This window comes from Mytilus galloprovincialis, chromosome 3 (genome assembly GCF_965363235.1).
Source record: "Mytilus galloprovincialis chromosome 3, xbMytGall1.hap1.1, whole genome shotgun sequence".
Taxonomy (NCBI): domain Eukaryota; kingdom Metazoa; phylum Mollusca; class Bivalvia; order Mytilida; family Mytilidae; genus Mytilus; species Mytilus galloprovincialis.
The window spans coordinates 53,254,922-53,327,010 of NC_134840.1; the positions used below are offsets into that span (position 1 = coordinate 53,254,922).

The 72,089-nt window shown below is 32.6% G+C and overlaps 2 protein-coding genes across 4 annotated transcripts; both read right to left on the bottom strand.

Moving 5' to 3' along the window:
• Positions 1–1,572: 1,572 nt before the first annotated feature.
• Positions 1,573–53,894, bottom strand: LOC143068302 (acetylcholine receptor subunit beta-like). Of its 3 annotated transcripts, none has more exons than XM_076242241.1 (6): positions 53,843–53,894; positions 8,592–8,749; positions 5,135–5,179; positions 4,438–4,562; positions 3,592–4,127; positions 1,573–2,031 (listed from the first exon to the last, which is right to left on the bottom strand). In XM_076242241.1, exons 1-6 carry the CDS (start codon positions 53,877–53,879, stop codon positions 1,607–1,609), a joined length of 1,326 nt encoding a protein of 441 aa, XP_076098356.1. In that variant the 5' UTR covers positions 53,880–53,894; the 3' UTR covers positions 1,573–1,606. The 3 variants fall into 3 exon arrangements, with proteins under 3 accessions (XP_076098356.1, XP_076098355.1, XP_076098357.1); XM_076242240.1 differs by lacking the exon at positions 53,843–53,894 and adding an exon at positions 11,953–12,235; XM_076242242.1 differs by lacking the exon at positions 53,843–53,894 and adding an exon at positions 10,412–10,587.
• Positions 53,895–64,666: 10,772 nt separating this feature from the next.
• On the bottom strand, positions 64,667–68,920 carry LOC143066736 (neuronal acetylcholine receptor subunit alpha-3-like). The gene is made up of 5 exons (XM_076239546.1): positions 68,916–68,920; positions 67,959–68,028; positions 67,377–67,501; positions 66,075–66,610; positions 64,667–65,238 (listed from the first exon to the last, which is right to left on the bottom strand). Exons 1-5 carry the CDS (start codon positions 68,918–68,920, stop codon positions 64,817–64,819), a joined length of 1,158 nt encoding a protein of 385 aa, XP_076095661.1. The 3' UTR covers positions 64,667–64,816.
• Between the last annotated feature and the right edge of the window lie 3,169 nt (positions 68,921–72,089).

The window sequence follows — 72,089 nt, forward strand, 5'->3', positions numbered from 1 at the left end:
TGTAGTGGGTAAATTAATACATAAATGTTGTTATTACTGTTTTGAATTTCCCTTCTGCATAGTTTTTTTAATTGACTTTCTTCTGGAAGCATGCTATATATTGGAACTTATATGCAGTGCAAGAAAGCAAAGTGATGAAACATAACTTGTGTCCAAATATACTGAGCCAAAAAAGTTTAGCAACACTTTTATTTCAATTTTTTTTTTGTTGTTTCTGGAAAAAAAATTATTCAAACATCATTGATATAATCCTTAGTTTTACCTGTAATTTAAAACAGACGTACTTTTTTCCTGGTGATTGATTTCGCGCCATTTCAGCTTTGCACGTGTAATTGACGTTTTACCTTCTGTACCTGTACTTTTAAAACGATAGTAAAAATTTCTTTTTCACTGACGTTCAGAAACATGCCATTGATAGGAAAAACACGTACACCTTTGAAAAAATTGCATGGGGCGTCAACCAGGGCTCCCCGAAAATTACCGTCAGACAGGTTTTGGAATGGTTGATGTCGGAATGAGTGTTGTTGACATCGTGGATCGATTAAATGTGCATACGGCAACAGTTTAGAGACTAGCAAACAGATATCAACAAATTGCAACTGCACAGGATAGGTTGATATCCCGTAAACCAAAAAAACTATCGCCAAAGGAGGAGTGCTATCTTCGCTTTTCATCAACACGTGACAAGTTTTTTCCGGCCACAAAAGTAGTGCATTGACTAAGGGCAGCTGCTGGTGTGCCTGCCAATCCTTCATTGGTGCACTAAGGGCATGGCTGAATAATTGATTTTGAATAACAGTATATTTTAGTATATTCATTTCCGCATTTTGACCCTCCCGCGCTTCATACAAAGAAAATCCTAATGAATCTGAGTAATAAACACCCATGTTGCTTCTGACATGTAATAATTCCAGTTTTTTATTATTAAAATTATATGTTGTTATGATTTTGTAATAAAATAAAATTTCATATTTTTGTTGCTAAACTTTTTTGGCTCAGTATATAATTTTCTTTTATATACAAAATTTTAAGATTAAACCACTTTGCAGTAGCAAACAATAAACCTTAAAATATGGACTCATTATCGGAAATGTTATTACAACAACTGTACGATCACGAGGAGTAATAAACAAGCAAAATTTGTCAAGAAATATTTATTATTCCATATTGGTATTATTTTAGTAGGTTTCTCTATACGAATTGAATTTTGAATAAAAAAGCATATTCACCTGGGAAAGTGTTATTCACCGCGCCTAACGTCACGCGCTTTTACATGCAACATTATGGTAAAATGTTTCATGTAAAATTTGTTTTGGTATATATGTTTGTGATTATATACATTTTCTTCTCTCGGAATATGGAATAAAACAATTACTGTCTTTTGCTTCGGTAAATATGGGGTTTAATTGACTTTTGAAAAACTGATATTCACTTCGGCCGTCGGCCTCAGTGAATATCAGTTTTTCAAAAGTCAATAAAACCGCATATTTACCTCATCAAAAGACAGTAATTGTATAATATTCATCAACAATAAACAAAATGAATAATGAATAAAGGATATATATGTTTGGAAATATACTTTTGTCATCCAATCATTGCACTCGTATTATGAAGTGTCCGGATTGTTATACCCAAATATTATTACCACAAATAATACAAATGTAGATATCGCAATGAGGATCATATATATATTGTAAAATACTTTGTCCATAATCTCTGATAATTCCTTCCATGTTAGATCTATGGACCCTTCCTTGTGTTCGGTCTCATTGTAATGACTATTATTGTTCTCTGATAGATGTGTGCCTTTTATATTGTAAATCTGCAAGTCCGACCTTTCATGATGTACTGTATTCTTCCTATGACAGCACTTGTTTTTCCAACACGCAAATTTTATCAAGTAATTTGAAGTGAATTTCTTTAAAGAGTTTGACATTCTTTCATCGTCTGTGCGCATGTGAAGATTTATCACGAATGTAGTTAAAATGACAGCAATAGTAGCAAGTAACAATATAAAAGCCAGGTACAACGCTGAAAAGTGAATAAGAATGAATTACTAGAGGCACAGAGCAGCCCGAACCACTTATAAGATAAACATATGCCATATTAATATTTACATAAATAATTCAGCATACAGAAATACATCCTCTGTCATTATTATATAATTACTTAATCAAAGATACCAGGATTAAAATTTAATACGCCAGACGCGCGTTTCGTCTACAAAAGACTCATCAGTGACGCTCAGACCAAAATAGTTATAAGGCCAAACAAGTACAAAGTTGAAGAGCATTGAGGGCCTAAAATTCAAAAAATCTATTCTTGGGATAAGAAAATCCTTAGTTTTCGAAAAATTTAAAGTTTTGTCAACAGAAAATTTATTAAAATAGCCATATAATTGATATTCATGTCAACACCAAAGTGCTGACTACTCGGCTGGTGATACCCTCGGGGACGAAACGTCCACCAGTAGTGGCATCGACCCAGTGGTGTAAATAGTTATCAAAGGTACCAGGTATATAAACAACAAATTGAATGATTTGTAGACCTGAATTTCACTTTTTATCAACTTTGATGTTTATAAGTACGTTTATCATAAAATTGTTTTCAAGAATAAATCCTAAAACGCTAAAATTCAGGAAAATCACAATTTTAAAAAGGATTCCAGTAATTTATCATCTAGAGTTCAGCAATGGTTTCAGTATTTAATATTTTTCAAAATATAAAAATAGGAAGATATAGCATTATGAATTATGAGAAGGCTATCCACCACAGACCAGATGACGTGGACTAATCAATTTAAGGTTAACGTATGGCTGCAACAATGAGTTAAATCCATACCGCATAGTCCCTTAATGACAACTGTGTTTTTTTTAGCAAGTCAAATGAGAAAACTAACGGTCTGATAGGCTGGAAAAGCTTATTTTGTTTACCATTTTCGTGTTTAATGAATTCTTGGTTTCAAAATCATAGGTACGATTAAGACAAAATGTCAAATAATGATTTATATGTGTTTTAAATATAACAAAAGCGGAATCATACAACGCAATTGGCAACCAGTTTGATTCAATTTTTAAAATAAGTTAAACTGTATCGCCGATATATTTTCTCTTGCAATAGCATTATCGGTACACATTTACTGCACTAGATGCGCATTTCGATAAGAAATCAAAACTATGAGTCGATCTCACTTGGATAAATTTGCATGTATCTTTTAAAGAGACATTTGTTACGATTTAGACGAACAAAAATCACATATTTTCGTTTACCATAGTCACTCCCCCTTATTATCATTAATCCTAGAATTTTTCAATATTTATCACGTATTTGTACCCTATATACCAATATACATTTTTTCACTCTTAATATGCATGTTTCCTATCAAGGTGAAACTCGACTATCGAGAATTTTTGATAATAAGGGTGGGGCTCATAACAAGTTTCCTGTCCTCAATCTACTCTTGAAATACGCAGTAGACATATTGGAAATTTGTTTTCACTGGGAAAAATCCTAGTCAAAGTATTTTGTTTCAGCAAAAATCTGACAACAGTTATAGAAAGATATTGTGACAAAAAATGTTGGTTTACTTACATAAATAGCAGACAGTGTTTGATGTACTGGGTATATTGTCCGAAATCAGCGTAAGATAAACTGCATATGATAACAGAACAGTTAAAGAAAATCCAATCTTTTCACCAGAATCAACTGGCAGTTTGAACACAAACGCTATCAGAATGGCCATCAGAGCTACTGGAAACAAAGTGTTAACAACATGAAACAAAAGACGTCGCTGAAGTCTGATCAAGAAAAACACTGAAGAGAATGAATCACCATCTCGAGTTTGTGCTTCAGCTTTAAAACTTTCTGCTGAGAGTAAATCCCATTCTCCATTTTCAGAATAAAAGCTTGTATCAACAGGCTCTACTTTGAAATACAGTTCAATTTCAGCTTGAGTATATGCCCAAGCACTGACTTTCAAATAGCATCCTTGTGTGTCCATAGGATAATATTTGGTATCAGACTCACAATTAACTTTGTATACTCCAGCTGGGTTCCATATAACTCTACCATCATGTGCTATCCTCATTGGCACTGAGGTGTCGCTGATAACAGATATCCCATCAACCCTATTCAAATGATAAAAAGTCATGCAGTCAAAATACAATGACCCTTAAAAAACATATACATACTACTTTTTTTTAAGTTGAAAATAAGACACTGCCTTTGAAAAAAAACGACCAGTGGCGGATCCCTTCATTAATAGCTAAGTGCCAACTGCATGCCTAAGAGTGGGGCTGTTCAGGTCATGCTTTATGGGTTTCCTATAAAATCAACCATTTTTTCCAGAAAAGGGGGGCGCCTCTGAAGACATTAATTTACAAAATTTAAGAAAATTAAACACATGATGATGGAACGGTAGTTAAATAAATCACTTACCCATTCTCTATAATAATTGCTGGTCTCCAAACATGCTCTTCTGTGGCAAATAGAAAATTGATGCTCGTATAATCCTGTGACGTACTGCTTGTGTTCGACCATTGTAATCTGGAATCCCACCAATCCTAAGTAAACAAATATTTTGTAATGTGTTAAAACATTGTCTGGTTGGAACTAGGACACATTTCGTATTTTCTTGTTATGCGAATCCATTCAAATACTTCCATATAGAAGAAATATAGAAATTATTTAATGTTTATATCAGAAAACCATTGGATATTAATGTGCTAGTGTATATTTCTCTGTTTCATTAAAATATGAGGCAACTCTTAAACAAACTAATTAACATATATACTAAACGAAGATCATATATACTGCTTCTCCACTTGTTTCTATCTCTCTAAGATGTATATTGTTAGATAAAACATGATGGCCTCGACTGAGACGTCTTTGGTCGATTGTATCGTTGGGTTACTGTTAAATTGACGTATACCATCATATACATTTATTCATAGTCAAAATTCCATGGCAGGATTATCTCAACCGCCTCCTTCCCAATAATATCACATTTCATTAATGATTAATTTGTAGCATATCTAGCATCCTCAACACTTGGTATATAATATTAGATATATGTTTTTTTTTAAATATCAGGATTAATTCTAATACATATAATACAATGAAAGTAAAGACTTACGATGGTCAAATATCCAGATAATGATAAAGTCTGATCTTTTATATTCTGAAATTTAGGATAAAAAGTATTAACAAAATACCAAAATTCCGTGGTAAATAAAACCTGGCAAAATAAAATGTCAGACTATATCAACCTACGGAACGAATGGAAAACAAATGTCATATTCCTGACTTGGATTTCCGAAGTTAATTGTGGGTTAATTAAACCTGGTTGTATAGGTCACGTATTCTTGTGGTTAACCAATTCTGCAGTAAATAAATTCTTAAATGTTCCTTCTAAGGTAAAAAAGTTCGAATGCACAATAAGCTGTTCAAATTGTCTACGAGAAATGTCATTCATTTAGACGCTTATTTGCCAAAATGTACTGCTCCCTGCATTTTTCGTTTTATCACTGAACTAACTGAAGTTTAGCACATTTTTCGTCCTATTATTTACTTGTTTTTACACTCATGTTTTGTTTGGACCTTTTATAAACTACTTTTTTAGCTGTCAAATGAAAATGATGTAAATTGTAGTTGGTTAAACCATGTTAAATCTCTTTTTATTAAGACAGGATTATCTTTCATGTGGTTATCTCAAACATATATTTTTCGTTTTTTTATAGATAAGACCGTTGGTTTTCCCGTTTGAATGGTTTTACACTAGAAATTTGGGACCCTTTATAGCTTTTTGTTCGGTGTGAGCCAAGGCTCCGTGTTGAAGGCCGTACATTGACCTATAATGGTTTACTTTTATAAATTGTTATTTGGATGGAGAGTTGTCTCATTGGCACTCACACCACATCTTCTTATATCTAATTAGTGACATTTGGTTAAAGAATACAACCAGAAAGCCACTCAAAAATCGGTTTCAATGAACAATGGTTTTCAAATTTGCAAGCATGTTCGAAGACATTAAATAATCTAATAGTGCCCTATTTATGGGCATTATGTTTTCTGGTCTGTGCGTCTCTCTGTTCGTCCGTCCGTTCTTCCGTTCGTCTTTCTGTCCGCTTCAGGTTAAAGTTTTTGGTCGAGGTAGTTTTTGATGAAGTTGAAGTCCAATCAGCTTGAAACTTAGTAAACATGTTCCCTATGATATGATTTTTTTAATTTTAATGCCAAATTAGAGATTTTATCCCACTTTTACGGTCCACTGAATATATAAAGTGATAATGCGGATGGGGCATCCGTGTACTTGTGACACATTCTTGTTTTTACGGATATTTTTGGTTTTGAGAACTATTTTGATATTTCAGAATTTCATGATATTTACACTTTATTCGAAGTTAGATTCTTTAACCATAAATTATCCATTGAAATAGGGAGATGGACAAATATTCAGAGAGAAAGACGTGTAACTCAAAAGATCTTGGAGATGAGTTTCAGTGTAAATAGATTTCCGTAAAAAGATACACATGTTTTGATAAAAAAAAATGTAAATCGTCCAAATATATTGGTATTTAAGAAAGTTATGAATTTAAAAAAAAAATGACTGATAATACTTAAATTATTTAAAAGATCTAGGGCAATGTCATTGCACTGAGTACACATAGATATATTTAACCGTACAACGATCATCCAGAATTTTGTTTAGCAAAATATTAGAGCATTTCGAAACAGTAGTATCAGCTATATTATTGAGTAAACATGGTGGTTTTATTTTCTTCACTGGATAACAGTTACATATATGGGCGATCTAACGAATGTGTTGCAAGCTACTAATGCAAATGGAACTGCATACGAATATCTAAATAAACTACTAGTAATTCATATCCCTTTCGGGGATATTTAGCAAATTGAATATACAAATAATTAGGGCCCCGCCAAAGGCGGGTCCCCTATAGTGATCAGTCTGTCCGTCCGTCCGTAACACTTTGTGTCCGCTCCATATCTAGAGAACCATTATGATTTCATACTTTATACTTTACATGTTTATTAACCACCACCAGAGGGCGTGTCATGATGTATGTACAACTTCCTAGGTCAAAGGTCAAGGTAAAAAAACTTTGGTTTCAGTTGACAACCCTGTGTCCTGTGGTGAAGATCGTGTCCGCTCTATATCTTGAGAACCGTTATGATTTCAAAGTTTATACTTGACATGTATATGAACCAACACCAGAGGGTGTGTCATAATTTATGAACGACTGCCTAGGGCAAAGTTCAAGGTCAAAAACTTTGGTTTCAGTTGACAACCCCATGTCCTATGGTAAAGATTGTGTCCGCTCTATATCTTGAGAACCGTTATCATTTCAAAGTTTATACTTGACATGTATATAAACCAACACCAAAGGGTGTGTCATAATTTATGTGCAACTTCCTAGGTCAAAGGTCAAGGTCAAAAACTTTGGTTTCAGTTGACAACCCCATGTCTTATGGTAAAGATCGTGTCCGCTCTATATCTTGAGAGCCGTTATCATTTCAAAGTTTATACTTCACATGTATATAAACCAACACCAAAGGGTGTGTCATAATTTATGTGCAACTTCCTAGGTCAAAGGTCAAGGTCAAAAACTTTGTTTCCAGTTGACAACCCCATGTCCTATGGTAAAGATCGTGTCCGCTCTATATCTTGAGAACCGTTATCATTTCAAAGTTTATACTTGACATGTTTATAAACCAACACCAAAGGGTGTGTCATAATTTATTTACAACTTCCTAGGTCAAAGGTCAAGGTAAAAAACTTTGATTTCAGTTGACAAACCCATGTCCTATGGTAAAGATACAATTTTTTAATGCACATTATTCACAGCGGGGCCCACAGAGATGGCTCCCATCTCAATGATATCTAGTTGGGAGATGTATTTGATTAATGTAAATATCGCAAATAAAAAAGAAATAATTAATTTGACTTTAATTTTCTTTTTCTCAAAAGATGGACACAAACCTTTTTAAATAGTAATCTATTGCGACAAATATTTCCGCTTTATTGTTAAAAAATTCATAGAGAGCTAGGGTCATCAAACTTGTGTTTGCTTTATATATAAGTTATACCATGCAAGAGTTTATATATTCAATCTATAATCGTCGAAAAATAAGATGCCGAAACACAATTAAGTCACGCCATCACGGTATATTTTCCTTTTCTGTGTGTTTGTTCATCCGGTGGAGAAGTTTTAACTATATCAACGAGGATAATGAGTTCGATGTTCTCCTTTCAATAAATCTGAAATTTCAGTAGCAGTATCATATTATTTGAAGAAAAAAAATTGTAGGTTAGGATTTCGAAACATTTAAATAAAAAAAAAAATACTTAACTTTAAGGCGATATTTATGTGTATTCTATTTGTACTTCTATTTTCTTAAGAAAAGAGATTTATCACATAAAGTTTAACATTGCATATGTAATTTTTTCGATATTCATATACAGAGTCGATCCGTGTTCCCTAGTTGCATGCAACGTTTCATAAAAGACCTTGAGACCATCGACCTACTTACCTGATACTCAATCACTGTCCATTAAGTAAGAAATGACATACCAAGTCGTTAACTGTTAAAAGATGAAATCTTATGCCAACTCGGACTTTTTTGTCTGGTCTTTGTTGCGCTGTGTAGCTCGTAAATAACTCGGTCCTCAGACTCTCCTCTAGTGCTATACTATAAACCGGTGGCGTAGCAATCGTAGTCTGTACAACGCCTGTAATTGATTTATTTGAACATGGGTTTAATTTTATTTATAGATAATGGGCACAGGCACTTGTCTCAACCCCCCCCCCCTATATACCTTAATATAACACAAGGTACTTAACTAAATTTTTTGAAAAAATGTCACCCAGTCCCGAATTTCCGTTATTTTTCGATTTCTCGGTTTTCAAACCTAATTAAACTTATTATGCCGTAAATCTAAATTGATTTATCTACACAATGGTATATGACACGACTACCATTGTTGTCGGGATCACTGGCAGCAGGCCTCGGAAGTTACAACCCAGATGGAACACAATAGTTATGCGCCCTTAGAAAGCTAGTCGGTGATCATATCGGTGATTGAAAAATTGCAAAAAAAACTATGATTTAAAAGCATTTCATCAATTTATTCTTTCATGAACTAGTACAAGCGTCTCTCCGGATTATTAATATCAGCTGAAATATTTAAAATGTGACTACGAAAAGACTTTTGATGATTGAATATGTTTTCAATACTTAACACTGATCAATGATAGTGAAGGTTAAAATCTACTCACATTATATACTGTAGTATTATATGTACAAAGGTGTAAATAATGAGTACTTCGTCAAATACGACAGATCTAACGGTCAATCATGAAGATATTCAAGCCAATGATGACTTATTTGCAGATGAAATCGAAAATCAAAATAATATAAATAACATTAATTTAACACAACCAATAACCGATAGTCAATTCAATGATGACGACATGTATAATAGAATTATTCAGACAAAGTTTGGTCAATTAGATAGATATAATTTTAAGAGCGAATTATTACAAAACACTGACACAGATGATTTGAAACCTATCAGAAGCTCCCATTTTGAATTAACAAAGAAAAAAGAACATGTACTATTAGAATCTAGACTCATCGAACGCACTCATCGTGAAAACGACGGTCAATCGAAGAAAAGCTTTCTAATGACATTTACACCTTATTTAATTTTCTTGAGGACAATCTCACAAGTAATGAACTAACACCTTTAATTTCTCGAGACAGACGGAATACGAATGCACATTTCGATACTGGCGATAACAGTGTACACGAGGTTCTCAACAAAATGACAAACCGTGAATCAAGCACGCAAGGCAATTCATATATATAATATACTTGCAACACTTCTCGAAATCAAACAAAGTTTCGATGAAAATCTAAAAACTTTAAACGATAAAATTGAAACAATAACTGAGAAATTCGAATGTGAGATCAAGCGTCTTGTTAATGTGGTTCATGACAAAGATAGACAAATTTATTCATTAAAAACAGAATTGTATGATGAAAAAGAAAAAGTAACTCGCCTAAGGTCAGAAATCTAACTGCAATCTCAAGATTTGAAAGACCAAGAAGATAAGATACGCACGAGTGACGAACAAAGACAAAATGTTTTCAATAAAATAGTAAACCGACTAGAATCAATAGATGGGAAATGTAAAACACTTGGAAAAATACAATGTCTTATAGTGAGGCTTTAAATAGAAATGCTGGTGAAAAAATACATTCACAGACGAAAACTGCTAACTCTGAACTTAATAATCATCAGAGTTTACATTACGAAAACAATAGTATAAATAGCGCAAACAGGGATCATGTATATAATCAGGAAAACACAATAACAAAAAACACTTACGTACATGCATACGCACGACCAAATACAGTGGACAGACCGGTTCCTACAGAACAGATTCAACAAATACAAACACGAGTCACAAACGGAGATACAAGTGTATTTCGTGTTGTTGTAAGGAAACGTTCCAGAAGAATCGTACTTTAAAATGTAACTGCTGATAAACCTTTCGAACTAGTTGATACTGCAATTAGAAACTTTGCGTCAAATAAAGGAGTTAATATAACTTTTGTAAAACTTCTAATAAAGCGACAATACAAAGACATTGCAACATATACTCTTCGTGCTAACATCAATGAGAGGGACTTTGCTGCAGTAGAAAACGATGACTTCTTTTGGCCAGAAGGCGTGTACTGGCGAGACTATATCCCACAAAACAAACATCTATAACATTCATGTTCAATCTGTTATATATTGTCTATTTTATTTTACTCATGTTGTTACGAATAACAACATGGAATATGAGAGGCGCTATGTATGGCACCTCATATTTTGAAAACTTGCTCAAAGACTCTGATATATGTATTGTAACTGAGCACTGGTTAAATAGAACTAATATTACATTTTCATATGAATTAGCAAATGATTTTCGAGTATTTTCATGCTTTAGCTCTAGTTCAGTAAATTCAAAATAGGCTCTGGTGGAGTAGCTATTCTTGTAAGGAAAACATTTGGTTTTAAGACTTATAATTTATTTGTTGATAATGACAGAATTTGCGCTGTCAAATTATCCAAGCATGGTTATGAAAGTTTATGTATAATCGGTACTTTACTACCATCAACAAATCATTCAGCTAAAAAAGAGTATTTACAATATTTTCAAACTGTGTGTAGTATTTATGATAAAATTGAGAATGGAAATGAGGAATGTGCCAAAGAGACAACAACCCGACCATAGAAAAAAAAGCAGGTCACCAACAGGTCTTCAATGTAGCGAGAAATTCCCGCACCCGGATGCGTCCTTCAGCTGGCCCCTAAACACATATATACTAGTTCAGTGATAATGAACGCCATTTGTACACAAGAAACTAAAATTAAAATAATACAAGACTAACAAAGGCCAGAGGCTCCTGACTTGGGACAGGCGCAAAAATGCGGTGGGGTTAAACATGCTTGCGAGATCTCAACCCTCCCCCTATACCTCTAGCCAATGTAGAAAAGTAAACGCATAATAATACGCACATTAAAATTCAGTTCAATAGAAGTCCGAGTCTGATGTCAGAAGATGTAACCAAAGAAAATAAACAAAATAACAGTAATACATAAATAACAACAGACTACTAGCAGTTAACTGACATGCCAGCTCCAGACTTCAATGCCCCTGTTTATCTTCGTGGAATCGAATTGAAAACTCAGAATAAAAAATGAAAAAACAATGAAACATAAATGGGTAAAAAGAGATAACGTATGTATAGCAGAACGGTAGATACAAACTCAAATAAAAGAAGGTAGATAGTCATTTTAACTACATGCATTTTTCACTAAATCTAAGAGATATTCCCCCCCCCCCCCAAAATATGAATAAAAATTGCAATTGTACTCACCAAGAAGTATAAATATGATGAAATTATGAATGTCCATTTCTAGCATCAATTTAATTCCGTCTTATGAAGCCAATCCAAAAAAATATTATTGAAAAAGTTTCCGTAGGTATGTTGATAAAAGTAAACGCTTCACTGACTTTAATGCTATTAAAGATAAACTTTCTAGTTCACTTGTTTTCTATTTAATTGAAAACTATTTGATATACTTTTAAAACAACAATTTCTAAACATTTTGATATGACAAGTAAACAAAATCTGTTTTAATCCCACCTGTGATCACCTGTTCGCCAGTTGAACCTACGTAATGTCTTGATGCTGACTATACAGCACGTTGATTTCACACGGAGTCTAATAACTACTTATACTTTTTTTTAACGATAATTATCAAGGTAACCTCAAGGAGGCTCCTTTTTAAAAATCAATAAGTAACAATATTTTTATTTGTACTAGTACCTTTTTTGTATCTAAGTCACGTTTATATTTATTATTTCTATTTAAATAATCAAAATATCAAATCTATAGTTGTGTCATGGTAAAGTGATTGTCTTTGTCATCATGTAATTATTATTCCAAGAAGACTTTAAAAAGGTCTTTGTCTTAATGAAAATACGTTGAAAAGAAGAGATTTTATTTCCCGCTTGTTTACTTATGATTGATTAATCATTTATAGGTTGCTGAACGTCCTGTGGCAATTATTTCAAGCCTGTTCAGGACAAGAACAAATTAACAAGTACATTCAAAAGGTAGGGTCTGCAATATGGGTCCGGGTTGAAAGTCGGACAAAAAAGTATCCTTGCTTGAACAGACCACCTACTGTAGTGACTCTGCAGCTTTCCCTTATCTTACAGAAGATGATTATTTGTGTACACCAATTTGAAGCACACTTATTGCCTGGAAAAAAATGACATTATTTCTTGTTATCGGTACGGCAGATTTTTTTTAAGGACATTATCTCACCCTTTGGTGCATTTTCTTCTCTGGAGGAATCTGCTCTTTTCGGTCCTATGGCAATAAGACTAAATAATTTGCATAATGCCCTTTTAATATTGTCCTTTTAATATACCTAAGTAATTTCTAATACATATAATGAATCACTGTTGAATAATTATTAAATTGTTTCAGGACAGTAAAAAGCATGAACAAGGTTGTTGCAGTAGCCCAACATCATATATCAGCAAAAACTGAAGTTCAGAAAATAACAATATTTCATACCAAGGAAACTTCTGAGTAATGCATATTATTTTAAATGCAACGACTCTTTAACAGAATACTATTGGATAAAAACATACAAGAAATTAAAGAAAAATGACTTACATAATGTCATATCCCTCAGTCATCATTGAAACCAATATAATTACACAGAGCGAAGTCAATATTAATAGTGGGATGAAAGACATAACGAGTCAAGAGTAGTGGATATTTGAACACATATAAAATCAGTTGTCATATTGGCAATTATACCACATCTCCTTCTTTGTATACTGATATCGGAACTAAACACATTTATTCTAAAAACAGATGTTGGCATGACACGGGTTATGTTCTTCTCATATATGTTATGATGGTATGATACTAAACCCCTAACGGGAAGGATTGTGCCTGATGTTCATATGATGAAATCATAATCTTTCAGTCAGTTTAATTGAAGTCTGGAGCTGGCATGTCAGTTAACTGCTAGTAGTCTGTTGTTATTCATGTATTATTGTCATTTTCTTTATTTTCTTTGGTTACATCTTCTGACATCAGACTCGGACTTCTCTTGAACTGAATTTTAATGTGCGTATTGTTATGCGTTTACTTTTCTACATTGGTTAGAGGTATAGGGGGAGGGTTGAGATCTCACAAACATGTTTAACCCCGCCGCATTTTTGCGCCTGTCCCAAGTCAGGAGCCTCTGGCCTTTGTTAGTCTTGTATTATTTTAATTTTAGTTTCTTGTGTACAATTTGGAAATTAGTATGGCGTTCATTATCACTGGACTAGTATATTATATTTGTTTAGGGGCCAGCTGAAGGACGCCTCCGGGTGCGGGAATTTCTCGCTACATTGAAGACCTGTTGGTGACCCTCTGCTGTTGTTTTTTATTTGGTCGGGTTGTTGTCTCTTTGACACATTCCCCATTTCCATTCTCAATTTCATTCATAAACAAGTTCTGAAGCTATAAATCTGAAACCGTGCAAGTTGCACCAAAGCGTCAAGGGGTTGCTAACTTTCAATTTAATTTATATTGAAAAACCACAAATTTCAATTTTGCACGAAGTTTAAGTAGACCTCCAAATAGCTATTGGGATTGTGCTGCTTGCTTGCTTTCTCATTAAAGTTTATCCCAAATGTTCATATTTGAAATACATAATAAAGATAAATTAGATTCATTTCAATTTCAAGTTAAATGTTTATTAAAACGATGACTCTCATTCTTTTTTCATTGTTGTTTCTTCTACTTCTACATCTGAAAAAAACACAAAATACCAAAAATAAAATTGTCGAAATTAGTGTGTGCTGTTCGGTTGTTTCTATATTTAAATATATAAAGCTTACTGGTAGTTTAAAATCAAGACAACAAATATCAAATGGATTAAAAAAAATGTTATGAGTAGCTGTTATCTGTTTTCATAGATTTTATGTTTTTTTCAACTGTGACTCTTCCATAATTGCTATCTTGCAATTTGTCTAGACATAAGTCTGTTTTGTAAAACCTGAAATATTGATCAGTTTTTTTCAGTCAATTGAACTAGTAAATACTTTAAGGATAATTCAACAAATACATGAATACATCTACTTAGTACATTTGTAATTGTTAAGGCCATTTAAAGTTTTTTTATTTAAATATTACAAGATTGATCGTTTATATAAATATCCAGTGTTAATTTCCATTGTTTAACGCGAGCGTACCTTTTAGATGAATAAATCTAATGAAAACTTCGGTTCCTTATTAGTGCATTTTGTTTAAAAATTCGTATGTATAATTACTTTCATTTGTTTCCAAATCGGTCTTGTATTGTTCTGGTCGTACTATTGCAAATATTCAATTTCATGACTGCATCATGTGTTTCTATCAGTTTACCATAGTGCTATCACATGATTAGTTTAGAAATTAATGATACACCCTATTTTTAAGTGTTTTAATGTCTCACTAATATTACCGTTTTAATTTATTGACATAACTTCACAACCCGATTTTCAATAACAGTGAGTGGTAAGACAAGCGATAGCCTTTCAAAAAGTGCTATATTCGACTCTTAGCTGATGAAAATGGAAAGAGCTCTCGCTTTGTAGGTTTTAAATTCATTTACTAGAATAGTCACGTGTATCAATCCACAAATTTTACCACACACGTGAGGTCACACTTTATGGACTTGTAGTATCGTTTAACGTTGTTGTTTACTCCAGACGATTCGTCTATTTATAGATAAAAGTTACCTGTGTAAAATCTAATTGCTAAAATAGAGACGTCAAATCCGATACTCTACGGGATTGAAGGATATTTACTAGGTTTGGATTGTCCTAACCAATCAATAAATTTTGATTATTCACGTCTCGTAATATCTTCCAATCAGGTAGCAAGAAAAATTCACGTCCTAAGTGTCCATCGTTCAATTCTTGATATCGACTCCTAGGAGTCGATAATAATCGTTGCAAAGAATCCTGCTCAAACTTTTGTGAAAGACGGGTTTAACTTTGAAGTGTTGCGAGAGTTTATGTTCTATGTTGAAGGCATTTGAAGTGACCTGCAATACAAGAACTGTTCCATTGAGTTTAGTTATATGTCTTCTGTTTCTGTACCTGACCGGCCATGTTTTCTGTATTTGGCATGTGTAGTGCATCATGACATATGACATTGGTATGTGTACCATTATGAACTTTCGTTCAGGACTGCTTTGTGTATTTTTGACATGGAACTCTTGACCAGCCTATGTCTTTTTTACTCTTGACCTATGCACTTTGGGTGTGTCATCATGATACAGTGTGTTCTCTGGTATAGTACCTTGACCTAAAAGTATAATTTTGATTTGACCTTGCTTCTGAACATGTGGCATGAAGATGTATTGTCATAAGATGGTGAGTCTTGTGGCACGAGAAACTTCATATGAGCTTGACCTTTGCCCTCAATGTACAACGTGTATATATTTTTTGAATTATATGGAGAATTGCCTGATTGCATTCATACCACATCTTCTTATATCTCTATTAGATATATAAATATATTAGTTAGTTTTGTGTACCACGATGATCTTTTCCTCAAAATCTGCTTTGTGTTTTTTTTTTGTCATGGAACTCTTGACCAGTCTATGATTTTTTGAGTTTTGACCTATGCATATTGGGTGTGCCTCTTGGTATGATTACATTGAAAAAGTCAGGAGTCTCTGGTTTTTGATAGTCTTGTATGTTTTAATTGTAAGTTCGGTTTTATGTTTTGCAGTTTAAATTTTGTACTAGTACACATTTTGTTTGGTGGCTATCTGAAGTCCGCCGCCGTGCGAGGGATTTTCTCGCTTTGTTGAAGACCCATTGGTGGCCTTCGACTGCTTTTTGTTCTTTTTTCATGTTACTGTCTCTTTTACACATTCCACATTCCCATTCTTTATTTTTGAATTGAAGAACGTGTTGATCAAATGAAAACTAAATCCTTTAATTGCCGTGAAAAATTAGAGAGAACATTTACTGCTTCAGTCAGTTGTGATAGATAATTCAAAATGTTTCAATAATTATACCTTGAGTTTCATTTCACGGACATGTATATATGGATAGTCTGTTTTAACATCTTAAAAAATCACACAGAAGGTATACGCATATCAATAAACTGAACTAAGTGCAAAGAACCTTTAAAGTACACTTAGACAGAGAGCTCAATCTAGTGAAACACTTTGTTATGCTGGTCACTGTCTGTTACCAAACTGCACCGCAATCCTAAAAAAAATATGCAAGTTAAATCTATTAGAAGTAGAATTCAAAGGAAGTAAATAAACTGTTTACTGAAATAAATGTACAAAATGTCTATGGGCCACAGATGCCCCTGCTTGTGAAAAAAATCCACAAGTAAACTTCCACATATAGATGCAAGATTCACGTAATTTTGACTGTTTTGTGACCATAAGCATTGTGTATAAGTTTCAAAACATTTGGTTGAGGCAAACTAAAGCTAAAGAACAGAAACAACAGATTTAGCATTTTTCCTATCTTTAGGCTCCGTGTTGATATTTGTATCATTGGTACTCGAACCACACCTTCTTACATCTAATAACTCATGAACAGTAACAGTAACACCACCCAATATTGAACTTGATAGATCTGTGTTATGGGGTAATAATCATTACGTATAAGGTTTATAACATATGATTGAGTCAAACTTGTTAAAGAGAACGAAAATGAAAAATTCAGCATTTTTTATGTTTTCAAAGGAAAATGATAACTCATGAACGGTAAAAGTGACGTTACCAAATTTCATTTTGATGTTATACTATTGTTTAAGAAAAAGGGAGAAGGTTTGGTACCATTAAAACGTTTAATCCTGCTGCAAATGTTTGAACCTGTCCTAAGTCAGGAATCTGATGTACAGCAGTTGTCGTTTGTTTATGTAATTTATACGTGTTTCTCGTTTCTCGTATTTTTATCTAGATTGAACCGTTGGTTTTCCCGTTTAAATGGTTTTACACTTATTATTGTCTAGTAATTTTGGGGCCCTTTATAGCTTGTTGTTCGGTGGGAGCCAAGGCTCCGTGTTGAAGGCCGTGCATTGACCTATAACGGTTTACTTTTATAAATTGTTATTTGGGTGGAGAGTTGTCTCATTGGCACATCTTCTATATCTATTTGCTCATTGTTAAAGGCCGTATGGTGACATATAGTTGTTAATTTCTGTGTCATCTGGTCTCTTGTGGAGAGTTCTTCTTTGGCACTCATGCTACATTAGGTGGAGGGTGGGGATCCCGCTAGCAAATGATTTTTTAATATAAGAAATTGATTTTTTAATATTAGAAAATGATTTTTTAATATTAAAAAATCATTTATTAATATTAGAAAATGATTTATTAATATTAGAAAATTATTTTTTAATATTAGAAAATAGCTCATTTTGTCCACTTTGGCTTGCCATAGTCACTGGGGTAAAGCTGATGACCGTAACTGCATTCACGGTCATCCCAAGATGTCGGATGAAAAATTAGGTCAGTATTTTTATTGTCTGTTAAGGTGTTTCTACATCATTTTCCTTACAACACGGCCGACACTCGGCTAACCGAGAGATTGGTCGGTTAATCTATATTGAGTATGCGGCTATATGGGCGATTGGTCTGTTAATCGGGTTGGTTATACGTCTGTTAAGAGTAAAACGCTTAATTTAATGTTAAACTCTATTAAATATACAGATTTTTGACATGTTATAAGAACCAAATCAAAAAAAGAAAAGTGTCTGACAAAATGATATCTATCATAGAACATTTTGCCCTTGTAAAAACATTTCTTAGTCTGCGCAGTTTTCAGTAAAACTAAAAGGCGTCGCGCAAGTATGTGGTATTTATGCTTATACGGATAGCAATTGTTTTAATAAAAGGCGAAAGAAACAAATTTAGATATCATTTAAAGGACAAAAAATAGTACTCTGGTTCTAAAAAATAAATGACATTGGTAAATATTTGATAATTGTAAAATAACGTGAATAATACCCCGTTTTAGTGAAAATTATGGGAATAAAGTCTGTTAATGGGTTGGACAATTGAAATTGTGTCGGTTAAGAGTTATTTAGCCACGACAATAATTTTGCTACCTTTATATTTTCCCCTTGAAAAATTTAAGAATGAGATGTTCCTGAGTAAACAAAGATGACAATACGGTGCCACAGTATCATAGAAAGAGCATTTTTATTTTGACTTTCTTTGCATTTTATTGATGGGTGTGTCACTTCAATATAGCGTGATATGGTTGGCCTCTGGAATATGCATGAATTTTTTATTGACGTTTTCAATCAGCCTTAATTGTTTTGTCTGTTCGTAGTAACATGTTCTCAACCCCAACTGAAAGTGTCTTTCTAATACAACACAGGGTACATATAACGTGTTCTCGTTCACATATGAACATGATATTTGTCACTGGACTTTAAACCCTAATTCGTCAGCATCATCCAATTGGTTTTTTTCTTCTGTTACTTAATCATATGTTGTTTACAAATGAACATGATATTTGTCATTGGACATTAAACCCTAATTCGTCAGCATCATCCATTTTTTTTTTCTTCTGTTACTTAATCATATGTTGTTTACAAATCACTCTAAAGAAGTAAACGGAAAGGAGCGAATGCAGCTACATTTGGTTATTTTAAGTTTCAATTCATTTTATTCCGTTTAGTTCCTTTCTACATAAGTGCAGAGGAAAACTACAGTTGTCTATGGTGGCCGGTGAAGTCCATTACGCGTTTTCGCGATTTCGCCTTTCATATTCTATAGGGCGAAATCGCGAAAAGGCGAAATCGCGAAGTTGAAAACGCGAAAACGCGAAGTCGAAAACGAGAAATCGGTTTCGCGTTTTCGCGTTTTCGACTTCGCAATTTCGCGTTTTCGCCATATAGGCGAAAACGCTAAAGCGCAAAAACGCAAAATGGCATTAACCTGCCACCATAGTTGTCCGCATGTAAACTTCTAGAATTTGTCACCAATATAAGTATATCGCAATCCGTTAATGTTTCAACAGCCATCGGTGTTTCATGTGTGTATTCTTAAACAAGTATTATTTTTCTCTCGTTTTTAGCAATGTATCACTCTCTACTGTCCTTATATATTATTCTATATTCTGCGTTTCCATCCAGATTCTCGTGTATACCATAAGGGTCCCGATTGGGGGTATTGTTTATTTCTGTATTCTTTAAATTGTTATGTCATTTTTTTCAACATTTTATTTATCTTACTCATTATTCTTTCTTTATTTTTCATATTTTGTCATCCCGATATATTTTACTTACTGATGTTTAGTTACATTACGACGTTTATCTCTGATTTATATACTGGTTACCAATGTAGATGACAAATTTGTGTCATTCATGACAATTAAACAGAAACAACATGATGTATGCGATCATTCTTGGATGAAATTATTACTTTAATATTACACTTTTTGAAACCATTTTATCAATTTTCAATTTCATGTGTTGTATCCGTATACGATCGTATATGTTATGTTTCATTGCTCATGTGTTGTTTTCGTATATTTTAGCCGCTCGTCTTGAGCCTACTCATTTGATCCGATAACACCCCATATAGCAATAAAATTATACTTTTATTGCCATTCATAACTCTTAACAGACCAATTAACAGACCGGGTTTTATACATCCGACCCATTAACAGACCAGGTTTTAAATAAAGATTGATTTATGTCATCAAAATACAGATTTTCGTGTAGATTTTTCACACAATGATATCAATATGGTTAACAAACATAATGCCTTTCTTTTTTTCGATGTTCAAATTATTGAATGCAAGTAAATTTAACCAATGTGTCATTTTGTGTACATTTTATGTGTGTAAAATGTGTATAAATATTTTGATGAGTAACCCGCCTTTTCATTTTATAGATCGTACATCGAAGCTAGAAAAATAATAATTACACCACTGAATTCAGTACATTGAATTGTTTTGTTAGACATGAATACTTTTTATGATGAAAATATATTTAGAAAGTTATACAATGAAACATGCTGAACTTTCAATGATTTTCTCGATAACACCTGATTAACAGACTTTAGCCAACCCGATTAACAGACCAACCGCCGATATAGCCGCATACTCAATATAGATTAACCGACCAATCTCTCGATTAGCCGAGTGTCGGCCGTGTACAAAGCATACTTTGATACGATGTAAATTTATAAAAGATTCACACGGAAGTCACAAATCTCTACCGAGGAACGTGTATAAAACGGGAATTTGGATTTGAAAAATTCGCTAGGATGACCGTAAATCGTAATCGAGATGACCGTAACAGGATTAGCGATTCATAACAAGGCTGACCGTAATTGGTTAAAAGATGACCGTAAATTGTTAAGGATGACCGTAACTTTTAAAGGATGACCGTCAATTCTAAGAAATAGTCATATTTGTATTCATAACTATTTTTCGAGTTTGTCTCAATAGGGGTTCGTTTAGCGGTTATGAATATGTTTTATCAATTTCGTTTCAACTATTTGCCGTATTTAGAGTTTATGACAATGATAGTAAATTGCATATTTCTCGTAAATAATTAAATATTTAAGGAATGTCTGTAATATTTTTTCTGTCCATGAAGAAATAACATAAAAAAGTTGGTGCACACTGAATAACGCGCGTAGCTGGTTATTTAACAGTGTGCATCACATTTTTTATGTTATTTCGAATAGACAGAAAAAATGTTACATTCATTTCTTATAATTTAATTCAAAATTCCATTTTAAACCATGAAAAAACGTTGATGACGTCACGGTCACTAGACTAAATTATGTCTATGGGCTCATTAAAAAATAACGTCAGCAAATCAGAAGACGCGTTACATCTAAAATTAAATTATTTATTGATAACAACGTTAAAATTTTGAATACAAATCAAATATTTTATTTTTCCAATCAGGGTCCCAAAGCGGGCATTTATACAATTACCAATAATGAAAGTATATGCAACAAACATTGAAAATTATATAACGTGACAGATATTATAATAGACAAATGACAATAAATTTGTTCATCTGTATAGGAGACACCAATTCAAGGGACGGTGCTGTAGGATATACTGTTGATTGCGATAGGCAATAACAGCAATCCTCCTCGTGTCAGAAGCAGATGAACAAAAATAAATAGAGAAACTCAATACTGTCACTTAACAAATATTTTTTTTAAATAACAACAATACAGAACTAATTTTGCGAATCATGGACTATAAATCTGCTATTTGCAGTGTTTAACCAGGAATATACACAACTCTTTTCATACAGTTGAGTTCTCACAAGACACCAGCTGTAGCAATTTCTCTTGAGAATTTAGGTAAATGAAATTGGAACATGATTCAGCTGTGATTTAAAAGTGTCTGTCTTCGTTATATTTTGTGCAATAAAAGAGAAAATGAACTTCATTTTCAATATTACCAGAATTATATTGATGACATACGGTCTAAGATTTGGAGGAGTACCCTGGTATCGTTCTATTTTAATCTGCAAATGGTGAGATGACACCCTCAATTTTGTTAACGATCTCCCTATACGCTAAAATTTTGTTATGATATTTATATTGATACTTTTCGAAACCATAATTATCCTTAACTGTCACATAAGTGCGGAGCTCTCCTTCTGATTTCTTGGTCAGTTGATCCTTCCAAAATTTGTATGCACGTCTCTTTCAATATTTTCCTGATGGTGTTATTTGAAATATTTTCCCCATCATTTAGATTTGCAAAACCAGGAAGAGTTTTAAAAATGTGTTGGAGAAGGAAGAGTTTTTAAAATGTGTTGGAGAAAGCTATACCATCAGGGGCGTAGCTAGACTTTAATTGAAGTGTAGGCACCAATCGGCAGGGGGTCTGGGGGCCGCTTAAGGCCGCCTGTGGGTCCAGGGCATAGCCCTGGTAGGGGGTTCAGGGGTTTGCCCCCCGACGGAAAACGGTTTTCAGCATTTCTGGATGCAAAATTTTCGATTTCGTTGCACAGAAAACATTCAATTTACTGGTAATTTTTCTCATGAAATATACAAGAAAAATGTTCTAAGTTTAATTATTTATTTAATAATTACAACTGACTGATGAATGACTGTCCAGAAATTGTTTTCAACATTTATATTATATGCACATGAGGACAATGTAAAAGTTCAAACATAAATTAACTAATAAAGTACTCAATTTTCAGGGTAAACCATGACAAAATCACAACGTTTAAACGAAATTTAAGCGTCTGTTTTTTTTCACTGAAAATTTGTCAATAATGTCTGTGATATTTACACTTCTTGCTCGGTGAATATGTAAAATGGACAAGTTCGAAAGCCTTTCATCCCCATAGTCGCCCTTAAGTAGCTTTTAATACGGCGCATAGCGCTGAATGAGCGCTCACTGGAAGCTGAAGACACAGGCATTGTAAGAAGAACTGTAAGGATTGAATAAATGTTAGGATATAAATCCTTATTCGTAGCATTTAGTGTCTCTAATAGTTTCTGTGGACGCTGGCCGTCTACCATGTCCCATCTTATTTTCCATCTAGCAACCTCGTCATTAAATGCTTGTCTGTCCCCAAGATCTACATGGAAGGTTTCGAAGATTGAGTTTGTAGTCTGATCGGTTAAGGCTTGGAGCTTTGAAGGAATAAGGTACTCAGCGGAGAACCTTCCTTCGTTCTTTATTACACGACTCGTTATTTCTGTAACTAGGTGATCAAGAAAAACCAAGTAAAGAGACACTCTCCAATATTCCGAAGGGTCATTTATTGGATGATTCTGTCGGTGCATCTGACGTCCAGCGCGCCTTGGAGTACTTGGAGGAATCTCGAATTCCTCTCCAACTTTAACTGCTTTCTCAAAAAGTGCTGTCCATACATTTGGGTCAGTCCGTTCATTATCTAACCTTTGGACTACTATACGAGCTTCCTGCACAGCGTCTAACAAGTTGATATCAGTTTTTTGTAAATAATTTGTGAGTGCAACTGTAGCACTCAGGAGATGTTCAGCTACCACCAGTGCTATCATAAAATCGAATTTCAAAATTGCGTTTACATATTGTGCTGCTTTATCGTCCCTGTCATCCTTCAAAGCATCCAATGATGACACAACAACAGGAAAGGCATTGAGAAAAGTAAACAGGGAATCTGCTCGACTCGACCATCTGGTTTCGCAAAGTGTGCGTAGCTTTGTGCGTCTGTCTAGTTGTTCTTTAACGTTTTGATTATCTGATAATTCCTCAGAAAAAGCTAGAAGTCGTTTTGCAGAATAATCAAACGAAAAGGCGATTTCTTGTACGGTTGACATCATGTTACGTACACATACATCTTTGCTGCTGTGAATCAAAGCAAGATTCAATGCATGTGCCTTACAGTGAATATAGTTTGCCTCAGGATTGAGTTGAAGGATACGTGCTTGTACACCGCTGTACTTGCCTGCCATGTTTGCAGCCCCATCATAGCACTGTGCACGGATTTTGTTGATATCAAGTTCGAGATCAGCTAGAAATCGAACAATAAGATCAGAGATGGCAGCCCCCTTTACAGACTCGGCATGTCGAAAGCCTACAAATTCCTCTCTGATTATGACAGTGTTGTTTTTTTCGACATCCGGAAAACGCAAGCATAATGACATTTGTTCCTTTGTTGCCTTGTCTGTACACTCATCGGCAATAACGGCAAAGCAGGATGCACTCTTGCACGCACCAATAACTTGTTTTAAAACCTCTGTACCACATAACTCTACTAACTCATTTTGAATGTCTGGCGAAGTATATTTTGCCCTTAAAGCAGAACTAAATGCTAGATGATCGGACAATATATTGTCTGCTTTTGCTTTCTCGTGCAAAATTGCCATGAAGTTGCTTCTTTCTTCGACGTGGCAAAGGTATATTCTGCCGTCCACATAACAAAATAACTTCAATTATTTTTTCTAATACATGTCTATTTGTTGCGACGTTCGTTTTATAACTTGTGGATATCATACTGGCAATTGAGGAACTTTTATTTTCCATGATACGGAGATATTCACTGCTACTTACTACACATCCTTGGTGTTGGGTTGAGCTCTCGTGCCTTTTAACAATTAAGGGAAGATTCTTCCAATCCGAAACAGGCGTTTTTGAGAACGACTTTTCTTTACTGTCTTTTGATGAGAAAAGCACACAACAAGCACAGTAAAGTGCGTCAGTTGATACCGAATAGCGCATCCATGGATGATTTTGAAGCCAAGAACTTTGAAGTTTTCTCTGCTTTTGTCCAAACACCCTGAAAATACGAGTTGTTTTAAAGATGATCATGTGGTTTGATAGTTCCCAATGAGACCAATATATCCACCAGAGCCGAAAGCTCGAGGATGATAATATCTACCGTTATTATAGGTAACCGTACGGTCTTCAGCAATACGAAAACACATAATTAGATATAAAAGGTTCTTGCATGACAAAATGTTAGTTTCTGAGCAAAAGTTGTAAATCGAAGCAATCAAAGTAAATGTTAATGAACAATACAAAAATCTACACATATACAACATACAACTCAACAGAAGTCGTAGTGGAAAATTAAATTAAAAAAAAATGTTCTGACAACTGATGGACAATATAGGTACGTAATTTAAGCTAGATGCGTGCATACTTAAATTCAACACAAATTGAGTTTATCAAATATATATTTTCTGATTTATGTACCTACCTGCTTGGGAATATAAATAAGTGAGAGTCATTCCACTTTGTAGACAACAGCTTTTGTTTTATTTAGTCATCTATATCAGATAATTTAGCAATGTCAGGGTATGGAGGTTCATATTTGCTGATTAGACTAAGAGTGAAATCTGAACTGGAGCTACATGTAGAAGGCGTCAAATCGGACGTAGCTGTCACTGCTTCACCTAAGTCAGTCTGGCTCTCATCCATTACAACTGTTTCTTCATTTTCGTCACTTTCCGGGATTTGATTTGATACCTTCGGCGTTTCATTTTGACTTTCTGGAGATTCACTTTCTTTTATTTTCTTAAACATTTCGTCTATAGTTCTATTTTTTAGTTTGGGTTTTTCTTTGGGTTCTGACATTTTTCACAACTGAATTCAATTACCGGTAAATGTCTGACTCGATCTCTATAGTTAAAAATTAAATACGGTGAACTTAGTTACTGTCTGCACATAAATTATTCTTTCAAACTTCTTCAATCAACAATATAATCAGGATATACTAGATATTTATATACAGTGTCGTTTGACACGATGATTAAAGAGTTGTGATGACTTCGCGTGCATCTCGAAAGGGGTGGGGAAGGAATCATAAACTTAGATTATCAAGGCCGTAAAGAGTAAAAAAAGGTTTAAAATGAAAAAAAATTGCGTTGTCAATTTTTTCGACTTTTTTTTTTTTTTTGAAAAAATAATGTGTAGGCACGTGCCTATAGTGCCTAACGGCAGCTACGCCCCTGACCATGAAGATTCATACTGAGAATATAGAGATTTGAATGATGGTATGCATCTTGTAATAAAGGAAATTATTCTTATTTTTTAGTCTAAGCCAATAATTCAAAATAGACCTCACTAATTTTAAAAAGTACAGTCAGCGGAAACCGACCAAGTTAAGATAAAGCTGCACATTTTGTGTTTTTATTTGTGCCGACCAGAATGAATTTACAAAATTTACTGTGTAGTTTTTCACAAGTTAAATTTGAATACATTTTATCCATGCAAATTAGTTGGTTTCCATATCTAAATTTTGCTATCAAGGGATTGAATGAGCTCCAAATTTCACTTCCATATAGAGGAATAAGCTTAATAGCATGCTCAAAAACATGCATACAGTACTAGTTTTTAAGGATTTAGAGATAATTTCCTATTAATATTTACATGGTCTAGAGATTTTTCCAAATAGTTGGGAAGGTCATTGATGAAAATCTTAAACAGGTTAGGACATATGTTATCTCCTTGTATAACTCCAAACTGTGTAGGGAAGAATATAATACAAATTGACAGCGATGCGACGAAAAGTTGAAGAAAAAAACATTGATTAAGCATAAGATTATCCAGCGGAATCAGATTAAAACTTAACATCTGCCTTGAAATATACAAACAGTCCATTGACAACACCGGATCGATCCGATGGAACTGCAAAATTTATTCGGCATTCAGTTGGTTTGACTGAGATTAAACATTCCTTAACAAATGAAAAGCAATATGTTCAGTAAAAATTCCATTAGATAAGGATTTCAATACGGAAATGAAGTCTTTGTATCGCCCTATCTCTTTTAGTTTTGCTTCAATATTTGACAATAGTTCATAAATATAAAAAAAGATGTGGTATAATTGTCAATTAGACAACTCTGCAAAAGACAATTCTCCACTGGAGACCAAAATGACACAGAAATCAACAACTATAGGTCACCGGACGGTCTTCAACAATGAGCAAAGTACATACCGCATAGTCAGTTTAAAAGGCCCCCTAAATAACAATGTAAAATAAATTCAAACGAGAAAACTAACGACCTAATAAAGTTCATTTTTAATTCAGTTGGACCCTTCTTGGACATAATCGCCACTGACTTTAAAATTGGAGGAACATCTTTTGAATGCTATAGTTAGTTCTTCTAAATTTATAATTTGGTTTTCACTTGTATAATTTAGATTTTTTACAGTACTTAATACATTGTACATCGGATAGTTTTAGAAATGTAAAAATTGTTGAACAATCCAACCCCCTTGTATATTTAAAAGGTGCCCTCCAATAATATATATGCAACACTATCGTGCAAAGCAGGTGCAACATATATACACCTGTTTCCTTGGGTTATAAGTTACAGGCAGGTTAAAATGTTAACATAGTAAGCACATTGTCTACAAGATAGCTCATGTTCAAAGCTAGCAAGATTCCTCTTTCATTCGGATACGATTTAATACATATTTGAAGCAAGTCTTATTTGCTTCTACCTATAGGATAATGCAGTCTTATAAATACGTTTTATACCAACACAATTAATTATTTGATACACAAAAAGGTAATACAAATACGGATATCTGTTAGAATCGATGGTCATCCTTTATAAATTACGGTCATTCTTTACAAATTACGGTCATCTTTTTACCAATCACGGTCATCCTTGTTTTATGTTACGGTCATCTTGAAAATATTTTACTTACGATTTACGGTCATCTTAGCGATTTTTTCAAATCCAATTTACTGTTTCATACACATTTCTCGGTAGTAATATATGATTTCCGTGTGATTCTTTTATACATTTACATCGTAATAATGTATGCTTTGTAAAGAAAATGCTTTAGAAACACTTAAACAGACAATACAAATACTGACCTAAATTTTCATCCGACATCTTGGGATGACCGTGAATGCAGTTACGGTCATCAGCTTTACCCCAGTGATAGTGCTATGTATCAGAAAACAGTTCATATAATATAATACTCTCCTGTTGAAATATATGATAAAGCGTATAAAACATGGCAAAATACGTATCACATGCCGTATCACCCTCGACCAATATGATCCCTCGGGCCTAAAGGCCGTTGGGTTGATATTGGAGTCTCGGGATGATACTACATATGATACGGATTTTGCCATGTATTATTCTCTATGTTATAGAGGTTATTAATTAGGACACCATGAATAGAAGGCAGCATAATCGTACACCTGATGTATTTCATGTCTGTTTATTTAAAAAAAAAAAAAAAAAACTAAATGGAAATATTACCGATTGACGACAGTTTTGAATAAAAAAAAGAAGTTTTTCACGAGTTTCTTTACAAAAAAAAAAAAAAAAAAAACACAACAAAAACAAAACAAACACACGAAAACAAAAAAAGAAAAGAACGAAGTATTTGCTTATTTTGTTTACTTCTTTCCCATTACCTTGATGGAAAGATGGAGATGTTAAAAAAAGTTAAAAGTTTATGATATGAAACTCTTATTCACAAAATCAATCTATTTTCAAGAAAGTGTTAAAAAAAAGAAACGTAGCGTTTTATCGTAGAGCAATCATACCCTAGTTCAGAATCATGCCAAAATCCATAATGTTAGGAAAACCCCCTTTTAATTTGCACTTTCCAAATCCTTCTTTCAATAATGACTTTACAAATCCTCATGAATACCTAATGGTATTCTTTCATTCTGAAGATCTATCTTAAATCAATTTATCCAGTTAATAAGCTAATAAGTATTAGGCTAATGTTATATGTTTTACAAATACAATCCTTAGTAACCGTAAAGCAAGATTTTATCAAATATTAGAATAATGATGAAAGAGAAGCTCAAGTTTGATGCTTCTCACCAGGTAAGTTCTACGAATTTAACTTATATTGCCAAGTCAACTAATCTATGAATTCTTTGATATACTTCATACAGTATTTCTAGGTGTAGAAAGTGAAAAAACCAATATAACTGAAATTGTTAATTATAAATTATATGCATGTATAATGGCCATTAGCTGCAACAATGTATAAGCAATATAAATATCAATTAACAAAATATTCCAACGAAGAAATGAAGGAGATCTATTGAATGAGCATTGGGTTGCTATTGCGATAAGTATGTAGTCTGTTTTCATAACATCTTTTCTTTTTGTTTTTTTTTTCATATTTTCTGGGACATCATTTTGTTGCAACCATTTAGTTTTGACATTTTTTTGGTACTTAATTTGTAGCAAAGTTTCTTGTTAACCCATTTAGAAGACAAACTATTTGCAGCACTGAAAGATGGCCTGATTACACAGTTATCATCCTTTGGTATTTTCTGAGACTTCATTTTGGTACAACCATTTAATTTTGACAGTTTTTCATTAGTATAAAGCAAAGCTTCTATCCAGCTGAATTCTCTATTACCCGAAACTCATTCACTTGAATCGATAATTAACTCACCTTGTAACTTTCGAATTAGCCACTATCTCAAAGACATCATTAACCTTTAGAATGCAAAATTTGCATTTATAGAGCCAACGATAGTCAACCGCCTATATCTTAATTCTTGTCTTGCATCCTAACTGAATTACTTTTTATAGACTGATAAAATTGGCGATGACCATGGAAAGTTTGATGGCTTAATATTATTGCCATTGCAAATTTTGCAATATGATATCAATATGGGTTTTTTCCGTTTCCTCCCTCATTTTATGTGTTACATCATCTGCTTTAAATGTGAGATGATGGTACTATTGTTGTTTTTTTTTTTACCTTAGTCTGATATATCTTAGGTAAACTTTTTGTATTTTGTTAAAAGTTGTCTTAACCACTTCAACTCTTGGTTAAATAACATCCTTGTTAGCAGTATCAAATTTGGATTATCGTACTAACTGGGATATATATACTTCATATTAAGGCTCTGTCGGCTAGTTTGATTTTTAATGAAATAGAAATTTCCCAATTCAAATGCAATTGGGAAGCTGAAATTATCTGTATTGGGGTTAAATTTAGTTGTAACTGGCAATTATAGCCAATTCCAACATATAGGTCAATTACATGAGACAGACTACACTATATATGTGGTTCCTTTTGTATCTATATGATAGATTCGTATGACATAGTCACTTGACTAAAGAATATTTAGTGAGAAGATATCATCTTTATATCGAAAGGGGATAGAAAAAGGTTAATGATAGCGTCTTCTTATATGTACTTTGCTTCATATAAATAAAGGAACAAGTCGGCAAAAAGTAAAATAACAAAAATACCGAACTACGAGGAAAATTCTAAACGGAAAGTCCATAATCAAATGGCAAAATCAAAAGCTCAAGCTCACAAAACGAATGGATAACAAATGTTATATTTCTGACTTGGTACATGATTTTTTTATGTAGAAAATAGTGGATTTAACCTGTTTTTTAAGCTAGCTAAACCTCTCACTTGTATGACAGTCGCATCTTATTCTATTATATTGACAACGATGTGTGAACAAACCAGATATAATAGGCGAAAATTGTAAAAAATAGGGGTGCAGCAGTCCACAATGTGTTATAATCTTAGTCACTGTAAAAACAAACAAATCTGTCAACAAAGATAAAGAAAGGCATATAGATCATCGGATTTTGTCTAATGCTTAGTTCGTTGCTGTGTGTGTTACATTTTAATGTTGTGTCGTTGTTCTCCTCTTATATTTAATGCGTTTCCCTCAGTTTTAGTTTGTTACCCGGATTTTTTTTTTTTTTATCGAATTATGAGTTTCGAACAGCGGTATACTACTGTTGCCTTTATATATAGACAAAGCATATTATCAAAAACGAAAGACAAGCATACACAAATTTACCATAGCATAATTCACAATGACGGGATGTGTTAGTACCGAGCAATGTTAAATGGATATTGTCAAACATGGTCTTAACCGTTAATATAATGATTTACAAAGACAAACAAAGAATACTATGAAACGTTATTAAGATGATACACAAAGTCAGTACTAGAATATATGCATCAAGACCAGTATATATTATTTCAAATTGATACGGAAAATTTATCAAGAAGGTCTTGGTATCTTCCGGTGATTTAAGAAAATGAACGAGATGTTTTGTGACATACCCCTGGTTCGTCAACTTTCTGCTCAAACACTGGTGACGTTATACAAAGTCTGAGAAGCAGCTGAAAGCTCTTGAATACCGAATGAGGTCGGAAATTTGAAAGTTGGTATATTGCTACTAAGGTGGGAAATTGATAATTTCAAAATTGAAATCATCTTGTTTTTCATAGATTCTGTACTGAGATGACCGCTAAGTCAAATTCGAAGTATAAACCTAAAACTGAGTTAGAGGAAGCCGTCTCTGTTGTTAATTAAATTTCTAGTTCTTTAAGATATATTAATGGATCCCAAATCAGAAAAGTTAGGGTTGTTAATAGAAAGAACATCATCAATACATATCTGTATGTGAAATTAAAGAATCTTCTTTGATCTTCTTGTTTTTGACAAGCAACATTCTAGCAGCGACTGCATAAGGAGTCTCCTAGTTGATACTATTATCCAAGTCCGTTCTCGATTTCCTTGATAGAGAAAATGCTATTAACAAAGAAGCTATTGAACCAAAAGTTCCGAGTGGAAAGGTTCAAGTCCGTTATTGAATATCTTTTGTCAAAGATCACGAATATGTAGTTATTGTCGTAACCACAATTCCGTTCTCTATTCCGTACGATCTCAGTTATCACCGAATTTGTATTTTGCATGAGAAAACCGACAGGTACAATATGTGTAGCAGATACTGTTTACTAAAAACAATTACCTGAGATCACATCGGGCTTTTGGATGGGTTTCTCATTCTTTAGTTTTTTTGTGTGATGCTTTGGTGACTGGTTTATCTTTTCGTCAGACTCATTTTTCTTTTCTTTTTTTTTTATTTGGCGTTATCAGTCTCTCTTTAGACTTATGAGTTTGAAATCCTTTTGTATTCACCTCGTTTATCTCTCTCGAAGTTGCCATAAAGGAGTATGTAGATCAAATGAGTGGAGAAATACTCACTTCCAGTTCTCACGGGGATTGTGTGTTCAATCTGATGTTAATTTTGTGATTAATTGTGTCCTGCTGTCTATTTTTTTGTCTATTTCTTTTAAAATGGTGTTGTCTACAACTTTCCAGTTATCATTTCGATTGCCCCTTGGTATCTTTTTTCTCTAATTTTATATGACTATGACAGTGTTGTATTACAAGTTACTAATTTGATACTTTACGATGCGTGATGTTCTCATTTCTATTGCCACTATGTATCAGTTCCTTATTTACTCGACTTAAACAATATTGTATTACAGTTTCACTTATTTGATACTGTACGATGCGTGAAGGTTCTAGTTTTTTCATAGCATTCCTCAAATGTACAAGCAGGGATACATAAGATATCGACCTTCTATTATTTCTGTGTATACCTTAGACACACGCGGACAATATAAACGCAAAATTAGAAAATGAAAAACACAAAAACTAAATCTGTTTAAGATATTATTGAAAGTCACACCACATACAGACGAATGAATAAGTGGCAGTGTGAAAGTAGACTTAAGATCTTGAAATTCCACTTTTAATCCTGAGTACTGGACCAACAAATTAAAACAACACTGTACAATTAGTGAAACATATAGTACAAGAGATAACAAAAGCACAAGTACCTAATATATACAGGATATAACAAATCACAAGTACCTTATATTGTACAAGAGATAACAAAACACAAGTACCGTGTATGGAACAAGAGATAAAAAACACAGTAGAACAATAGTTAACAAAATACAAGTACCTCATATGATACAAGAGATAACAAAAACCAAAGTACAGTATATGCTTCACGAGATGACAACATTACACGTACCAAAAAGATATAATGGTATTGAATGCAAAGCTTACAAACTGACACTGTACAGACGCATACAGCAATGGTAAGGTTTATATTGGTACCCAGATAAAACATTGTATAAATCCATGATTTTCTAAGAGAGACACCAGAAATACTGTGTATTAAAGTAAAAAAGGAGGTGCCAATTGACATGACTATCAATTGTCATGTCTTTATTGTCAATAGTTCTTGCATATCTCTAAATACTTGAATTGGATTGGTCAATTCGAATGTTTTCCCTTGGTTTACACTTCGATCAATAATTGGGATCAACACTGAGTAAACACTGAGTAAACATACACAGAGAGCCATATAGTAAACAAACGTATTACAACCACATCAAAGCTTAAGGCTTCTTCTGAACATTTGAAGGTCCCTACTATGTATTGGCTACCTAAACTACACAAAAAACCATTTAAATATCGTTTCATCTTGGCCTCTAGTAAGTGTTCTACAACTAATCTTTCAGTGCTTTTAACAAGTTCATTAACTACTATTAAAGAGCTTATCATAAACTATTGTAATAAAATATATGAACATAGTGGTGTTTTTGGAGTGTAAAAAATTCTTTGGATGTTTTAGATAAATTACGTGCTTTTGATGGTCCTTTTGAATCCGTTGACAGTTTTTATTTTTCTACTCTTAACACTCCACTTCCACACTATCTTATTAAACAAAAATGTTCCTATTTAATTAAATGGTCGTTTGGTAAAGCTGAATGCAATTATATTTGCTGCAACTCATTTAAAGCCTTCTTCTCTAACGAGAAAGGTAAATATGCTAGATATACTTACTGGAGGTGTGATGAGATGATTAAAGCTGTCAATTTTCTCCTTGATAATATTATGTACGTTTCGGCAACAAAGTTTATTGACAGGTTGTAGGTATCCCCATGGGCACTAGTTGTGCCCCTTTAATAGCAGACTTGTTTTTGTACTGTTACGAATCACAGTTTATGACTAAACTCAGTAAAGACCCGTCAAAATTGCATTTAATTGATAAATTCAACAACACTTACCGTTATCTTGATGATATTTTTTCGTTAAATAATCAAGAATTTTCTCAATATACTGCTGAAATTTACCCCAAGGAACTTACTTTAAATAAATCTTATTTAAACGGTAATAACTGTCCTTTCCTGGATTTAGATATTTCGGTTTTAAACGGGAAACTCCACACTAAAATTTACGACAAAAGGGACGATTTTTCGTTCCCTATTGTTAATTTTCCATTTTTAGATGGTGATGTTCCTTTGGCACCATCCTACGGTGTTTATATTTCACAGCTCGTTCGCTATGCCCGTGTCTGTTGTGACGTTTTTGATTTTAACGAACGCAATCTATGTATTACTGGTAAATTATTAAACCAGGGATATCGTTACCATAAATAACTTAAAACCTTTACTAATTTTTTCCATAGATATAAAAGATTTGGTTTTGAACTTTGGTTGTTTCTGTAGGATAGTTATCAAAGGTACCAGGATTATAATTTAGTACGCCAGTCGCGCGTTTCGTCTACATAAGACTCATCAGTGACGTTCATATCAAAATATTTATAAAGCCAAACAAGTACAAAGTTGAAGAGTATTGAGGATCCAAAATTCCAAAAAGTTGTGCCAAATACGGCTAAGGTTATCTATGCCTGGGATAAGAAAATCCTTAGTTTTTCGAAAAATTCAAAGTTTTGTAAACAGGAAATTTATAAAAATGACCACATTATTGATATTCATGTCAACACCGAAGTGTTGACTACTGGGCTGGTGATACTCTCGGGGACGAAACGTCCACCAGCAGTGCAAAACTCGTTTCAAACGGGATAGCACATCCTCATTTTAACGGAAATGTTGTTAACCGTGCCCGGAAATTTAGAAATGATCCTTGTAAACTTATCTTTTCTTTAAAAAAACTTATTCTAAAAGGTTACCAATTCAACACTGTGATAAGATCATTGAATATTGTTTTTATTTATCAGTAAATTAAAAACAAACTAAATAATATTAGTATGTTATATACATATATACATTCATGGATCTACATTCTGTCGATACCTGTAACTTGGCATTGCACAAGGTAATGGTTTTCTCTGACTGTTTATGACGTCTTTACACTAAATCCATTGGATGTTGGATGTGTACGGATTGATAATTTAGTCTTAGATGCATGATTTTTTTTATTAGTTGTAAGTGGCTTTGAACTAGCTGTCAGATAACTGCGAGTACTCTCAGATCTGTTCCTAGTGTCCTTTTGTTGTCGGGATGTACAAGTACCCTGCCACGTCCATTTGTATTTTTGTCCATTTGATGAGTTAAGCCTTTTTCAACTGATTTTTATAGTTTGTTCTTATGTTGTACTGTTATACCACTGTCCCAGGTTAGGGGAGGGTTGGGATCCCACTAACCTGTTTAACCCTGCCACATCATTTATGTATGTGCCTGTCCCAAGTCAGGAGCCTGTAATTCAGTGGTTGTCGTTTGTTTATGTGTTAAATATTTGTTTTTCGTTCATTTTTTTATATAAATAAGGCCGTTAGTTTTCTCGTTTGAATTGTTATACATTGTCGTATCGGGGACTTTTATAGCTGACTATGCGGTATTGGCTTTGCTCAAAGTTGAAGGCCGTACGGTGACCTATAGTTGTTAATGTCTGTGTCATTTTTGTCTCTTGTGGACAGTTGTCTCATTAGCAATCATACCACATCTTCTCTTTTATATAAATCATAGATTTACAACATAACTAATTTAAAAATCCAAACAATCATTGTTTTTTTTAAAGCTAACAAAGACTGACACTATACTGCGAATCACATTTACGAAAACTAATTGCACTGAACATGTTGAATGCTACCGTTCTCATATTATAAATTGTCTGCAGTAGTATACCCAACTATGATAATAAAAAATAAAGTGGACGTAGATATAATGATGATGATAATATAAACGTTGAAAAGTACTTTGTCCATTATTTCTGCTAATTTCTTCCATGTAATATTTCGACATTCTTCACTTCGATCCCTTGTATCATGAGAATTTGTTATCTCTGTACCGGATACATCATTTGATTTTTGTATATATATATCCGATCCGTCCTTTCTACAGCAACTGTTTTTCAAACAAGCAAATTTCATTAAGTATTTCGTTGTAAACTTCTTTAACCAATCTGCCATAATGTCATCGTCTCTACGCATGTGCAGATTTATCACAAATGTTGTCAAACAGACAGCGATGGCAGCGAGAAACAAAATGAAAGCAAGGTATAACGCTGAAAATGGAATAAGAATTGATGAAAGACAAGTAAAATGTCTCAAAATGTTTTGTGTTTTTTAAGTACATTAATGCATAGATTTAAGGAGCACATTTCCAAGCCTACAAGGATGTAACATATACAAATGGAAAGTAGACCAAACGTATGCAATTTTTTAGTATCTACATCTGATTCACGTCTCCTCTATAATAGACAATTTCACAATAACTTTGAACCACGGCTTTGATTGCTGTTGATATTTTAGAAAGAGGTTTCGTGCAGCACTTGGAAGACCCAGCAATATAACATTGTTTGTAAGGACACTTTTTCATATTTGGTTGAGATTCCAAAGGAATATAGAACCGACCCAAGATTATTCAGGAATTCCTCTTTGGTAAGTGTCGTGGGGATATATGTTAAGTTCCAAGTGAATTGTCAATACCTAATTCATTCATCAAGTAGTTTATGTAATGAGATTTACACACAAAAACGATGTTGTTTGGGGCTTTATCTGCGGAGACAATAACATATTTGTCATGGAGGTAGGACAAGTGTTTTGCAACATTTGGGTCTTTAAAGATTGACGTACCATGGGTATTGATAGGCCCATTAAGTTTCTTAATTCTGATTTGTTTCAACGACCTAACAGCCATAATCCATTCAGAAAAAGTATAAACGTCTTCTGTCTTGCGTTTATCCCAATGCCTGGCTTAATTCTCGAATGAATCGATCAGTATTTTGAAGTTGTGTTTCCAATTGATAGATCTAGGCTCACAATATTTCGGACATTAGGATAACTTATTACTCAAGGAAGTGTTATTGACAATGTTGAGGTCACCGATGAGTACCCTGCCACGTCCATTTGTATTTTTGTCCATTTGATGAGTTAAGCCTTTTTCAACTGATTTTTATAGTTTGTTCTTATGTTGTACTGTTATACCACTGTCCCAGGTTAGGGGAGGGTTGGGATCCCACTAACCTGTTTAACCCTGCCACATCATTTATGTATGTGCCTGTCCCAAGTCAGGAGCCTGTAATTCAGTGGTTGTCGTTTGTTTATGTGTTAAATATTTGTTTTTCGTTCATTTTTTTATATAAATAAGGCCGTTAGTTTTCTCGTTTGAATTGTTATACATTGTCGTATCGGGGACTTTTATAGCTGACTATGCGGTATTGGCTTTGCTCAAAGTTGAAGGCCGTACGGTGACCTATAGTTGTTAATGTCTGTGTCATTTTTGTCTCTTGTGGACAGTTGTCTCATTAGCAATCATACCACATCTTCTCTTTTATATAAATCATAGATTTACAACATAACTAATTTAAAAATCCAAACAATCATTGTTTTTTTTAAAGCTAACAAAGACTGACACTATACTGCGAATCACATTTACGAAAACTAATTGCACTGAACATGTTGAATGCTACCGTTCTCATATTATAAATTGTCTGCAGTAGTATACCCAACTATGATAATAAAAAATAAAGTGGACGTAGATATAATGATGATGATAATATAAACGTTGAAAAGTACTTTGTCCATTATTTCTGCTAATTTCTTCCATGTAATATTTCGACATTCTTCACTTCGATCCCTTGTATCATGAGAATTTGTTATCTCTGTACCGGATACATCATTTGATTTTTGTATATATATATCCGATCCGTCCTTTCTACAGCAACTGTTTTTCAAACAAGCAAATTTCATTAAGTATTTCGTTGTAAACTTCTTTAACCAATCTGCCATAATGTCATCGTCTCTACGCATGTGCAGATTTATCACAAATGTTGTCAAACAGACAGCGATGGCAGCGAGAAACAAAATGAAAGCAAGGTATAACGCTGAAAATGGAATAAGAATTGATGAAAGACAAGTAAAATGTCTCAAAATGTTTTGTGTTTTTTAAGTACATTAATGCATAGATTTAAGGAGCACATTTCCAAGCCTACAAGGATGTAACATATACAAATGGAAAGTAGACCAAACGTATGCAATTTTTTAGTATCTACATCTGATTCACGTCTCCTCTATAATAGACAATTTCACAATAACTTTGAACCACGGCTTTGATTGCTGTTGATATTTTAGAAAGAGGTTTCGTGCAGCACTTGGAAGACCCAGCAATATAACATTGTTTGTAAGGACACTTTTTCATATTTGGTTGAGATTCCAAAGGAATATAGAACCGACCCAAGATTATTCAGGAATTCCTCTTTGGTAAGTGTCGTGGGGATATATGTTAAGTTCCAAGTGAATTGTCAATACCTAATTCATTCATCAAGTAGTTTATGTAATGAGATTTACACACAAAAACGATGTTGTTTGGGGCTTTATCTGCGGAGACAATAACATATTTGTCATGGAGGTAGGACAAGTGTTTTGCAACATTTGGGTCTTTAAAGATTGACGTACCATGGGTATTGATAGGCCCATTAAGTTTCTTAATTCTGATTTGTTTCAACGACCTAACAGCCATAATCCATTTAGAAAAAGTATAAACGTCTTCTGTCTTGCGTTTATCCCAATGCCTGGCTTAATTCTCGAATGAATCGATCAGTATTTTGAAGTTGTGTTTCCAATTGATAGATCTAGGCTCACAATATTTCGGACATTAGGATAACTTATTACTCAAGGAAGTGTTATTGACAATGTTGAGGTCACCGATGATAACGTGGCTAGCAGGATTATATGTGAAATGGGAACTACCACAGGTGCAATCAGGAGGTTCGGACTCGAAGTCGTCAATTTTGAGATCTTGAAAAACGTGTTTGTAATTGAAAGTTTCAGTTGCAATTGGTTTGGTATAACATCATAAAATTAAGTGAAATCTTGTTATATACTAATTCCTCAATTTAAAGATACAGTACTAACTTGACTATGTAAATTAAAATCCATAGGATGTAAACTGGTTCATATTTGAAACAGGATAACTTAACGTATTTACGTGTTATAATTAAATATTGACTTGATTTAAATATTTTCGAGTTCTATGTGATTTTGTCTTTTTGTTGTTGTACTTCGTACCGATCATATAAGTAAAGTCTTATTCAACTGATTTTTACTTTTTGTATTTATGAGTTAATGCTACCCTGCCGTCCTAGATTTAAGGGAAGGGGTTAACGCTCATAAATCTGTTTTCAAGGTGTTAATACAGTTACTACATTCTGTCATAGACATACATTAACAATTCCAATTACGCAGGTTCGCAACTTCAAATTGAAACTAATTAAAACATATGGAGCATCAAAGGCGCTTTCGTTCTCCGATGGTATCACCAGCCTAGCAGTAAGCATAAATTATGTGTAATTTCGGTAAATTTACTTTTTATATAATTCCTCAACGAACTAAGATATCTTCAATCCCACATCTCTAAAATAATTTTTCAGAATTTTAAGCGTTTAATTCTCTGCAACTATTTTTTATACGTGCGCCACTAACGAGTCTTGTGTAGACAAAACAGGAGTTTTACCTTTCCCTACAATCATTGAATCCACGAGGAGGTTTATGATTTTGTAATGTATGTATTTGGTGTTTACATGGGATGGTCTAAGGTTCAAACAATGACCTTGGATAGTCCTAAGTCCCAACTATGACCTGTGTTATTATGTATTGCACGTATTATCTTAAGGACAAAACAACCAGTAAGAAACAATTTACTAACGAATATACGACATTAATTAAACTTTACAAGAGTTCTTTTACGTGGGAAGTGTCACGATCACTCATAATAGTAAATAAGAAAATGTTACGGACAAACCATATATTTTTATGAGAGATAACCAAATCGAAAAATGTATTTTACCTTAGAGTTAAACGCAAACGGTGGTGACGTTGCACTAATTCTTCATTAAGACACCGATTAGAATATCAGGATGTTAAGGTAACAAATCAAAATTCCAAAATTCTTAAAATCTTGAAAACATTTTATTTCCGTACTTTAGAAGAGATGTAAAATATAGCCATCAGAATTAATGTAATGCTTCTTGGGTTTTGTTGTTTTATCAAGCAAGGCAAGTTTTTATTAAGGGGTCTCTTTACGTTATATCAAGAAGGTGAGGTGTGTTACCTCATTCCTTGTATTTCGAAAAACTAAATTAAAAAGTACTAATATGCTTGCTACATATAAAACGACTTACGCATTCTCTATAATAATTGCTGGTCTCCAAATGTACTCTTCTGAGGAAAAAAGAAAAATTATGTTTGTATAATCTAGTGATGTCTTGTTTGTGTCATGCCATGATAATCTTGTATCCAGCCAATCCTAAACAAACAAAAAAGAGAGAATCTATATTGTGTAATTTAAAAAATTATCCGATTCGAAATCGGGAATAATTCTACAAAAATAAGATTCCGATAAACAAAATGATAAAATTGTAATTCGTTCCTACATATAACACAGTTGTGCCATTGCTTGAATCGTCAAGTGTTTATTATTTAAGCCCCTCCTAATGTACATGTTTTCCTCGTTAACACAACAAAACCGCTCCAATAGATGTCTGTGTCATAGTTTGATTTATTTTACCATTTGAAAATTTTGACATTGTTAGGAAATCCATATTCAATTTATTCCTTCCTAGCGGGCAATTTAGAGTTGGACAAAAAGGGTTTAACTTTGAAGATCGTATGCTAACCTCTAATATAGCCTTGTAGTTATTGGTGTATAGACTTACCAAAGTCAAGTATCCAGATAATGACAAAGTCTGGTCTTTTATGTTCTGAAATTAAAACAAAAACAACATACATTCCTGTTGCGTAACGTTCAGTTAAATAACTTTCAAAATCGAAATTCTAAGTAATACATGTTTATGCATATAAAAATGAGTAGGCTTTTTGATGTTTGTGAGAGTAAATGTTCATTATTCTGCTTATTATCTACAAAAATTTACTATAGCAAATTTGAAAACAATTGCACATACGATAGAAAATAAACATTTAGGTACAACCTTTTATTTTTATTTCTAATTTTTGCCATCTCTCTGAAAGAAGCTATTTCTTTTTAGTACATGCTATCTTAATCAATCATTCAGAAAAAATATATTATTTTCTTTCGTGCATCCAGTATCTGTTGGGCACTTTTAATTTTCACTTTCTAAATATCCTTTCAGCTTACCTTACAACAGTCAACTATTTATATAAATGATTTTATTCAAAAATGCAATTGCGGTTCATAAATAATGGCTCTGTTTTGAAAGCGGCATACATCTCTTTGATTATGATTTTGAGAATCCATCAGTCATATTCCTTGTTAATGAATAGCACAGAATATTGCTTAAACTGCAGTGTTAACGTTTTTTAGAATCTTGGGAAGTAATTTCTTTTTACCCATCATTCCTTCACAGTCAGGATTCTACTTCGTCAAAATTATCTCCCCATTACGCCAGTTCATTTTCACAATCGTAAAAATGGAAGCCACTGTAGAGATGACGCGCTGCCAATTTTGCTCTTGGAAAATCGATAAATTTATCCACATAGCACCATTACCATCCTTAAATGTCAGTTGTATTTTAAAAGACAAATGTATCTACTAGCTAATGAGCATCAGTTAATGATATTGTCTGCATTGGGTCAACTTAAAACTATTGTCTGATCGGTTGTCAGGTGGAATTTTCGAAAATTACTAAACTAATAGATTGATATGTTCTCCGTCCTTGGTATTTTTTTTTAATTGGAGGTTATGCATTTTCTTCATCCAACATGATAGATACTCATGTCGTCGGTTTGATATCTAATTGTTTTGCTTAACTATGTAATAGATAAATTGAAAACTTATACAAATGGTGTTTTAAAATAAAACAATTCGTAATTGAGAAGAAAATTGTCATTATATTTGTTTCTATTAACTTTTAAAAAATTTGTTACTATAGTAAACATTACAGTAATCTTTTATCGCCTGCTCTAACAAAGAGGTTCGATTCTTTTGTTCTATTTCAACCGGGTTGACGCCCGTTCAGTGAACAGTGATATAAATTCAGCATTCCTATCATGGTTTTTTATTGTTTTTCTAATGCTAGTTTGTTTGAATAAAAGAAACTTAGATATCATATAAACCTAGTAAATATTGTAACTTTATATATTATAGTTATTGTAGCGATTATAATCTCATCTGTGATGGGACTCGGAATTAAGGTTTTGTAATTATTTATGGTTCGATTAAAAACATCTTTGTTGTTTAATGAAATATGAATTTAATGAATTTTTCATGGTCATTTTTTTACTGGGATCTTTGTCATGTTAATAACAAATGACAATTTCTATTAATTCCTAAATTAGTTTGCACTTCTTTTATCTTATCAAATAAAGCAAATAGTTGTAGACAAAAACTCTAAGAAAATTATCATTAAAATTAAAGAAGAAATATTAGAAAAGCCAATCCAGTGGCACTTACTATCATCTCTCGGGACAAATGCTACATGATTCAGAGTAAGAAGTAAGAATGATTAATTTAATATTAATGTCGTTGTTCCCCTCTTATATCTTATGTATTTCCCTTAGTTTTAAATACCTAACACTACAGTGAGATAACTCTGTAAAATCAACTAAACGTTTTAATCACGTTGTATTGTTAAGGGAATATTAAGCTTCTCAATCATCAAAATAAGTGTTTGTCAAACTGCTCTATAACCAGTGTAATTTTTCTGATAAAATGGTTGATTCAAATTTTTGAAATTTTTATATTTTTGTCAAAGGGTCAAAATGAATACTTTGTTAAAATTTTGTGAAAATTAAACGAGCCAAATAAATTTTAATGAAGGTGTCGGGTACCACCTCAAGTTTGTAACCCGGATTTGTCTTGTATTCAATCGATTTATGAATTTCGAATAGCGGTATACTACTGAAGCCTTTATTTATTATATCAGTTATTATTCAGGTGCGAATCAAATCGAAATTAAGTATGTTGAGTTTTTAGAGGAGTACATTAAAGTTTGCAGGAACATTATTGTATGGAGTAGATGTTTTATAATGAAATATAAAAAAGCTATCTATGATTATCTATAAAGTTGTTGGCATGATACCGGTAATATTCTTCGCATACATTTTATTATAATATGATAATAAACCCCTAACGGGAGGGATTTTTCCTAATTTTTATATGATTAAGACATAATCTTTCAATCGTTTTGATTGAGGTCTGGAGATGGCATGTAAGTTACTGCTAGTAGTCCTTTGTTATTTTATGTATCATTGTCATTATGTTTAGTTTATTTCTTTGATTGTTCTGATATCGGGCTCGGGATTCTTTTAAACTATGTTTTACTGTGCGTATTGCTGTTTGTTTCTTTATTCTACATTGGCCAGAGGTATAGGAGGATAGTTAAGATCTCATAAAACATGTTTAACCCTACCCAATATGTTACTCTTGTATGTTTTTTTAATTTTAGTTCATTTATATGTTTTGAAGTTATGTATGACGTCCATTTTCACTGAACTAGTACACATTTCATTTAGGGGTAAGCTTAAGTAGTCTTCGAATGCTGGATTTTCTCGTTGCGTTGAATACCGAGTTTTTGTCTTCGGCCATTTTTTGCTCTGTGGTCGGGTTGTTGTCTCTTTGATATATTCCCATGTTCCATTCTCAGTTTTATAACTATTGTAGTCATAACTAATGTACAACTTCTTTTTTTTGCTTATAAGACTTATATTCAGTTTTCTGCTTATTATCGTTTATGTTCGTATTGGAGTCAACATAAGGTATTTCAACAAATAAGAACTTTTTGTGTGTATTTATTGTGATGAATCAGATTATAACAAAATTTCATATTATAAAAGGACATTATTTGAAATATATTCAACATTTTCAGCAGGTGCTACAAATTTTCTCTCTTAGATTATTTTTTCAAATTAAAACTTTGACATTTTCAAACTTTGTTTTTACAGATTTTCTCAATGTGACCTTTAAGCCAAAGATATATTGTGAAACTGTTAGTACTTTTATTTCTTATTATCAACTTTCAACTCTTTAATGTTGATGGTCCCTGTTATCTGTCTTCTGGTTTGTACATTTCTCCGTTGGTGAGATACGTAATCGTTTCATTAACAGTTTCTCAAATCTATCTCTTTTAGCAATAACCTATCTGAATTTTCTTTATGAAGTCGAATATACTTGTTGATAACTATTATATTTATTCGGTTGTTTTTGCGTCTGGAATTTTATGATTTAGATTAACTCGTCGAAATCAAATGAAATGGGATGGGTTTTTGTTATATTGCCAACGATCGTGTCTGCAAGGATATTTTGTAATGTTGCAGAATGAAATCTACTTCAGAGTACACTCATCAACACTAGTATAAGAGATAACGACGGCCTGATTTGGAAATTCTGAGATTAATTTCTATGAGGTTTTAAAACACAAAAAGGGATGAATGTAAAACAAAAATTACCCAATTCCCAGGCAAATTAAAAAAGTGAAAAAATCAAATGCTATTAATCAACGGATCAAGTGAAAAACTACTGCAAACATTCTATGAAATTGTACAGATTTCATCGGGGTACAAAAGTAGATATTTTGAAAACTATTATAAAAAAAACTTATCAAAGATACCAGGCTTATAATTTAGTGTGCCAGTCCCTGTCTTTACTACAAAATGAAAGATTCACCAGTGGCGCTCAAATCAAAAAGTTTAAAGGCCAAATAAAGTTAGAAGTTGATGACCATTGAGAGCATAAAACTTCGAAAAGTTAGGCAATAAACAATAAACAGCTATGGGGTTGAGGTTGAAAATCCTATTTCGAACAAATCAATGTTTTGTAAACAGTTGAACTATAAAAAAAAGTGTTGTCAAATCGTACAGTTTTGACTAACCGGTTACTCAGATTACTGTACGACCGATTAACCGGTTAAGCAGTAGTTTAAGTTGATGTCCCAATGCCTTATCTATAGTACCTTACAAATGTAAGTTTTTATAATACAATAAATTGAAATTTGTCTTTTGGTATCTTGAGGCCCTGGCGAAGTTTGAATGTTTATAATCCAATACATCGTATCTGCTGAGGCGTTTGTAATAACTTCAGATTAAAAAATAAATAAATTCTTGATCTCGTCGAATTGAAAATGTCGAAAACCGATGATTCTTTCATTTTTCTGTATGTCTCAGAAAATAAAGTGGAGTGTTTAGATGATTAAGCCTGATACTCCTATCATCAAGTATACATGATTAATTACTTTCATGTTGAGTTGGAATTTTTGAGTTGGTATTTCATTTCAACTATGACTAAGCCTTGCACGATGGAAGGTTGCACATTCTGATGTAGGTCTACGCAATATTAGATCAAAAATAAAATAATGAAGTAAATTGTAAAATTTGATCGGACTACTGATTTAAAGTTACTATTTAAAAAACAATGTTTACTAATTATGTTTACTTAATATCTTGCCCCGTGCTAATAGACAAGTTGTTTAAGTTCCAATTAATTTTATGTCGTTTGGATTAACAATAGCAATCAAAATACTGTATAATTGGTCGGTCAAATTAATTACACGACAATATTTTTTTTATATAGAACAAAAGTATTTATTGATTTTAATACACATTTGTAGCAAATCTATTCATTAGAAAAAAGTCCAGTTAACCGAGTACCGTTTTTAATATTTTATATGCAGTTCTTCCAAGTAATGCGTTGACAACACTAATAAATGTATGACCGTTAGTTCATGGCAACACAGAAGTGTTGATGACTGGATTAGTGATACCTTCGGGGACGTACCCTTTACCATTAAATATCATTAAAAAGTAAAATAAAAATTGTAAACGAAAAATCCCTAAGCATATGGCAATTTCAAAAACTGAAACACATCAAACGAATGGATAACAACTATCATATTCCTGACTTGGTACAGGTATTTTTTTCATGTAGACTAAATCTGGTTTTAAAGCTAGCTTAACCTCTATCTTGTATGACAGTATCATGAAAATTACATTATATTAATAATGATGTGTGAACAAAAACAAATGATAATAGGTAAAAATGACAAAAATAGGGGTACCCCAGTCAACATTGTATTATAATCTTAATCAGTACAATATCAAACACATGTTACTATATAATGTAAAATAATTTAAAATCGCATACCAAGTCGTTTACTGTTAAAAGACTAAACCTAACACCAACTTTGACTTGTTGGCTTGGTCTTAGTTGTACTGTATAGTTAGTAAACAACTCGGTCCTCAGAGTCTCTTCTAGTTCTATACTATAATTGTGTGGTGGAGAAATCATAGTATGTACAACACCTGTAATTTATGAAAATAATTAAAATATCAATTTATGTACATAATATAGTATAACATCTGTAATCTGTGATCCATATTTTATACACAAATCTAAATTAAAAAAAAAGTGAGATGCAAAAGAAATACGACAATTTCAGACACAAATCATGCTTTATTTGAAGTAGAAATTGAACTACATCGGCAGAAAAATAATCTAAATTAAACTTTTGTTTTTGCACCAGGTGCCCTATATGTCATAGTCAATGTATTTGCAAATCAAAAACCTAAAACAAAGGTTGACTAGTGTAAAGATTGTTGCCAATCTTTAATTTAAAAACAATATCTTTGGTTTCTGAATATTAAATAATGACTAAACAACTTTTAAAAGTATCAGAGATTATTATTATCAATAATAATAAATACAGGTAAATGAAATACAATATGTTAAAACGTTTGAATGTGTTTTTCGTGTATGCGTTATTACCTCTTGGATTCTTTCAAGATCGGTTCAAATTCGTTTCGTTATAAGAAAAGTCCGGTTTTTATAGTTCTTAGCACGCCTTATCCTTGCGTGTACGAATATAGTTCGTTGTCGGTCAAGGTCTATCATGTAAATAACTGTCAGTGCGTAAATAAATATGAATTATAAAGAATGCAAGCGCAATGTCATAAGTCTCGACACCGATTCATCAATATAAAGCATGTTAAAACAAGTAACTAAAGAAATGTAGGATTCATAACAAGCTAGAAAACAAAGATGTTATTCGAACGCCACATGTTGGCGGAATTTCGTATCGTTAAATCGGCAACTGTCAAATTTGCCGGGAACGACGTTACGTTTATAAAAAGGTACTGCCGCGATATTTAACGTTCACAACACTGCCCTCCGTCAAAATAGAATTTCGTCTCGAAATTTAAATAACTACGACAGATTAAATATATACAATGCAAAATTTTGAACAAGCACCTGCTGTCTCAATAGAATATTCAAATTAAGAAAATTTGTTTTTGCCAGTCAATTTCGACTAGATCACGAATAACCTGTTATCACGATTCATGACACGTGTAATGGTAAAATTGTACCAACGGCATACAAAACAATATACATATAAATAATGTCAACAAATTTCTGTATAATAAAATGTTTTTAAAATTTTCAACGTCTTCTTTTTCCAACAGCTTCACTGTATTATTGGTTGTCTCTTTTGGTCTGTCTGTGTATCTTGTTTTCCTTCTCCTTCTGTATCCTCTACTGCTCTTTTCTTCCCTTTTCTCCAATCTTTATGTGCGTCTTGAGTTACATGTTTTTCATTCTCAAGTTTTTTCTTAGTTTGGTTTAAATCTGTGTTACGGAAACTATCTTTCAGTTGACTATTTTTTTCCTTCTGACAGAACAGGTTTTCGTCTTCTTCTGTAACAGGAACATTTTCATCTGTAACACTTAAATTATCTTCTGTAACATGTTGCAAAAGTTCAGGCAATATTTGAACATCGACCTTGTCCGTCTGATTACCCTAATAACTTGCACTTGTAATATTTCCTATATATTCACACATGTCCTGCGTACTTGCTACCATGGGTTCTCTGTCATCTGCCGTTACCAGCTCTTCCATTGAATCTCTGGTTGACAGGAACTCACTTCTGTCCGCTTCTTTGTAAATGATAAGCCCAGAATTGGTGTCCTTTTCTCCGACTCTGGCTACTTTCATTTCATCAATTAGGTCACATCCTAATAACATGTTCTCTTCAATGGGCGCTACATAAACTGGCCATTTGAATGTTTCACTCCTCAGATTAACTTTCACCTCTGTAATCCCTCCTGTTGTCATGTTCTTTCCGGCCTCAGCAACTTCCAAATCTCTTGCTGCTCTCCTTAGTTTTGGCCGTTTACTTTCAGGAATCTGATCATACAACTTCTCACTTAGAACAGTCACCTCCGATCCAGTGTCAATAACTGTATTCGTCACAATCTTGTCAATGACCACTAGAACTGCAATGCTAGCTGCTGTCACCCGATCAGTGATAATGTTCTCTTCTATCCTGCTGATCGTTTCTGCACTACCCATTACCTCCTCTGGTGTGTTATCTGGTGTGTTCTGTTGTATCTCCTTAGACTCCTCAAACAACATCTCAAGGCTTAAATCTAGGTCCTGTATATCTAGGCTATCTTCTTCAAATGATCTCTTTATAGAAACTGTACCCACTGATGTTTTCGGTTCAACCAAATGCTCTTTCATTTGGCAAGGTTTCTCTTCTTTTTTTAAATTAGTCTCTTTAACTATTTCTTCATCATGTTGAGGGGCTGACACTTGGTCGATAGTCTCAACCCTTAGCAGTTTAAAGACTCTTCAGTTTGGTTTTGACTCCTTTCATCATTCCTTATAAAACCACTTCTGTTTTCTTTATGATAGGGGCTTCTCTTTTCTTTTGGACAATCTCTTATGTAATGGCCATCCTCATTACAGTTAAAACATCTGAGATTCTTCATCTTGGTCGTACGGTCTCCATACACGTGCTTATTTTGCCATGACATACTGTCATAATCCTGTTGTGCATAGTACTTTGTCATTTCTTTCTGAATTATCTCCCCTACTGACTGGGTGATGGAGTCTTTCATCCCTCTTTCCAATTGCGTAAGTCTTTCCTCAGTTACATATCTTTTCCCACCAACTTTCCTTATTTCAATATCATCTTCACCTTCATCTAAACCAACAGTCTCTTGTGTACTAAGCTGACGAATGTTTCTGTCTCTATTCCCTCTTTTATATGTTTCATATAAAGTCACCTGGTGAATAGCTTCAGTCATACTGGTAATCCTCTTTGTCAGTAATTCTATAGCAATGCTCTGGTCGGGTAATCCTCTTAACATGTACTCTACACTCAATGTACTGTGAGTGGCTACGTCAATAGTAGGAAATGACCGTCTGACAAGCATTTCTACTCTGGAAGCATATTCATGGATGTTTTCTTTGCCCTGTTGCCTTAATGTGTGCAATTCTTGTCTATACGTCTCTGGATATCCATGGTCACCAAATCTATTCGACATAGCTGCACATAGCCCAAAGAAAGATGTTTTGGTCTCTGGTGAGAGGTAGGAAGCATAAACCATTGCCTCATCTTTAAGTGCTGTTACTAATTCAATGGCTTTAGTATCAGTATCCCATCTGTTGATCTCTGCAATAAGCTCGAATTGCATAAAATAGGCATTCGAAGGATCTCTGCCGTTATAAAATGGCACTCTGTTTCTTCTCCCATTGTATATCTTGGAGTTTTCATGATTATGGTTCTGTTGCTGTGGTCTGCCATACTGTTGCCTAGGTAACCAGTTTGGTACTGAGGAATTGTTTGGATACTGCTGGTAGTCTGGACGTTGCTGGATTTCAGGCATGACTGTACTCGTACAAGAATAGTTTGAACGATGCTGGATCTCAGGTATTGTCGTATTTGCATAGGCATATGATGGTTGTTGCTGGGTCTCTGACAATGTTGTATCCATGTATGTATGTGTAGAACGTTGCTGGGTGTCTGGCAATGTTGTGTTATTATAGGAGTAGGTTGGACGTTGCTGGGTCTCTGGCAATGTTGTACTACTGCAGGAGGTGGTGGAACGTTGCTTGGTCTCTGGTAATGTTATATTGTTACAGGAGTTTGTTGAACGTTGCTGGGTCTCTGCATAACTATTTTGACTATTGATAACAGGGTCAGATTTAATCTGAGTGAAATGCTGAGCATTATTCTTCATCTGAAGGTTCTTAAAATTTCTTAATGCCTCTAACTCTTGTCTCATCTTTACCATTTCTTCACTCTCATATGATTTCTGAAGGTTTTCATTTCTTAATGCCTCTAATTCTTGTCTCATCTTTATTATTTCATCACTCTCACATGATTTTTCTCTTGTTATAGTCGCTATAGCACTATCACTCTTACTTTGATTTGGAAAAAGAAATGGGTTTGTGCTTACTTCCCTTTGAATATTATTCCCAGTACTACTAAATGGCCTGGGGCTTATATTTATTTCCCCCTGATTTAAATTAATAGCCTGGTTTGAGGCTAAATAATTATGAGAAGTGACATCCCCAAATGAGCAGGTATCAATATTTGTAGATGCAACAGACCAAATGGAAATGATTGGACTAGCTAATGTGGTAATTCCCCTACTTAGTGAATTGGACCCCTGTGGTATACGAGATCTGTCTCTTAAATTATACATTTTACTTTTAATTGCTAAATGGAATCAAGCGTTTCAATTTACTTATCAACTTGGATTAAATTTTATACTTGTTAATCTTGTACTTTTTCAGAATTATTCAACTTAGATTACTTTTTATCCTTGTTGAAATCCGAAAAGAATTTCCTATGTCTTACTTTAAAAACACCTTTTAAATTATGATTCTATCCTTACTTTGTGAAATAGACTATATAAATAACAAATTTGAAATAGACTATAAATTTTTCAACTTTGACCTTATCCAAATATTATTATATCTACAACTTAGATTTATATTTATCCTTGTTGTACAAAAGAAACTTTTGAAATAGACTTTAATTTACAACTTTGAAATAGACTATAGTTTTTACAACTGGACCCTTTTGAAAAATTATAGTCTAATACTTAACTTGGATTCAGATTTATCCTTGTTAAAAATAGACTCCTAAATTTAAATTCAACTTGGATTAAAATTTATCCTGGTTGAATATGGTATTTACTTTTATTGTATTGAAACTTTCAACTTAGATTAAAATTTATCTTTGTTGAATTGTACCCTTAACTATTTTCAACTTGGATTTATATTTATCTTTGTTGATTTATTTTATAACTAACTATATTATCACTTTTCAACTTGGATTAGAATTTTTATCATTGTTGAATTTTAAATTATAACCTTTTCAACTTGGATTAGAATTTATCCTTGTTGAATTTTAAATTATAACCTTTTCAACTTGGATTAGAATTTATCCTTGTTGATATAGATTTTGACTAACTAATATATTTTTCCTTTTCAACTTGGATTAGAATTTATCCTTGTTGATATAGAATTTAACTAACTATATAATTACTTTTCAACTTGGATTAAAATTTATCCTTGTTGATATCTTTTAAACTCAATAACTATTGTATTTCAACTTGGATTAGAATTTATCCTTATTGAATTTAAATTACTTAAATATATACTATAATCTAATTTATGTTCACCAACTGTACTATCTATTTCTTTCAGCTTTCGTTGAAGTGTCTTTTTTTTTAAGTTCAGTTTTTTTTATGTGTAACGAAATATCTTAAAATATGGACCGAAACAATGTATGTACTTAACAATTGCATGCCTTATAAAATATTCACGTAAGTTCTTAAAATTTTCTTAAAAAAGAAAACTAAATTCGCTGCCACCAGTGTAAAGATTGTTGCCAATCTTTAATTTAAAAACAATATCGTTGGTTTCTGGATATTAAATAATGACTAAACAACTTTTAAAAGTATTAGAGATTATTATTATCAATGATAATAAATACAGGTAAATGAAATAAAATATGTTAAAACGTTTGAATGTGTTTTTCATGTATGCGTTATTACCTCTTGGATTCTTTCAAGCTCGGTTCAAATTCGTTTCGTTATAAGGAAAGTCCGGTTTTTATAGTTCTTAGCACGCCTTATCCTTGCGTGTACGAATATAGTTCGTTGTCGGTCAAGGTCTATCGTGTAAATAACTGTCAGTGCGTAAATAAATATGAATTATAAAGAAAGCAAGCACGATGTCATAAGTCTCGACACCGATTCATCAATATAAAGCATGTAAATACAAGTAACTAAAGAAATGTAGGATTCATAACAAGCTAGAAAACAAAGATGTTATTCGAACGCCACATGTTGGCGGCATTTCGTAACGTTAAATCGGCAACTGTCAAATTTGCCGGGAACGACGTTACATTTATAAAAAGGTACTGCCGATATATTTAACGTTCACAACAACTAGCAAATCAAACAAAAATGGCAAAAAGTAAATCCTTATTATGCTTGAAGTTTATTTGTTGTTTATCTCATTACTTGATTCAAATTTTATTTGAAAACAATCTTGTTATTTTTGAATGGTATTCTATTAAAATTCTTCTTTGTAGGAAGTATTATACTTCTGGCTATAATGACTTTAGATCTGTTAATGGTCAGATAATTGACACATTGTATTAATTCAAAAGTTTGCAATTGAAGGATAACAGATGTTGAGGATACTGATTTGGATTATTGGTCTAGACCAAGCACGTCACTCACGTAAATAGTTAAACAGATTGAAAACCAAAATAAAACTTACACATGAATAATAAGTACTTGTTCCTTTCTACAAAAAGCATATGTATAATATTCTGTCCCCTATTTAATCGGAATTGTAGACATCTGTGGTCAATCAAACATTTAAAGGTGATATATTAAATACTGGTAGCTATGCATGTCTTATTAGTTGAATGTTCTACCACTATGTCAACGTGTGATTTTCAAAGATATCTCAGAATGGTTCTCCAACTTGTTAACTTTCATTGCTTACTTCTGTGGTCGATACAATTAGTTCATTCAGAATCTAATGCATTCTGGGTAATATTGTCAAAAACGTTCACCAATATGTGTGATTTGTTTAAAACGTTCTAAACAATGGAAATTCAACCAATGACGTTACTTTATTTTCATTTTGGTGTACACACAGTGAGATAACCCATAGTCTTTTGGATTCAAAAAAAGGTGAATTGGTCACTGGAATAGATCATCTGCCTGACTATGCTTTTGAGTTTTTGATTTTACCATTTGAAAAGCAAATTTCCTATTTGAATTTTCATTGGAGTTTGGTATTTCTGTTTCTTTTTAATATCACTATTACTAGGCAAAAAAGTCATCATAACGAGTTGAAAGATATTTCTATCATTTATACGAGCAAATGTTTAAAAATATGAAAAATTTGTTATTACAATTTTAAAAGGAGTATGTTTTATCAATAGTTTAAATAGCAAAACATTACAATTAATCTTTATTGCAAAATTACACCCATAAGGGTCAAGCAATACAATCAAACAATTTAATACAATACAATGTAATACAATACAATATATAGAATAATGGAACATATTAGAGTCAAGTAAGATGCATAGTAAGTCGCTATAATGAAGAAAAATAAATTTGGTTCCTTAGCATCACTAAACAGACATTTATTGTTGAATCCTGACCGTAAAAAGGACACAAACAATTAAATTTTGAGCAATTTGTTGATACCGCTATTCGTTTATGTTCTTCTAACATAATTGTATCATGAACGGCATCTAGCAAATACGTATTCTCAAACTAGTGAAAGGAACGGTCTTAAACAATTGTGATATGTGTTGAAAACATCAGTGTGACTAGAACACGAAAGACATCAATCCAAATTATGTTGATTTTGAGCCAAGGAGCTAATAATAATATTTACCTTTTTAATAGAAAAAAAATCCAAATATACTTACCAAGAAGTATGAATGTTATGAAAGTATGTATTTCCATTATCAATCGTATTCGGTATATGAGGTCAATTGGAAAAAAATAGTATTTTAGAATTAGCTATTGATTGTAAAATTGTTGTCATAAATTATATACGTTTCACTGATGTTTTTTGCGAAAAACATAGTCTTTCTAGTTCACTTGTTCGTTGTTTACCAGAAACATTTCAATAAAAGTCATGCGTAATATGTGAAGGTTTGCCAGGAAAGCAAACACTTATCCCCTGATGCACATCTGTTCGTAATAAGTTAATGAATTATTGATTCAACGACTAATGTGACGGAAATTTCGATTGAGATAGATTGGGTTTTGAATAAATATCAGAAAATACTTTTATTGTAATTGACAAATAAAGGACAAGTCTCACATTTCATAACTAGCACGATTTATAAATTATAAATAGCTAGTTACATCATCAATATGATTTTATTTTATTGATACGATTATTGGTACATGTTGGAGTGTGCTTTTCAATAAACAATCGGCATTCCCAAATATTGTGCACTTGTACCTTATTCATATTGGTAAATTTGTTTAGGAGTTTCTCCGTTTCTTAGGAGGAATAAATAGAAATTTGTGTTTTTCGTGAGCTTCACGTTCCGTTACGTAGATGATGTCCTATCAATTATATCTGGTGGTCTGACTCATTAGCACACTTAAAATGTAAACAGAGATTTCCAAAAAATTGACATACGTACGCAACTCGGCGTATGGACCTAATGGGACGGGTTATTTCGAACCATTGCTTAAATACGTCGCTTAAACAAAGTATTTCGAGACTTTTAAAATCACAATTTTTGTCTGTACATTTTTTGACTTATCATGACGAAAAATGATGGAAATATTGCATTTTAATTTATCACTAGATTTTTTCAGATTCCTGCCTTTATTTCACTGACATTAAATCACGTATTAACACACGTATCCAATACCTATCATACATACGATTCAGATTATCTTTCGTGGTTTTGAATATGAAAATTATTTTTCAATATACTTTGCAGATGAACGCCCTATTACTTTTTTTCTGTCTTTTTATGTCACCCGATCGACAATGTCGGGTGACATATTGCTTTTCCTCTGTTTCTTTTTCTGTATTATTATTATTATTCTTCCACCTATTTTGTCTGGCAGTTTTCTCGGAGCCAATGGAACCAATTTTAATGATAGTTTTTGGTTTTAATGAATTATTTGGAGTTGCTTTAACTTAGAATCATTATATTTTGTAACAATGTAGGTGCCGGGCATATACTGGTTTTGGATGATTTTGGTGATCATTGGAACTATCATGTTGCCATGGAAACTACACCAAAAATTTCCAAAATATCAAAATGCTCCAAATTTAATAAAACTCCACAGTAACGATGAGCAACATTGATAGATGTGCAATTTGGCGTTGGAATTTCAAAAATGTCTGCCGTTACCATGGAAACAAGTCAAAATGCTTCAAAACCTTAAAGTGGCATTCACTTTCTTAAAATCGTAGGTCAAATCCATTGAAACTTTGATGGTATGTCCCCTCCCATGTACCTATGTGGTATCTGCCATTAGAAATTTGGAATGGTATCTGTTACCATAGAAACCAGCCAAAATGTCAAAAATTTCAAAAATTTCAAAATGCTCCAAAATAAATGAAACTTGATATATTTATTGACTGTTAAGTCTGCATGAGACTTTTGAAGTTGGAATTTCCAAAATGGCCACTGTTGCCATGGAAACTGCAGAAATGTCAAATATTTTCAAAATGCTCCAAACTTTAAAAATTAATATTATTGTTAACTGGCATGTATAGATGAGACTTTTGACTTAGGAATTTTCAAAATGGTTGCCGTTGCCATGGAAACAGAAGAAATGTGAAACTTTTAACAATGCTCAAAATGTACTGAAAATTTACAGAAAGATATATCGCAATGCGTTGATCTGCATTCACTGTTTAATTGTTTTTAAATGGCTGCTGCTTAGTGACAATAGGGGAAGAGTGACATCCGCTATTGCTTGCAATGGCAATTCTAGTTTATTTTTTATAGTTTAACTATCTTTTTATTATTTTTTTTTTGCGGGAAAATATTCAGAAGGATATGTTGCTAACAATTTCAGAAATCTCGAAAGAAGAATTTGTCAGAATCTGTCTCTTTATAAAGGTTCAAAAGTCAGATAAAACTATCGCCTCCATTTAATTTATAGACAAAATAGTTATCAAAGGTACCAGGATTATAATTTAGTACGCCAGACGCGCGTTTCGTCTACATAAGACTCATCAATGACGCTCATATCAAAATAGTTATAAAGCCAAACAGGTACAAATTTGAAGAGCATTAAAGTATTTTTGATTTATTATAAAATGTATTGATAAAATAGGCCCTATTTAATTTTTTTTTAAATAAATTTGTATGTTTAGGGATTTTTTGTATCAATTTGTTTAACTGGAATGCTATCGGAGTCCTAATACAAAAGATATGTCCAGGGAATTTCTGTGATATCCAATAAAGTGAATTAACTTTTATATTTAAATAATAAAGGGATGAATCATTAACGGAAATGTGTAAGGTAAGTATCATTGAACAACATAATAAAATAAGATTTCGTTGTCAGATGCGGATCCAGGATGCATTCTTAAATATACAAGGTAGATACAAATGTCTTTTCAAGTAACAGACAAAGTATAAATCGCAAAAAACTGATCCAAAAAGAGGTCATAACTGTACAACTGATATGATGATTGTGTTTTTTTTACAACGAACTTGTTACTTAGGTGATCAAAGTTTTGAACAGACACTAAGCATTCCTACACTTTATGAAGTACGCTTCTATCTTGTTTAAAAAGGGAGACTTAATAGATCTCCCATTTATTATCATCCACACATGTTAACGAAAGCTAAACGTATAAAGTTAATAGACACAATGGATCTAAAACTTAGTACCATCCAATCTGAACAAACACATTTAGAGGAGGTCATACATATAATTCAGTTTTTTTTTTATCATGACCTATCTGAATTATAATACATAACTGCATAATGAGAATTAAGCCTTTAACCAGAAGTTTCATTGAAATAGATTGATTAAATGCGCACTAGAAATTTTATTTCATGATAAAATTCCACAACTCTGGATTTTTCAAAGACAGTAAAAAACTGTATCTTTTTGCCATTGTGTTACCATCAAAAGTATGATCATCTTCACCTATTTTGTGATTCATATTTTCAGTTAACCGTCCACTGCATACTATCATTGACGTCTTTAGACAAGGTAAGGCTTTAAGTGCCAAGATTCAAATCATTTGACTCGATCACCTGAAATAAAATTCAAGTAACGCTACTGTCGATTGATTGGCAGTTGGTTTCGCAACGTCTAATGGCAAATATCTCATGCATAATAAACGAGCAGAGAGCGTGACATTATATCTAAAAGAGTCATAGGGTTTAACGTTCCCACTCTGACCGGATGGGACTGCGTACTTGTACATTCCGCACATCTAAACGGACTATCCACCCTGGCATTGGTTTTACTGCCGATAGAAACAAGACCAATAGTGACCATATTTCTATACCCTTTGTCACCTTCGTTAGGTTTACCGTTACTGTCGAGACAAGCGTGTGCCCAAAGCGACAAATATGAATCTATATACATGAACGTTTATTAATAAGAACATTTGGAACAAGAAAGTGTGGCCTTAAGACACCGTTCCCCTTTACATGATGATATTTCCATGGTAAGTGCACTACTTCATCTGGGTCAAATTCTAGTTGGTATATACTTTTAAAGGTTCTATATTTTGAACAGAACGGTGGAACGACAGAATGCACAGAACCATTGAATATAATATTCCAATACTATCATAAGTTAGTCATAAAACTAAAACGTTCATCTTACTAAACAAAAATTCAATTAAATAGTCCGTACATGTCTGCTTTTCATAAGTATTTGTATAATTAAACGCCAAATATTTAAAAAAAAATAAAAAAAAATAAATTTAAGAACATTGACATTAAATTGCGCCTACGTTTGTATGGGTTCTTCCTAGAATCCATGGATCTTGATACATAGACAAGATATAAACAAATTTACTGATTCAGTAAAGTGTAATTATATTTATTCCTGCGAATGTGTCCTAATGAATTCCATTTAATAAAATCTACGAAACGATGCATCAGTGATCTGACATTTAACCTTGAATCTTGAAATAAATAAATGAAGAAGTCGTGTACACCTTTTATACTCCGGCGTGTTTGAAATCATATAACTTAAAATGAGAATATGATCAAACTTCATATATCATTATTTTTATTTGTTCAAACTTAATTTTGATTAATGAGCTTTAAGAATTAATTATTTAAGGGATAAATATATAGGTCCGGTGAAATGACGAAGTAATGCTCAGTTTATTTGATTACCGGTATCTGAATTAAGTATTCTCTGTAAGGTTGTTGTCAATGAAATCAGCCAAAATGAAATCAGCCCAAATTTGAAATAACAAAATATGTGAAAAATAAAAAAAGTAGTTAATTTTCAAATAACATTTATTTCAATAAAATTTGTGTATTTAAGAAGCCAAAAATTCTATGATCCCCTCCGTCGTCCTCAGGGGTCGAATTTAAGCTTTTTTGTGAACTTGCTAGCCGGACCAGTGGACTAAAAAATCTACTTGTCCTAATTCAAATCTACTGGACCTGATAAATTGATGCAATCATAGAGCTGGCATATCAGGCTGAATATTCATATGATCAAAACAAAATTTCAATTTACCACTATTAAGGGGCTAGTGTGGTAAAAACAATACAGTTCTCCCAACGAAGCTTTCACCCTAGATAAGTATAGTATATTCTTAACAACATCTTTGTAGGCTAACTCTTAACGATGAACGAAACAGTGTATACCTTGTACTGAAGGTTGTAACTTCTTTAATTTAGCAATTACTCCATTATTTGTTCCCTCCATTTCATTCGCTTCATTATTCTCAAATCCTATACATTTAATTCCAATCTGAATATTCCTGCAGAAATCATAAAATCACTTATGACTTTCAATTCACCATCGGAATCTGCTCGACTTGGGTTACCAACTGCTAGAAAAGAACTTTTGATATGACTTTGTTATAAGTCTGAACATATATAATTTCTTCCTCAAGAATTCAACTATCAGTAGAACCATCACAAATAATTCAAATACATTTATTTTCATTTATATAATTTACAACTTTTTGAGATTCCACTTTGTGCAATGAAATTAACAAAAGTTGCAACTTGCTTGTCATTTCGGTATATCTGTCTAATATCTACACCTTTCATATCGTCAAGTTCACACATCCAAAGAAAATCTGGAACAAGCGTCTTTTTTTCAGCAACAGTATATACATTTCTGAATATGTTCACCAACCTTTTGAAAATGTTTTGATTTAAAGTTTGAATGATTTCCCCTGCCTTTGATTCCTAGTGTGCTGTCCTCTTTATTCCTTATTAATGTAGATGTTGTTGTGCTGTTCTGATTTTTCATGAGCAAGTACATAATCTAACTTAAAGTTTGAAGATCCCGTTACAAAAATACATTTCATATCTAAGTCTGTCACTGCAAGTTATTCTACAGGTTATACAATTCATAACATTGCGATCGACAATATAATTTAACCATTCGCGATTATTCCCCAGGATTTTTTATATCTACGTTTCCTTATGACAATTTCATAATCTTTATTCCGATCTTCCTTTTGATGTTATACTTGGTACCCCCAGTATTGTGAAATTTATTTCGCAGGTATATTTATTGTAAACAAACCGAGAATTAATGTTGAATGTTTAAAATACCAAGTACACAAGTAATGTTAAAATGAAATACAAAATAGTTCATAGTTTTATAGTTTTTTATAGAAAACTCAGCCGCAAAAGACTGCGTAACAGGAGCATATTATACACAATATAAATAACAACATAGTTCACAATACAAACAGTATACATTTTTAAATTATACATCTTCAGAAATAAGTCTGTGTTTATTACAGTTTTAAATTAGACAAGCATCTTTTCTACCTTTTGAATAAAAATTGATAGCTTAGACAGTACATTACTATTACAATATTTAAGCATGCCAAGTACATTTTTTACATTTGGATATTTTAAATAATATGGAGGAATGAACTTCTCCCTTAAATCCTTAACTTCACAATTGGTACAATTTCATATATAGTATTCCCAAGACCAGCTTTATAAAGTGGACAAATTCTCTCATTTCGTGGTACATTTCTCCATTTTCCTGTTTCGATGGGAAACTTTGTATTACATACCCTTTATTTACATATACCTACCGTATGGCCCCGCCTTAATTTTAACAGATATGGTTTTAAGCAAAACTCTTCTTTAAAGTGTAAGTAAAATCTTCCCTTGATGAGCTGTTTATATCAGAGAACCATTTTTTTTAATAAACTAGTCCTGGAGACGCTGCCTTACAGTAATTATAATATAATTATAATCAACTTGCCCCGGGGTATTATATAGTTCACAAACGCCACAATCATTAAACTCAGATTTTTCATAGTTAAATCATTCGAAATTATAACCTTCCTGTTCGTGCATGTACCAAAGTAACTTATACAGTTTACCAGATAGTTTTTTTTTATCAGTTTACCAGATAGTTTTTTTTTTATCATTTGTTGCTAGCTTGTGCCAAAAACATATCATTTTTTACTTGATCTGCAGTTCAAGTGAAAATCTTCCAAGTTCCCCATACATCATTTGGCGTAGATGATCGCACCCCAAACTGCGCTTACAAAACTGTAGATGCAATTTTTCAGTATTATTTTTATTTTAAAACCTCCATATTTCCGAGGAATAGGTCAAAATAGGAACCACCAATGCATCAAATAATTTTAACTGTAAATCAATCGGAGTGAGATAGTTTGTAAATAATTTTAACTGTAAATCAATCGGAAATGAGATAGTTTGTATCTTCTTGTAAACAGCATAAAGTGCTTTTTTGAGATTGGTCTACCAATTTTTTTCGAACTTGAAAGAAATTTCCGTTGTAATTAAACCGCAGACCAAGATAAACATATGAACCTTTAATTTCAATGATTTCATTACATAGTTTAAAAGTAACTTTCTTATTAAACTTTCTCTTTGAAAAAATTACAATCTTTGTTTTTTTGTTACATTAACAGTGAGTTTCCACTCAAAACAATATTGCTCAAAAACATCCAGAGCCTATTGTAACCCTTCTGCTGATTACGCAAAAATAATTGTGTCATCGGCGTTCAGAAGAATAAATAACTATATATACACATCAAGATTCTCTGTAAATTTCTCATTCATAAATTTTAGATCATACACAGAGTTTTCATCCAGATATTCCTCCAAGTCATTCAGGTATAAGGCAAAGAGAAAGAGTGACATTTTTTCTCCCTGTCTTACACCTACCTCACACGGACAAAAATCTGTTTTTAGTTCTCCATTTTTAACACAAGACTAAATATCTGTATACATGCTCAATATAACTTTAAACATTTTCCCATCAATGTTATATTTTAATAGTTTTGCCATAGTCCCTGCCTGGGCATCAGTTATAATTCCGATCTCGTCTGACAGAGCATTAAGTCTTGAATTAAGTATAGAGGTGAACACTTTTCCTAAATTCGATGTAAGACAAATAGCTCGGTAATTATCCAAATTATTTTGATCCCCCTTGTTTTTAAATAACGGTTTAATGATACCAATTAGCCATGAATTTGGAAGGATTCCAGAATCAAACACTAAATTGAATAACTCAGGGTAAATGGGCAAAAAATGATCCACTGTGGTTTTTATATATTCGTTGACAATCTCATCTTCCCCTGGGGCTTTACCATTACATATTTTTTAAACAGCTTGCAGTATTTCGTCCTCTGTAATTTCCTGCACTATAATTTCAATAACACCCTTACTTTTTATACTATTACCTAAATCTTCATAATCTATATCATCATCTTGAACATCGCTCTTATTTCATGACTTAAAATACTCATATAATTGATCAATAGTAATTTGGATATCTTTATCTGACCCCACTCTATCAAATCTTTTCAAGATTTTCCAAAATTTACCAGAATCTTTTTTCGAAAGTGTACGCATGTCAGATTCTAGTGCATGTTGAAAACTCTCAAAACTTTTATTCATTTCGGTTATGTAAACTGTCTCGCACTTGTGTATTTTCAATTTCAATTAAGCGACATTCAAACATGGCCTTTATATGGAATATATATTTCCAAGTTACTTCGATCTTGAAGAGCTTGCGTCATGATAACTTTGATATAGAATTGCTGCTTATTAAATATCCAAGTGGGAAACAAGAAGTCATGAACGTTTTACGGTCGCCAATACAATTCGTTGACCGTTATAAAATGTCTGTGTCACAAAAAACTATGGATGCTTGTCTTTACCACAACCACGTCCTCTTTCTCTTATACATTAACGAAAGAGACCGAAAATGATCAACATAACGATCCCACATGCGGAACAAGATCTTCTTACCTTCTCGAAGCATATGAAATTACTCTCGGTTGTGTTGGGGTTTTTGTAGTCTTTAGTTTCTATACAATATTATGTGAACTTATTTGTTTTTCTGTCTTATTCGTTTATTTTTTTGCCATCACGTTGTCCATTTCTGGCCTTACTATGAGTTTTCCGCTTTTTTTGTTCAAATTCCTTTTGGTTGAATCTTTCTTCAACAAGAAGTCTACATCTTTCATTAAAAAAATTATACAAATTTGACCAAATAAGGATATCAATATCTGTTGTAAAAAGATTTTGGTAATCGAAATATTACGTTCATAATAACAGGAAACCGCCCTGCAAATACATGGATATCGAGCAATTTAAAAAAGATAGAATGAGTCTACGAAAAATCTACGTGAATGAAAGGAAAATGAAATTAAAAAGGAAAGACAAAGTGGTTCTGTTTATTATACATTTTTGTATATGGAGCCATGAGAAAAAAGTAAAATCACAAAAATACTGAACTCAGAAAACTTGGAAAGTCCATAATCACATGGCAAAATCAAACAACAAAACACATCAAAAACAAATGGACAAGAACTGTCATATTCCTGACTTGGTACAGACATTTTCAAATGTAGAAAATGGTGGATTAAACCTGTTTTTAAAACGCTAAACCTCTGAATTTGATGACAGTTGTATTCCGTTATATTTAAAACGTTTGAGTCTAAAATAGACATGGTATTAGTTAATAGTAACGTTGGAGTCAGTAAGACTAGATTCAGGTGGACACATTTGTTTTTTTTCAATTTTCTAATATTAATATCCTAATTTGTTCACAGATATCGTTTCGTCTAATGATCTTTATGTATTCTTAAGAAAATATATCAAATCTTTTTCGAAAGGTTCTTGTTAATGTCAACCAGATAGTGTGATTAAAAGTAATATTTGCAAAGCAATCATTTGTCAAAACCATGATAAACTATAAAACCAAATTGTGCAAACCATTTCATTACATTTAAATTTTGTTTACGTTGAAATGTTTTATATTGAGGTGAGAATTGAATCGACCACACAAAATGAAGTTACATCCACATTATAGAAATAACATTAAATAGAAAGTAAACACATTCTGTTTCAAGCGGTCATATGAAAGTGTAGTTTACAGATAACGATACCAGAACAATCAAAATGAAAGTAGTTTGTCCTTAACTTCTAAAGAGTATACTTTAATCAACAAATATAATACTGCTTTTATCATAAGCTTTGCCACAGATGATAAATATCTTTTAGTCTACAATATTGAAAGTATCCTGACATCAAGGGGGCAAACAATAGTTATGATTGGAAGTTATAAAAAAAAAACACAGACAACACACGGGGCAAATAAAAACATCGACCAGAAGACTAAAAATTGAAAAAGAAAACCATCCTAAAACCTGGTTCCAAAAGTATATGCAGTTAATGCACCACAAGTGGCACCCGTGGCGTTGCTCATATAAGTGAAGGCCGTACCTTTACCTATAATGGTTTACTTTTATAAACTGTTATTTTGGATGGAGAGTTGTCTCATTGGCACTCGTATCACATCTTTCTATACTTACTTAAATTGTCGCACTTCAAAGAAATAGGAGTGTTGTTTTTTTTTTTTAGATCATCATCGTGTGTGCTATATTATTGTTTATACTACAAGTAGTTGAGTTTATTTCCGAAATACAGTAACATAGCTATATGTTGTATAATGTTAATTCCATCATGGAACACTTTTTCCACAATCAAGGGTCCATTAAGGGATACAAATGAGTTTGACAATTGTGTTACGATTTAAAAAGCTATCAATGTATTTATTTAAGTTGCGGTATAAAAACAATATTAGGTCAATGTCATAAAAATATAAACTTTTTTTTCTCGGCGCAAAACTGGGGAAGGGCTCGGTAGAACCTGGCCTTTCCCCCAGTTTCTTAGCCTCATATAAAAAAGTTTATATTTTCCTGACATGGACCTTATATTGTATATTTATAATGTGTTTTTACACAGTATTTTTTTAGTTTAATTATATGAAAATAATAATAAAAAAAAAAACAGAAGCCAAAGCCATGTATGGCCAACTTAGTTACTTAATAACTTATAAATTTACAATCTATAAGTTTTCATTCATACTATACCGATTGAAAATTTCCTGATAAAAAATATATGAATAAATTACCCTGTAATTTGCATGCAAAAGAAGAAGAGCAATCCAAGATCTTTATGATACGCTGTCAAATCAAAAGATCAATAAAAAAGCGTCAAAATATTTCACATATTTTAATATATCACCAAAATAAAATAAAAAGCATTTTTATTTGTCACAATCCATTGAAAAAGATATCAGGGCAGTTTTCAGGACGTCAGTTTTAAAGACATTACACACATGGTTGAAGTACCGAGTGTTCTAAATTGTTATTTTGCCTCTCCATTATAATAAATACCCCCACATTGCTAATTGTCTGCAGCATTATACCCAATTATTATTACTAAAAATAATATGAGTGTAGATATCACGATGAGGATCATATAAATATTGTAAAATACTTTGTCCATTATTTCTGACAATTCTTTCCATGTAAGGTTTCGAGATTCGTCCTCATTTTCTGTCTCAATATCAGGATTATTTCTCTTCTCTGTAAGTGGTATGTCATCTGTTCTGGTTACATTTAAGTCCGATCCAGTTACATTAACTTTGTTCCTCTTAAAAGCACAGTTTTGTTTCCAACAAGCAAATTTTATCAAGTATGTTGATGTAAATTTCTTCACCCAGTCAGGGATTCTTTCGTCATCTGTGCGCATGTGTAAATTTATCACAAATGTAGTTAAACACACAGCAATGGTAGCAAGGAACAATATGAAAGCAAGGTACATGGCTGAAATGTGATGAACAATAAATAATTAACAGGCCGTACAAATAAAAACAAGATATGTCTTTGAACTTTCATGGTGAATCATTTTAAAATATGCATGCAACAATCTATGAACACAGTTTCTTGTTTATGATATCAATAAAATGCATAATTGCCTAAGTGAAAAGAAGGCCATCGTCAGTGTCAAAAAATTTAACGATACTAGATGTTTTTGCAAAACAGCTTCAAGTCTTGAGGTAAGACGAGTATTGTTTAGAATATTGATGTAATATAAAAGTTACAGAGGTTTGTATGAATGTATGACAAATAATAGAAGAGTCCCACGATCAAAGTGCTAGTACGTCATGTTGATGCCTTTTGGATCAATGACATCCCAAAATTATCGCACGCTTACATGTTTAAGATCTCCACATTCTTTGTGTGTCTGTCCAAAGTCATGAGCCTTTTAATTCTTGGTCAGATATATGCTATCCAATGGTTGCCGATGAACGCTGTCTCTTTGTTTTTGATTTATTGTTCTAGCGTAATTTGTCATGTTGGGACATTTAAAAGGTTATTTTATAGTATAGATATCACTTGTTGTTGATCGCTGCGACCTATATTTGTTCAGATCTTCGTACTTTGTAGTCTGTTCGATGGATGTCAAATTGACAATTCCACAAATCGCCTTATTAAAATATAAAGCAGTTTCTTTTCTCCTAGATATATCCAAGTCAGAGTCTTTCTTTTAACTTAATATCAGACAGTTTATAAATATCTAGTGTCACATATTTAAAGAGTACAAATGGGGACTTGCCTTGGGGTTCATTTTTTTTGTTAAACCTTCTAGCTTTACTTACATAACAAACATACTGTTACAGATGTACTGGGTATATTGTCCGAAATTAGCGTAAGATACACAGCATAGGATAACAAAACGGTTAACGAAAATCCAATCTTTTCACCGGATTCAACAGGCAGTTTGAACACAAAAGCTATCAGAATAGCCATCAGAGCTACTGGGAACAAAGTGTTCACCACATGAAACAGAAGACGTCGCTGAAGTCTGATCAAGAACGAAACCGAAGAGAACGCATCACCATCTCTAGTTTTTGCTTCCGATCTAAAACTTTCTGCAGAAAGCAGATCCCATTCCCCATTTTCAGTATAAAAGCTCGTGTCGATATTCTGGTCTTTGAAAAACAATTCTATTTCAGCATTAGTATATGCCCAAGCACTGACTTTCAAATAACATTCTTGTGTATCCATAGGATAATATTTGGTATCAGACTCGCAACTGACTTTGTATACACCAGCTGGATTCCATATAACTCTGCCATCTTGTGCTATTCTCATTGGCACTGACTTATCACTAATTATAGATATCCCATCAACGCTATATAAAATGATAAGAACACAATACAAAAACAAATGAAATATCCTCTACAATATTAAAGCATGTAGATGAAGGGTGACCTTTGAAATATGCACACGTAGTTAAACAAATTATAAGATATAAGAAAACTATGTATAAGTAACTTTTATTAGATACGGAAAAGTTTAGTAATTGTTTTAATTTATTTGAGATTTTGTTATTTTTTTTTTTTGTAATTAATAAAATATTTAGGTACTCTCTTACAATTGAATAATTACTAGTATATGACTATATATAACCTTAAAAGCACGATAGCTTAATCGATCGAAGGTCAACTTTGCCTTTTGAAGTTGAAATCTTTGAAGTTTCTTTATCATTTCTAATCTTTCAGCGGAGGATTTTAAACAGGTATGGTAAAAATCACAATAATACCGCAGCAAGTCCTATTATTGAGACTACAAAACATATGTCAAAAGTAAGTACCCCCCCCCCCCCCACCCCGCCCGACGTTCATATGCATTTTCTATTCAAGTCAGAAACCAAAATTGTCATTTCTCTTTTGTCATATCTTAAATGTATTCACATTTTCACCGATTTGTTGGGCATTTGAGCTTGGCATACTTAATATGGACCATATGTTGAGAAACGAATGTCCATTAAAGGACTTATAATTCATTATATTATCATGAAATTGAAGTTTCCAATTTCCTCAAGTTTTTCAGAAAGCAGTTTGCAATCACAAAAAGTATTGGTCTGTCTCACCTATTTAGTAAATGAAATCACTTACGCATTCTCTATTATAATTGCTGGTCTCCAAACATGCTCTTCTGTGGCAAATAGAAACTTAATGTTTGAATAATCTTGCGATATTTTGCTTGATCTATCCCACACCAACCTGGTATCTTTCCAATCCTTAATAAAACAAACATTATTTTATATTAACTCTTATTTGAAACAAGAGAATATGTCATTAATTTTCTAATATAAGATTCCGGTCAATTAGTTTTAAAACCAAAAGGATAAATAATTGCATGGTTATGTACATGTTTTTATTTATAGTTTTCATTGTTTTCATTACCCATGACAGTTGTAGGTGAAATATATTTGGTGTTTCCGAAGCACGTTACTGAATTTACCTTGACCATTGATGTGCTGTTTGTATATCAACATTCGTTTTCATTAAATTAATTTATTTCTTCTTTCCTCAATTTTTGGATTTTCTTTGTTTAATTTTTTCACTTATCTTTGTTTTGTGTCCATTTTTCGCTATTCTGTTACCCTCGATCCATACTCCAAATACTGTTTGATACCCTTGAACTGATAGAATGTCATAGAACAGATACACACACATTTCTCAGTATAGACTTACCAAAGTCAAGTATCCAGATAATGACAATGTCTGATCTTTTATATTCTGAAATTTACAGGAAAGATTGTCACTAAATATAGTAGTATGTTTAGGGATGTATAAAGACTTGTTGCACAACAAGAACGTGGCAATTGGTTACATACACTTTCTACACTTACACGTGATCATGTTATAGGCGCTTTTTGATTGGATGCTGCAAGTTTCGACTGCAACTAAAGAAAATTATTATCTTGTGTCCCCGAAATTCTATCTCAATCCGCTAAGGATGGAGAGGCGGGAAGTGGGTCGTAACCCTTGGCTAGCGAACATAATTTTTTCTATGCTCTTTTCAAAAATATAATAAAAAGGATGGGTCACCGTGCTATTTTTAGCTATGAATCGTTGAAAATTGTCTAAATTTGCTTAGAATGATCATGCAAAAACACATTTTTATGCATAAAAAGAAATCTATTAGATAGAATTTTGAAACAAATTGTGAGAAGATATGTTTTATAATATGTTTGAAGAAAATAAAAATAAAAATTGTGTCACCAAACTTGTTTTCTTGGTAAAGTAAAAATAAAAAAATTCCCTATCAAACCAGTATATTTTTTTTAATAAAAGAGTTCTCTCCCCTTGAACGACTCAGTTAAAAAATTTGATCCTAAAACAAAAATATTTGGTATTTGTTTAAATATTTCGTATAATGCAATAAATCAGCATGTTTTCCCCATATGAATAAATATTGTAACCAATGAAATTGCATATGTCTACAAATTTGCAGCTTTGGACAGATAATTAGACTAATTGTGTACTGCGGTCGTACAATCCAAAATGGTGGTATACCATGAATCAACCATAAAGCAAATATTGAACAAAAATAAACTTATTTTATATTTTGTATGTATCTTGTAGCTAGTGCTCCTTTAATTGTATCACATTTTTTTTCATGGAATGGTCTTTTATAGTTAGCGTTACGACATTATAGGTATCATTTACAGTTGAAGACCGTTTGTAAGCCTATTTTTATGCCCAATTTATGGGAATTATGAATTATGGTCTATGTGTCTGTCCGTTCGTTTGTTCGTTCGTTCTTTCGTCCGTCCGTCTGTCCCACTTTTTTTTTAAAAAGTTTTTGGTCGAGGTAGTTTTTACTGAAGTTGATGTCCAATCCACTTAAAACTTTGTACACATGTTCCCTATGACATGATCTTTCTAACTTTAATGCCACATTAATGATTTTACCCCTTTTAATGGTCCAATGAACACAGAAAAAGATAGTGCGGATGGGGCATCCGTGTACTATGGACACATTCTTGTTTTTATATAAAATGTTCAAATGTAATGTTTTATTATTATTGGAGAGAAGTTTAAGTTTTATATTCCAACTATTTATATTTTCTTGTTTTCAAATTTATTGTCTGGACGAAGAACGCATTTTTACACCAAAAAAGTAAATTATGAACATTTTTTTCACTTTTTTTTTTACATCAAAACATTTGCTAGTTGAAAATGAATGTCGTACCAAGTCATTGACTGTTAAAAGATTGAACTTAACGGCAACTCGAACTTTTTGGCTTGGTCTTTGTTGAACTGTATAGTTAGTAAACATTTCAATCCTGAGTTTCTCTTCTAATTCGATACTATAATTCTGCTTAGGAGGATGAACATTAGCCTGTGCCAAACCTGTAAATAATCAAGTTCATTAAAATAACTCTTTTTATAATGAAACACCTGCTTTTAAAAATTAATGAATATATAAATAGAATAAATGAAAAAAACTGTGTTATAAATACATGTATACTAGTCAACAAAAGAAACGATACACGCCTTTGGAATCAAAATGATAAAAAAAGTATATAAAACAAAATGAGATGCACTATTCTAAAAACTTTTCATTTGCCGTGTGCATATGATTATGAAAATCAAAACCTGTCGGAAAGAAACTAAACTCCGCGTAAATGATCACAGGATTCAAGTAAGTTTTGCGGAAAATTAGATTAAAATCGACACACAATTTTCAAAGTACTAAAAAAAAAACAATTTTGTTTGAAAATATGCAATAAGCTAATCAAGAGATGTTGATGTTGTAAATTATGGATTGATTTTTTTTAAATTCTTTTTTTGTAAAGAAAGTGTTTTTTGAAATCTCAAAAAAAAAAAATAAAAATTAAAAATATGTTTACGTCTTAAATCAATTCTTTAGATATGAAAACACCACACTGTAAATTTGGAATATTTCAGTTTAGTTTTAAGTTTGATATCGTGTATTTGAATTTCACTTGACATATACTGTATATGGTAAATGTAGGAAAATGTATACATTTTACCGATTTCTTATGGGGTCGAATTTCGCTTTACAAATAAACGAAGAAACTGATTTTTAAAAACATATTGATGGCAAACATTGTCTTTATCTTTAATTGAGAGGTTGGCATCATTAGTTGGAACTTCTGTTTTTAAAATTGTCGTTTTTTGTAAACTTTGTCAAAAAAAAACAATCGCCCAATGACGTCATGTATGCAAAAAAATGTCTTTTGTAAACGGATTTATAGTTCGGTGTTTATTCTGTATAACCATCCTGAATATTGGTCGTATATAATGAAAACTTTATCCTGAATTCGAAAAAAAAGTCGTGTATCATTTCTTCTGTTGACTAGTATATATTTGTAATATAATGGTATGCTTACGAGGACGCAGAGGATCGTTATAAGGAACGATACTATATACATAAATACATTGTATTTACGTCAAGAACGATAAGTCGATTCTAACTGTTATATATCAAATTGCTTGAGATTTGGTGGTAGAATTTATATATCTGATGACATTAAACGATATACAAACACACTCAATCTTTCTTTTCATTACAAATGATTTGCAAATAAATTTGATGTTCTTTGTTTGTCTTTTTTGATTTAACGATAACGTCCAGCATCCTTCAGGTATCACATTCGATCATCAGTACGGTATAGAACAATATAAATACGTGTGACGAAAAAAAGGCTTAGTGTGGTTTGTTTGCCGGGATACAACTTGAAGTAAAACATGTATTCTTGTGTTTGTGTTGTGTTGTTGGGTGTTTAAATTTCATACACGTACACGGACGACAAATGCCAAGGATGCTCTTTAACAGGGTAACCCTAGAAATCTCTCGTAGCATGATTAAGGGAATCCTGGTCACATAAATAAATAAATGATTCCTGGTGTAGTCTGAACGAAGTCTTGCAAGTTAAGATAAACACAAAGTCGATTGAAAGTTAAATACTGTATTATTCAAAATCCAAAGTACTTGTAACAGTAATACAAGTTTACAACATCTAAACTAAAGGCTCAACAATACGGTGACATAATCCTAAATCTCCCACGTACACTTCTCTCGTACACAAAATCGTCTCTCCTCCTCGTATATCGTTCCCCCTCTCACTCTCTATTTCTCTCTTTTATACTACTCTAGTAATAACATTAACGGTACCAATTTTCCTGCACCAGATGCTCATTTTGACAATACATGTCTCTTCAGTAATCTGATTACAATATGGTTAAATGACTCTCAACAAAGAAATATTCTTCAGATGCTAAATTACAGGAGCCCGGAGCCCGGGGCTAAGGTCAACCGAAGCTCAGGTCAATTGAAACACCTGTATAAACTTAGCAACGGGGCACCAGCTGATTAACATGATTGATTTGACATTCAACATATACACTCTGATTGAAGGTGATAAACATAGATTGTAAGGAATTATTTTATAACAGTTAGCGCGAAAAAGTAATCTAATTATATCATGATAATAAAACCCACTGATGCATGTAATAAGTGAAAAACGTTACACACGTTTGTATACATACATTTTGATTAGAAACTTGTCCCTAAGCAATAAGACTTGACAGTTATATTACAAGAACATTTACATCAAACAATTACTAACGTACTTTATTTTATTTTCAAACAGGATTATTATAGGTGATTATGTAATTTTACAAGGATTGAAAATAAAAATTCTTCGCAATGTCATGTTCCCTTATATTCAACTATTTGATTATTTGAACAAATAGGTTCCTCGATTAAACAAATTCCATGTATTTGTCTCTTGAATAATTAATGCTTCGTGTTCGATATTTGAAAGTTATCCATAATCACTGTAATCAAAT

What these genes read in the sequence shown, in the direction of transcription:
- LOC143066736 (XM_076239546.1), bottom strand. An exon ending in TATCTGGATACTTGACTTTG is followed by an intron (nt 67,502 to 67,958) that starts GTAAGTCTATAC and finishes TGTTTTATTAAG; the next exon opens with GATTGGAAAGATACCAGGTT. An exon ending in TGTAACAGTATGTTTGTTAT is followed by an intron (nt 65,239 to 66,074) that starts GTAAGTAAAGCT and finishes ATCACATTTCAG; the next exon opens with CCATGTACCTTGCTTTCATA.
- LOC143068302 (XM_076242240.1), bottom strand. Translation starts at nt 11,998, where the DNA reads ATGCTAGAAATGGACATTCATAATTTCATCATATTTATACTTCTTG. An exon ending in TTTTAACAGTTAACGACTTG is followed by an intron (nt 5,180 to 8,591) that starts GTATGTCATTTC and finishes CCTAAATTTCAG; the next exon opens with AATATAAAAGATCAGACTTT. An exon ending in GCAATTATTATAGAGAATGG is followed by an intron (nt 4,128 to 4,437) that starts GTAAGTGATTTA and finishes TCATTTGAATAG; the next exon opens with GGTTGATGGGATATCTGTTA.